This window comes from Dendrobates tinctorius, unplaced genomic scaffold, assembly GCF_039654945.1.
Source record: "Dendrobates tinctorius isolate UK_male_01 unplaced genomic scaffold, ASM3965494v1 ptg000054l, whole genome shotgun sequence".
Lineage (NCBI taxonomy): Eukaryota > Metazoa > Chordata > Amphibia > Anura > Dendrobatidae > Dendrobates > Dendrobates tinctorius.
The window spans coordinates 16,632,141-16,704,229 of NW_027361722.1; the positions used below are offsets into that span (position 1 = coordinate 16,632,141).

The 72,089-nt window shown below is 43.9% G+C and overlaps 1 protein-coding gene across 1 annotated transcript; it reads left to right on the forward strand.

Moving 5' to 3' along the window:
* Positions 1–6,505: 6,505 nt before the first annotated feature.
* LOC141091566 (cell surface glycoprotein CD200 receptor 1-like) lies at positions 6,506–58,797 on the forward strand. Its single transcript, XM_073577229.1, has 6 exons — positions 6,506–6,683; positions 32,118–32,411; positions 39,711–39,968; positions 54,272–54,374; positions 56,355–56,409; positions 58,635–58,797. The coding sequence occupies exons 1-6, from the start codon at positions 6,611–6,613 to the stop codon at positions 58,752–58,754; spliced, it is 903 nt and encodes a 300-aa protein (XP_073433330.1). The 5' UTR covers positions 6,506–6,610; the 3' UTR covers positions 58,755–58,797.
* Positions 58,798–72,089: the final 13,292 nt, after the last annotated feature.

Consider the following 72,089-nt stretch of genomic DNA (forward strand, 5'->3'; position numbering starts at 1 on the left):
CGGACCTGGCACACGTCTGCAGTCAGCCACCCGTTTGTACCTGGAACCCACCTTCAACAAGCGCTGCTTGACTCTCCTCCAAACAGACGACAATTGAGCTCCCAACTGGTCCTCTTCAGGGACACCAACTGAGCACCCCTGACGCAAGGTGCAAAATTGAGGATGTTGACCATACACACAAAAAAAAGGAGATTCCCCAGACGATTCCTGGCAATGGTTGTTTATTGCGAATTCTGCCAGAGGAAGAAACGCTGACCACTCTTCCTGATTGTCGGAAATAAAGCAGCGCAGGTATTGCTCCAGGTTTTGGTTCATCCGCTCAGTCTGTCCATTCGACTGAGGGTGGAAAGCCGATGAATGAGATAATTTGATTCCAAGGCGAGAACAAAAAGCTCTCCAAAACTTTGCCACACACTGCGTACCTCGATCAGACACAATGTCAGACGGGACACCATGAAGTCTGACCACCTCGCGAATAAATATCTGAGCAAGAGTCTTAGCATTGGGCAAAGACGGTAAAGCAACGAAATGTGACATTTTGGAGAACCTATCAACAATTACCAAAATGACCGAGTTCCCTGCCGAGGCGGGCAAGTCAGTAATAAAATCCATGGAAATCTCAGTCCATGGCTTACTGGGCACCCCGAGAGGCTGCAAGCTACAAGCGGGATGGGAAAGAGGAGTCTTGGCCCGTGCGCACGTGGTACAGGCAGCCACATATGAGGCCACATCCTGCCGGATTTTAGGCCACCAAAAACGACGCGATACCAGTTCCAGAGTGCTCTTAACCCCTGGATGACCTGCCAGTACTGTGTCGTGATGTTCGCCCAACACTCTAGAGCGTAGATGTAGCGGCACAAAAGATTTATTAGCAGGTAACCCCGGCGGTACCACCTCCTGAGCCTCGGCAATCTCTGCCTCAATCTCTGTCGTGATGGCAGATACCACCACACCCTTTTGGAGAATAGGCACCGGCTCTTCACATAACTCTCCACCAGGAAAACACCTGGATAAAGCGTCTGCCTTAACATTCTTCGACCCAGGTCGATAGGTAACAATGAAGTTGAACCGGGTGAAGAATAATGCCCAGCGAGCCTGTCTGGAGGACAGGCGCTTAGCAGATTCTAAATAAAGCAAATTCTTATGGTCGGTTATCACAGTAATCTGATGAACAGCCCCCTCCAAGAAGTGTCGCCACTCCTCAAATGCCAATTTGATGGCCAATAGTTCCCTGTTGCCAATATCATAATTACGCTCCGCAGGCGACAGCTTCTTGGAGAAGAAGGCACACGGATGCAACTTGGCCCAAGAAGGGCCCTGAGACAGTACAGCCCCCACTCCAACCTCCGACGCATCCACCTCCACGACAAACGGTAAGGAGACATCGGGCTGCACCAGAATGGGCGCTGAGGCAAAACTATTCTTGAGGAATTCAAACGCCTGTACCGCAGGCTCAGACCAGTCAGAAAAGTCGGTACCCTTCTTAGTCATGTCAGTCAGTGGTTTGGCAATCATAGAGAAGTTCTTAATAAATTTCCTATAGTAATTGGAGAAGCCAAGAAATCGCTGAAGCGCCTTAAGATTATCAGGCCGATCCCAATGTAGTACCGCCTGCACCTTTGCGGTGTCCATCTTAAAACCTGAGGCGGAGATTATATAACCCAAGAACGGTAGCTCCTGTACGAAAAACACATTTTTCAATGCTCTATATGTGTATCATGGTCGCGAGAGAAAATGAGGATGTCGTCAAGATAAATTATAACAAACCTCCCTAACAACTGAGAGAAGACATCATTAATGAAGTGTTGAAAGACCGCCGGTGCCATAGTCAACCCAAACGGCATTACCAAACTCTCAAAGTGACCCTCAGGGGTATTGAACGCTGTCTTCCACTCATCCCCCTGACGGACTCTTATAAGATTGTACGCCCCCCTGAGGTCCAGTTTGGAGAACCACCTGGCACCAACCACTTGGTTGAATAAATCGGGTATAAGTGGCATAGGGTAAGGATCACGGACCGTAATCTGGTTGAGTTCTCTGAAATCCAGACACGGGCGTAAACCGCCATCCTTCTTTTTAACAAAGAAGAAGCCAGCAGCCAGAGGAGAAGAGGAAGGTCTAATATGACCCTTGCTCAGGCTATCCGCAATGTATTCCTTGAGAGCTAGCCTCTCGGGACCTGAGATATTAAACATTCTAGCTTTAGGTAACTTGGCCCCTGGTTTCAACCTAATAGCACAGTCATAGGGGCGATGCGGTGGTAGTTCCGAACAACCCTTCTCAGAAAATACATCCGCATAATCCAGCAACGGCTCCGGGATACTGGGGGTCAAAGCGGAAATACATGTAGCCAGGCACCTCTCCTGACACTCCCTGCTCCACTGAATTATGTCCTGGGTCTTCCAATCAATAACAGGATTATGCATTGACAACCATGGAAAGCCCAGAACCATCTGAGCCGGTAAGTTACTAAGCACCTTACAAGTTACCCGCTCTGAGTGTAATACTCCGATGTGGAGTTGTATATCCAACACACACTCTGTGATCTCCCCTTGAGACAACGGGGAAGCATTGATGGTAACCACCCGGATGGGGTTCGGCAATTTCTCCACCGGAAATCCCGCTGTATGCGCGAACCTCTCATCAATGAGATTGGCAGCTGAGCCACTATCAATAAATACTGTAATAGAGAGCATTTGCCCCCCAAGTACCACCCTAGCAGGGAGCATACACTGGGAAACCATGACGGAGGATACACAAAGGCTCAGACTAGACTCCTCCAAACCCTCTGAGCCTATCAGTTTTCCGCCGGCGCGCCCTTCTTAGGTACCAGGGGGCAAGCGTTAATAAAATGTCCTCCTTTGCCACAAAAAAAACAGAGCCCCTGCCTTCTGTGCCAAGGACGTTTAGGCTTGTTACTCGGTGACTGTGCTATACCAGCGATCTGCATGGGTTCCACGGATTCACCCGCGGCAACCTCACCGACCACTCCCCCACCTCCCGGAGGCAACGAAACCAGCGCCCCCTGACGGAGACGTCGGTCTATGCGTACTACAAGTGCCATCGCAGCCTCCAGAGAGGCGGGAGTCTCGTACATTAGGAGAGTCTGTTTAACCCTTCCAGAAACCCCATGCAAAAATTGACTTTTAAGCGCAGGGTCATTCCACTGCGTGTCCACCGCCCAGCGCCGGAATTCCGTGCAGCAATCCTCAGCTGGTCGATCACCCTGTAGCAGTGAGCGTATCTTAGACTCTGCTAAGTTTAATCTATCCGGATCGTCATAGATCAAACCCAGAGCAGAGAAAAAAAAATCTACAGATTCAAATGCCTGTGAGTCTGAAGGGAGTGAAAAGGCCCAGGCCTGTGGGTCACCACTCAGCAAAGAAATCACCAAGCCCACGCGTTGAGCCTCATTACCTGAGGAATGTGGACGCATACGGAAATACAATTTGCATGATTCACGAAACACCGTGAACTTACCACGATCACCAGCAAATCGTTCAGGAAGGGGAAACTTGGGCTCAGCTGCCCTGGCTGCAGCCTCAGCAGGTACTGCAGGAGCTGACAGGCCTTGTTGCTGGACCGCCCCCCTGAGTTCAGTGACCTGTATGGATAGAGCCTGCAGCTGCTTGGTTAGGGAAAGTATAGGATCCATAGTAAGTAACCCCTATATTCCCTACCTGTACCTTTTTTTTTTTTTCCTCACTTTATTATTTGGGCCGACTATAATGTCATGGTATGCCTAGGTTACTTTAGGCAAAAACCCCGGGACCCCTGCGATGTCCCTCAGACTAGGGGAACCCTGTCTGACCCTCTACCCAGGGTTTACACTGAAGGTGTGCCTGCCTGAGCCTCCACCCTGTCCCTGTCTCCTGTCCAGCCCTAAGCTGAACCCACCACCCTCCACCCAGTGAGGGGACAAGACACCAGACCCCACAAATACGTATGGACAGGGGTAAAAGAAACACCACACAGTTAATACACAAGGGAATACAATAATGTGCAAGGGCAACCAAAAATATATATAACAGATTGGAGAAAGAACCACTGAGGGATATACTGCACCAGATATCAGACACTCCAACACCACCACTGCTGACCGGTATTGCTAGCACTAGGCTAAAGCTATAGTCGGCGACGCCCATAGTCAGGACGAACTATTTAAAGACCAAGGGCGTGGCCCAGCCCTCAGTCAGCATGACAACCTGGTTAACCCTATCCCGACTGGAACAGAATACCCAACAGGGTATTACCACTGTCTGCCGGACACCCTGGTGTGAACAGTGTCCGACATGACACCTGTCCACTGCTTTCAACACAGTTGACCACTGCCTCCTACTACAGATCCTCTCCTCCTTTGGCATCAAAGACCTCGCCCTATCCTGGATCACCTCATACCTTTCCAACCGCACATTCAGCGTCTCCCACTCCCACACTACCTCCTCATCCCACCCTCTCTCTGTTGGAGTCCCCCAAGGCTCTGTTCTAGGACCCCTACTCTTCTCAATCTACACACTTGGCCTGTGGCAACTCATAAAGTCCCACAGATTCCAGTACCACCTTTATGCCGATGATACTCAGATCTACCTCTCTGGCCCAGACATCACCTCTCTGCTCTCCAGAATCCCAGAGTGTCTATCAGCCATATCCTCCTTCTTCTCCTCTCGCTTCCTCAAACTCAATGTGGACAAATCTGAACTGATCATCTTTCCCCCATCTCACAGATCTTCCTTACCCGACCTTTCTATAACAATTGACAACATCACGCTTTCCCCCGTACCAGAGGTCTGCTGCCTCGGAGTAACCCTTGACTCTGCCCTGTCCTTCAAACCGCACATCCAAGCTCGCTCCACCTCCTGTCGCCTCAAGCTCAAAAATATTTCCAGAATCCGTCCCTTCCTCAACCCTCAATCTACTAAAATGCTTGTGCATGCCCTCATCATCTCCTGCCCCGACTATTGCAACATCCTTTTCTGTGGCCTCCCTGCTAACACCCTTGCACCTCTCCAGTCCATCCTCAACTCTGCCGCCTGACTAATTCATCTCTCTCCTCGCTACTCCCCCGCTTCTCCCCTCTGCAAATCTCTTCACTGGCTCCCATTCCCTCAGCGTATCCAATTCAAATTACTAACACTGACCTACAAGGCCATCTACAACCTGTCTCCTCCATACATCTCTGAACTAATCTCCCGATACCTTCCTTCACGTAATCTCCTGTCCTCCCAAGACCTCCTTCTCTCCTCCACACTTATTCGCTCCTCACCCAACCGCCTCCAAGACTTCTCCCGAATAGCCCCCATCCTATGGAATTCCCTGCCCCAACACGTCCGGCTATATACCACACTCGGATCCTTCAGACGGAACCTGAAAACCCATCTCCTCAGGAAAGCCTACAGCCTGCAATGATCCCTGCTGCCTCCTCACCACTACTGGAGCTTCCGCCTCACCATCACTGGAGCTGCTGCAACCCCCCAACCTACTATCTCCTTCCCCACCATCCTGTAGCATGAAAGCCCGAAAGGGCAGGGTCCTCTCCCCTCTGTATCAGTCTGTCATTGTTAGTTTGTTTACTGTAAGTGATATCTGTAATTTGTATGTAATCCCTTCTCATGTACAGCGCCATGGAATCAATGGTGCTTTATAAATAAATAATAATAATAATAACAGGTCATGTTTTCAGGATTTCCTCAGTATTGCTCAGGTGTTTGAATTCTTGCCTGTCAAGGTGAGGCAATTATCACCTGTGCAATACTAGGGAAATCCTGAAAACATGACCTGTTGGTGGCTCTTGAGGACCGGAGTTGGAGAACACTGATCTAGAACATGTGAACTCAGCCAGTCTGCATGCCCACCTACAACATGTGAGCTCAGGCAGCCTGCATACCGATTTAGAACATGTGAGCTCAGCTAGTCCGGGTTCCCACCTACATTTGAGTTCATCCAGGCCGCGCACCCACCTAAATCTTGTGAGCTTAGCCAATCCACATACCCATTTAGAACATGTACAGTAAACTCAGCCAGTCCGAGTGCCCACCTACAACATGTGAGCTCAGCTAGCCTTCATAACCATCTAAACCGTTTTGACTTGTGACCTCCACCAGCCTATGTACCCATTGCTCACAATGTGTATGAAATCAGAATGCCCACAGTACTTTTCTGCCACCAGGAAAGCAAACCATAACATGGCAAATAATAATCTCCATGACCATAAAACCATTGCCATTGAGTGATTCTTGTGAGGGTGCCCTGTTCCCCGGACCCCCCATTACATATCTGGGTATAAGAGTTATAAACTGCACTCAATAACATTCTGATATTTTCTTCCTCCTGTTTGTGTCTCTTTACTTTAATCAGGACACTTTTTAGTATAATTTGAGTCCATTGCTCTGTATATTTCCTTTGAGTCATCTGACACAGGAAATGGTGTAGAAATAATTATTTTGGGTCTACACTGGGGATTCTCGCCAGCGCGACAAGTCTTATCTAATGGAACAGAAAATGGAGAAGTTATTTATATATTGAAGGGTGTTAAGAGTAAAAATGATGAGTGTTTGCTCACAGCTGCGCGCTTAGAAGTCCTACCATCAGCAAGAAGACTGGAAAATCAAATATGAAGCCTCAGGACAAGACCCGCTTTACTCTACAGCTGATTTTACTTGTCTGTGTGAATGAGGTCAAGGCAGGTAAGACGCAGCGCACCGCTGTCAGGAGCGTCGTCACACGAGGGTGTCTTATACTTACACTACTATTTCCATTGTTACTAGTACTAATACTACTACTATTGGAGCCGATGCTATTAATACTTCCCAAAACTACTGAATATCCTGCTATAATATCTCCACTGTTAGCTGCTACCACTACTTTCACTGGCATTAGTACTAATATTATTGATTCCATGGTGACTAGAATTAATACTGTAAGAATTCCTGCTAATGCTATTTTACTCATCCTCAAAACTACTAATATTTCTACTACTTCTGTAGTCATTAGTGCTGTCACTATTCTTGCTTTGTCTAATGCTACTAATGCTATTATTCTATTTAGCCCTCATAAAATTCCACTGGGGCTAGTAATAATTCTACTACAATTCCTGCTACTACTACTACTACTAGTACTCATCTCACTACTAGTAATACTACTATAACTAAACTTACTACAAATACTACTTCTACTGTCACTACTAATAAAATTACTAGTATTCATACTATGACTAATACTACTGTGTCCTTGGGGCCAATGGAGCGGAGCATAGTGAGAAGGAGCTGTTGATCCACAGTGTCGATTGCTGCAGGATCCAGGAGAATCAGCATGGAGTAGTGAGTAGTGACCATTAGATTTAGCTGTTAGATGATCATTAGAGACTTTATTGAGGACAGTTTCAGTAGAGTGTAGAGAGCGGAAACCTTATTTTAGAGGTTCAAGAAGAGAGTGGTCTGAGAGATAGCGGGACAGATGGGGGTGGACCAAGCGTTCCAGGAGTTTAGTGATGAATGGAAGATTGGAGAAAAGTCAGGGTAGCAGCACAGTTTTGGTCGAGGGTGTTTTTTAAAGTAATAGATGTATGCTGGCGTGTATAAACGAGGAAGAAAAGATACCGGAAGAGAGAGAGATTGAATATTTTTGATAGGTGAGTGGTGACAGCCAGAGAAATGGACTGGAGGAGATGTGAGGATATAGGGTCACTGGCACAAGTTGTAGGGTGAGAAGTTTCAAGGAGTCTGATCACTTCTTCTTTCGTGACTGGTTCATAGACAGAGAGTGAGCTACATGTAGTGGTGGAAGGAGGACAGTGGATGTTATGAAAGGATTAGGAGGAAATTTCCTATCAGATATGGTCAATTTTTTCTTTGAAATAATTGGCCAGATCGTCAGCGCGGAGATCCGTGCATGGGGCCTGCACTCTTGGAATGAGGAGGGAATGAAAAGTGTCAAGGAGACGATTAGAATCATTGGATAGTGAGATGATGAGGGTGTTGAAGTAGGTTTGTTTGGAGAGGTGAAGGGCATAGTTGTACGCTTTAAGCATTAAGTTATAGCGGATAAAATTTTCTGCCAGATTGGATTATCTCGACAGACATTCGGCACACCTGGAGCATCGCTGTAGGAAATGTGTTTGTCGAGTTGCTCTCTGTGTAGGAGGTGCAGCTTCATCAAGGGCATTTTGCAGTGTTTCATTGTAATGTCGGTACATGAGAGGAAGGAAATTAGGGCCAATGATGACTGCAAAGTCTTCATAAGTTTCTGGGTTTTAATGGAACTTATATTTCTATAAGTGTGGAAAGTGTGGGTGTTCTGAGTGGGGTGACAGTTCTTGACAGAGAATGAAAGAAAGTTGTGGTCAGAGAGCAGGAGAGGGGAATTGCACTCAGTAGAGCCTGGAGAAGACCAGGTCCAGCATATCTCCGTTTTCATGTGTAGGAGAGTAAGTAAGCTGTAAAAGGCTGAAGGAGGAGGTTAGAGATAAAAGGTGAATGCCAGATGGGGAGAGGGTAAAACCAATGGGGATGTTAAAGTCTCCCATGATGAGGGGGATGTCACAGGATAGAAAATGTGGAAGCCAGGTAGCAAAGTGATCAAGAATCTGACAGGAAGGGTCCAGAGGACGCCATGCAACCGCCATTTGAAGGGAGAACGGGATGTAGAGAATGACAGCGTGTACTTTAAAAGAAGGGAAGATAAGTAAGGGTACTTGGGGGATAACCTGAAAAGTACATGTGGTTGATTGGAGCAGACCAACAATTCTACCTGGTCTGTTATCTGATCTCAGGGTATGAGAGAAATGTAGTCCACCATATGAGAGAGCAGCAGCGGTGGTGTCTGACTGCTGGATCCAGGTTTCAGTAAAAGCCAGAAGGTTAAGAGAATCAGAAAGGAAGAAGTCATGGATGAAGGAGAGTTCCTTACATGCTGGTGAATTCCAGAGGGCACAGTTAAAAGAGGCAGAAGGCATGCAGGGAATATTAATGAGATTTGAGGGGTTTCTGAGTGTAGTAGGTGAGGGGTTCAACTTACCATTGTAAGAAGGGCAGGGGTTGGGAGCGAAATCTCCTGCGACTAGAAGAAGGAGGATATAAAGAGTGAGTAGATAGTTAAGTGATTTGTGAGAGCATCACTTGTGTTGTATGGTGGAACTGAATGAATCTGTGCAGTTTAGGATTGTGAAAAGATCGTAAGTGCTATACATAGGAGAGGACAGAGGGGCTGATAAAGATGGAGTATAAAGAGTTAGTGCAAGGACGGTGGATATGAGTGAATGCAGACCAGGTCAAGCAATCAGTAGATTTGGATTCCAGTACCATCTCTATGCTGATGACACCCAATTATACACTTCTTCTCCTGATATCACTCCTGCCTTTTTGGAAAACACCAGTGATTGTCTTAACTCTGTGTCTAACATCATGTCCTCCCTCTATCTGAAATTGAACCTGTCAAAAACTGAACTCCTCGTGTTTCCTCCCTCTACTAATGTACCTATACCCGACATTGCCATTTCTGTGTGTTGTTCCTCTATTACTGCCCAGCAACAAGCCCGCTGTTTTGGGTTCATACTTGATTCTGAGCTTTCATTCACCCCCCACATCCGATCACTGGCTCGCTCTTGTTATCTGCACCTCAAAAACATTTCTAGAATTCGACCTTTTCTTACTTTCAACTCTGCAAAAACTCTTACTGTTTCTCTTATTCATTCTCTTCTGGACTACTGTAATTCTCTACTAATCGGTCTCCCTCTTACCAAACTCTCCCCTCTCCAATCTGTCCTGAATGCTCCAGCTAGGATCATATTCCTCACCAATCGTTACACTGATGCCTCTACCTTGTGCCAGTCACTACACTGGCTACCCATCCACTCCAGAATCCAGTATAAACTTATTACCCTCACCTACAAAGCCCTCCGTGGCTCAGCACCACCCTACATCTCCTCCCTCGTCTCAGCCTACCACCCTACCCGCGCCCTCCGTTCTGCTGATGACCTGAGGTTAGCATCCTCAATAATCAGAACCTCCCACTCCCATCTCCAAGACTTTTCATGTGCTGCGCCAATTCTTTGGAATGCACTACCCAGGTTAATATGATTAATCCCTAATCCCCACAGTTTTAAGCGTGCCCTAAAAACGCATTTGTTCAGACTGGCCTATCACCTCAACGCATTAATCTAACTATCCCTGTGTGGCTCATTCAAAATTTTTTACTATAAAACCAGGTCCCTCGCATCATGTTCTCACATACATTATTCATTTAATAGCCCTCTGTGTCTGTACTGTTAACTGGTTCATGCAGCAACAGGAACACCCGATTCTTACACTATGGCCTGTCCAAACATCAAAAACAATAAAAACAATAAAAGCAATTGTTACCATCCACCTTTCGTGTCTCCTCTTTTTCCTCATAGATTGTAAGCTTGCGAGCAGGGCCCTCATTCCTCTTGGTATCTGTTATGATCAATGTGTTTATTGCTATGCTGTAATGTCTATTGTCTGTAGAAGTCCCCTCTATAATGTAAAGTGCTGTGGAATATGTTGGCGCTATAGAAATAAAATTATTATTATTTTTTATTATTAATGCAGCAGCCAGGCTATAAATTATACAAATGCATATAGTCAATATTTGTTGCAATCCAAATGTACTGGAATTAGGTTTCTTCAAAAGTCTTATCTGTCTCCTGCCCTGTCTGTCATAATTAACTTCATTAGTGTAGTACAACCCCTGGCAAAAATGATGGAATCACCGGCCTTGGAGGATGTTCATTCAGTTGTTTAATTTTGTAGAAAAAAAGCAGATCACAGACATGGCACAAAACTAAAGTCATTTCAAATGGCGACTTTCTGGCTTTAAGAAACACTAAAAGAAATCAAAAACAAAAATCTCTGGCTCTTATAACAGCTTGCAGTCTCTGAGGCATGGACTTATTGAGTGTCACACAGGACTCTTCATCAGTCTGCCTCCAACTTTCTCTGATTGCTGTTGCCAGATCAGCTTTGCAGGTTGGAGCCTTGTCATGGACCATTTTCTTAAACTTCCTCCAAAGATTTTCCATTGGATTGAGATCCGGACTATTTGCAGGCCATGACATTGACCTTATGTGTCTTTTTTCAAGGATTGTTTAACAGTTTTTGCTCTATAGCAGGATTCATTATCATCTTGAAAAATGATTTCATCATCCCTAAACAACCTTTCAATTTTTGGGATAAGAAAAGTGTCCAAAATAGCAACATAAACTTGTGCATTTATTGAAGATGTAATGACAGCCATCTCCCCAGTGCCTTTACCTGACATGCAGCCCCATATCATCAATGACTGTGGAAATTTGCATGTTCTCTTCAGGCAGTCATCTTTATAAATTTCATTGGAATGGCACCAAGCAAAAGTTCCAGTATCATCACCTTGCCCAGTGCAGATTCGCGATTCATCAGTGAATATGACTGTCATGATCCAGGTTGGATGATGACAGATAAACGCACATGTAACCTTTTTTTTTCCTTAAGCTGTGTGCTTAACCCCTTAGCGACAGAGCCAGTTTACAGCTTAATGACCAGGCCAATTTTTACAATTCTGACCACTGTCCCTTTATGAGGTTATAACTCTGGAATGCTTTAATGGATCCCGCTGATTCTGAGATTACTTTTTCGTGACATATTGTACTTCATGATAGTGGTAAAATTTCTTCAATAAGTCTTGTGTTTATTTATGAAAAAAATGGAAATATGGCAAAAATTTTGAAATTTTTGCAATTTTAAAACTTTACATTTTTATGCCCTTAAAATAGACAGATGTGTCACAAAAATTTCTTAATAAATAACATTTCCCACATGTCTACTTTGCATCACCACAATTATGGAAGCAATTTTTTTTTGTTAGGAAGTTATAAGGGTTAAAAGTTGACCAGCGATTTCTCATTTTTACAACAAACTTTACAAAACCACTTTTTTAGGGACCACATCATATTTAAAGTCATTTTGAGGGGTGTACATAACAGAAAATACCCAAAAGTGGCACCATTCTTAAAACTAGACCCCTCAATGTGCTCAAAACCACATTCAAGAAGTTTATTAACCCTTTAAGTGCTTCACAGGAACTAAAGCAATGTGGAAGGAAAAAATTAACATTTAATTTTTTTTGCAAAAAATTTAGTTCAGAACCAATTTTTTTTATTTTCACAAGTGTTAAAAGAGAAAATCAACCACAAAATGTACAATTTCTCCTGAATACGCCGATACCCCACTTTTTCAGCACACGGCAGAGCTCGCAAGGGATGGAGCGCCGTTTGACTTTTTCAAAGCAGAATTGGCTGGAATTAAGATCGGATGCCATGTTGCGTTCGGAGAGCCCTTAATGTGCCTAAACAGTGGAAACCTCCAACAAGTGACCCCATTTTGGAAACTAGACCCATTAAGGAACTTATCTAGATTATCTAGATGTGTGGTGAGCACTTTGAACCTTCAAGTGCTTCACAGAAGTTTATAACGTAGAGCCGTGAAAATAAGAAATCCATTTTTTTCCAAAAAAAGATCTTTTCGCCACCAAATTTTTATTTTTACAAGGGTAACAGGAGAAATCATACCCCCACAGTTATTGTGCGATTTTCATCTCTCCTCCTGCATGCAGGGTTTTTTATTGTATTGTATTCTATTTTTTAAAAAACTTTTTTCTTCTTATTAGTTATGTTTTATTAATTTATATAAGAGGAGAAAGAGGGGAAAGAAGAGGAGAGAATATCTCCTTGTTTTCCCTTAGTAAAGAAGGACTGCCTCCTTGGATATTAATTATTGTTAGAATAAAAATTATAAAACATTTTGGGGTGCTTAGCGTTTGTTTTATTCGTAATATAATTGGTTTTAATTTGTTTGCACCTGGTTTTAAATTGTTTCACTTGAATAAAGTTTATTTATTTATTGATTTTTAGTAATATTCAGCTTGAGGGTATTACGCCATATAATGGGATATGCTTGCGTCATTTTCATTGAATGGAGGCAGGGGTATATAGAGTGTGGGCGGTAGTGCAAGATCCATACCTTTGAGGAAGGGGGACGGTTCCCCCCGAAACGCATCAGGATTGGCCCTTGCACATGTTCGTCTTGCACGGACCGGTGACGTCACCACCCACAACACACGCCCCCCCGCCAGTCACGCCCCTCGCTCACCACACTACTGTCCGGCGGCGCCATCAGCCGTGGCTGCCTGCTCAGGGGGACGCGCTCCTTTGCGGGGAGCTGTTTCTTTTGCAAATGGGAGGACGCTCCCTGGATTTGCTTCAGTCTTTTTGTTTAGAGGCCTTTCTTTTTAACATTTATGATTTCAAGAGCATTGTGATTACCAACAGCCAGTCTCCGTAACAGTGAGTAATGTCTGTCCTTTTAAGTTTCACTGTTATTTTCAGCTTACGTGTAAATTTATTACACAGTGTTTAAGCGCGGCCACTTTCAGTTTAGTTTCTATTGTGCGATTTGTCCTGAGTACGCTGATACCCCTTATGTGGGGGGGAACCACTGTTTGGGCGCATGGGAGAGCTTGGAAGGGAAGGAGTGCCATTTTGGAATGCAGACTTTGATGGAATGGTCTGTGGGCATCATGTTGCGTTTGCAGAGCCCCTGATGGGCCTAAACAGTGGAAGCCCCCCACAAGTGACCCCATTTTGGAAATTTGACCCCCTAAGGAACTTATCTAGATGTGTAGTGAGCACTTTGAACCCCCAAGCGCTTCACAGAAGTTTATAAACGCAGAGCCGTGAAAACAAAGTCTTTTAATTTCCACAAAAGTGATTTTTTTAGACCCAATTTTTAGACCTTCAAAGTTGGTAAACAGTGGAAACCCCTCAATTCTTGATCCAACCCTAACCCCAACAGACCCCTAACCCTAATCCCAACCCTAACCGTAATCCCAACCCTAATCCCTTATCCTAATTCTAACCCTAATCCTAGTTCGCCCTAACCCTAATTCTAACCCTAGCCCTAACTCGAGCCCTAACCCTAACCCTAGCCCTAACCCTAACCCTAGCCCTAACCCAAGTCCAACCCTAACCCTAACCCTAGCCCAACCATAACCCTAGCCCAACCCTAACCCTAACCCTAGCCCTAGCTCTAACCCTAGCCCAACCCTAACCCTAGCCCTAACCCTAATTCTAACCCTAGCCCTAACTCGAGCCCTAACCCTAGCCCTAGCCCTAACCCTAATCCTAGCCCTAACCCTAGTCCAACCCTAACCCTAGCCCTAACCCTAACTCTAGCCCAACCCTAACCCTAACCCTAGCCCTAGCCCTAACCCTAGTCCAACCCTAACCTTAGCCCTAACCCTAACCCTAGCCCAACCCTAACCCTAGCCCTAGCCCTAACCCTAGCCCAACCCTAACCCTAGCCCTAGCCCTAACCCTAACCCTAATGGAAAACTGAAAAAAGAATATTTTCTTTATTTCGTTATGTTGGCCTAACTAAGGGGGATTATGTACTATTTTGTTTATTTTGATCACGATGATAGCTTATCATCGTGATCAAAATGAATGAATGGAATCTACCAGCCGGAGCCTGCAGATTCCCGGCGGGCGCACTGCGCATGCACCCGCCATTTTCTCCGGATCCAAGATGGCGGCGCCCACCGGAGGACGTCGGCGGGACGCAGGACCACCGGGAGGGGACAGAAGACCACGGAGAGGTACCGTGGGGGGATCAGGGACCCTCTTTCTCTCTCCTCTGATGTGCGATCACATCAGAGGAAAGAGAAATTTAATGCACAATCGCTGCTTTTTTCTTTTTCTGCGGTCGCCGTTATATGGTTAATAACGGTGATCGCAAAAGCGGGGTCGGTAAAAACCGACCAATTCATGTGCTCTGGGGTCTCGGTTACCCCCGGCAGCCAAGACCCCGGAGAAAATCCGACACTGGGGGGCGCTACTCACTTTCTCCACAGCGCCGTGAATTAGCGGCGCTGTGGTTTTAGTACCCTTAATTACCGCCGTTAAAAGGGGTATCGGCGGTCGCTAAGGGGTTAAGTTTGGTTTAGCCCCTGTGGCCATTAGGGTCATTGCACAGTGGTGTCTTTTGTTCTAGTTTGCCCCCGGTGGTGGTTAGCGCTATTACACGGGAATCACTAAGGGTGTGTGCACACGCTGCGGATTGGGGTGCGGATTCATCCGCGCGGATTTTGTAAAATCCGCAGGTGAAACCGCAGGTCAAAAGACCTGCGGTTTTACCTGCGGATTGCTCTGCGGTTTTGCCCTGCGGTTTTTCATCTCCTCCATGGAGGAGATGGCAAACCGCAGCAGAATCCGCAGAAAGAATTAACATGTCAATTCTTTCTGCGGATTGAAAACCGCAGATAATCCACGCGGAAAATTCTGCACCGTCTGCACTGCGGTTTTTGATTCCCATAGGGAATCATGGTACTGTACGCCGCAGCAAGAACTGCTGCGGGTCCGCAGCGGCCAAATCCGCTGCGGAACCGCAGCAAAATCCGCAGCGTGTGCACACACCCTAACAGGTGTGATTCCTCTGGCTTAACTAGGTGTGTCATGTGCTCTCACTCACGGTTGGTGATATTGCTCATTTCCAACCAAGACTGGTGAAGAAAGGGACTACAGAGAGCAGCTCAGGGGAGCTCTGGTGTAAAGTCTGGTGAAGGAAGGAATTACAGAGAGGTATTCCTTGCAGCTCTGACAAGCTTGAAGAAGTAGCAGCTATTCTGGAGGAAAGCTGCGTTCTGGTGGTGGACTCTGTTGCTGGGAGCAAGAGCAACAGAGCAAAGCTAAGTGGTGTTACCCCTGTTTTGTAACTTTCCTTTTGTGTGTTTCAGTGCAGTGGTGGGATTAGTTTCTGCACCGTCCATTTCACTAGAAAGGGCTAGGTGCGGGGCAAGCTAGGGTTCTTAGGTTCCAGCTCGGCGACAGGTGCGGAGCCTGTGTAGGGACTGTTAGGAGTGTAGACACTGGCTTGGGGGAGTGCAGGAGGTCTCCACGTCCCCGTTCCCTATTGCAGGGCCCTCCATTGTAATTGTTTCCCTGGTGTTTCCCCTTGTTATTTAAATTCACCCTGCTGGAGGCGGTGTATCCAGTTACATGTGTAATTCTGAAATTCGCCTGCTGGAGGCGATGTATCCGGCTGGGTCGCATGTGTCATATAAATTCGCCTTGCTGGAGGCGGTGTGTCCAGTCACACGTGACCATCACAATGACTTTCATCCAGTCATCCACAGTCCGAGATTGCTTTTCCTTAGCACATTGTAACCTTGTTTTTTTCTGTTTAGGTGTTAATGATGGCTTTCGTTTAGATTTTCTGTATGTAATTCCCATTTCCTTTAGGCGGTTTCTTACAGTTCGGTCACAGACGTTGACTACAGTTTCCTCCCATTCGCTCCTCATTTGTTTTGTTGTGCATTTCCTGCTTTGGAGACATATTGCTTTAAGTTTCCGGTCATGACGCTTTGATGTCTTCCTTGGTCTACCAGTATGTTTGCCTTTAACAACCTTCCCATGTTGTTTGTATTTGGCCTAGATTTTAGACACAGCTGACTGTGAACAACCAACATCTTTTGCAACATTGCGTGATGATTTACCCTCTTTTAAGAGTTTGATAATCCTCTCCTTTGTTTCAATTGACGTCTCTCGTGTTGGAGCCATGATTCATGTCAGTCCATTTGGTGCAACAGCTCTCCAAAGTGTGCTCACTCCTTTTAAGATGCAGAGTAATAAGCAGATCTAATTTGATGCAGGTGTTAGTTTTGGGAATGAAAATTTAAAGGGTGATTCCATAATTTTTTCCTTAGAATTGAGTGACTCCATCATTTTTTCCCAATGCTTGGTTTAAAAAACTAACCATTACTGACTGCCTCATTTTTTGTTCTTGATTTCTTTTAGTGTTTCTTAAACCCAGAAAGTTGCCATTTGAATTGACTTTAGTTTTGTGCCATGTCTGTGATCTGCTTTTTTTCTACAAAATTAAACAGCTGAATGAACATCCTCCAAGGCCGGTGATTCCATAATTTTTGCCAGGGGTTGTACTACTACTTCCACTAAAAGTTGTAATACTACTATTTCTACTACAAATACTACTTGTACTATTATGAGCAACCATGGATCTCCTGACCTGAAATAAGCACCTTATACTATGGGGTAAGTGCCAAGTTTTGGTAGAGCTTAGCTAGTTGTTCTACAATTCCCAAATTTCTACAATTTCCAATACTCCATTTATTTCTTTACGAGTTCCACAAACAGAGTATTACAGCTCATAATTCACCATTGGAGGCCGCAACCTAGAGCAATGGTCGGCAAAAACGGGAATAACCCTTTAATTTTAGTAAAAGATCTATTAAATGTGTTAAAGGATAAGAAAAAATAAATCTTCAGAATTTTACAAAAAGTCTTCTACAGGGCTATTAGTGAAGCAACAAAATCCTGAGTATGCCTAATGCTGACTAAGCCTTAACTATAATATTGGTGATTGAAAATAAAACAAAGAGAAAGACAGTCACAGGGTTTGGCAAAATTCCCCCTTTCAGACAGTTGTGTCTGGTTTCAGTTTCCCCCATGACTCAGTGATGTCTTCTGCTTATCTTTGAAGGCGGTCATGCTTTACTGATCCAGATGCTTCAAGATGTTCAAAGGCATTGGTGTACAAAACATAGAAGCCGAGGGGCAGGTGATAGCGCTCCTACCGGGCCCTTAGAGAGCAGGGGTCCAACCCTGACGGCTCCAATCCCATGATTTGCCTCCAGGTCGTAAAATCTGTGCAGGACCCATCTCTCTGCAGCAAATGCCAATTTATCAAATATAGAACGGAACAGAAAATGGAGAAGTTATTAATACATTGCAGGGTGAAAGACAAAAGTCATGAGTTATTGCTCGCTGCAGAGGTCTTAGAAGTTCTGCCATCAGCAAGAAAGGTAGAAGGTCAAATATGAAGCCTCAGGACACGACCCACTTTACTCTGCAGCTGATTCTACTTGTTTGTGTGAACGAAGTCAAGACAAGACTCAGCGCACCGCTGTCAGGAGCGTCATCGTAACACGAGAGGGCGCTGGTGGAAAAACACAAAATGTTCTAAATACTGTTAAGGAATAATATTAGTAGTATAGGTCCATTGTGATAATTACTAATAACACTCATTCCCTATGCTAATACTACCACTGGTAAGATAATTACTCTTTCCATAACTATATACTATACCATACTATATACTACTATAACTATATGTACTATAATACTACTATACTACTATACATACTATAATACTGCTATATTATTATAAGTACTATAATACCACTATACATACTGTATTACTATATGTATTATGCAACAACTATACTACTATATTACTGTACTACTATACATAATATATTTGCTATAATACTATTTTACTACTATATTACTGTACGTACTATGATGCTACTATACTACTACACATAATATATGAACTATAATACTACTTTATTACTATAAGTACTATACATACTATAATATTGCTATACTACTATGTTATTGTAATTACTATAATACTACTATACATACTATAATACTACTATATTATTATATGTACTATACTACTATATTACTATGCTACTATGCATAATATACGTACTATAATACTACTTTATTACTATATTACTAAACGTACTATGATACTACCATACTTCTATACATAATATATGTACTATAATACTACTTTATTGCTTTAAGTACTATACATACTGAACGTACTATAATACTACTATACTTCCATATTTCTATACCACTACACATATTATATGCACTATAATGCTACTTTATTACTATATTACTATAAGTACTATACATACAGTTGTGCTTAAAAGTTTACATACTCCAGCAGAATTTTTGCTTTCTTGGCCTTTTTTTCAGAGAAAATGAATGATAACACCAAACCTTCTTCTCCACTCATGGTTAGTGGTTGGATGAAGCCATTTATTGTCAAACTACTGTGTTGTCTCTTTTTAAATCATCATGACAACCCAAAACATCCTAATGACTCTGATCAAAAGTTCACATACCCCATTTATCAATACCGTGTATTGCCCCCTCTAATATCAATGACAGCTTGAAGTCTTTTGTGGTAGTTGTGGATGAGGTTCTTTATTTTCTCAGATGGTAAAGCTGCCCACTCTTCTTGGCCAAAAGCCTCCAGTTCCTGTAAATTCCTGGACTGTCTAGCATGAACTGTGCACTTGAGATCTCCCCAGAGTGGCTCAATGATATTGAGGTCATGATATTGAGATGGCCACTCCAGAACCTTCACTTTGTTCCACTGTAGCCAATGACAGGTCGACTTGGCCTTGTGTTTTGGATCATTATCATGTTGAAGCGTCCAATTACGCCCCATGCGCAGCTTCCGGGCTGATGATTGCAAATTTGCCTCCAGTATTTGCTGATTAGTTTCTTCATTCATTTTTCCTTCAACTTTAACCAAGTTTCCTGTGCCTTTGTAGCTCACACATCCACAAAACATCAGCGATCCACCTCCGTGCTTTACAGTAGGAATGGTGTTCCTTTTATCATAGGCCTTGTTGACCTCTCTCCTAATGTAACGTTTAAGGTTGTGGCCAAAAAATTAAATTTTGGTCTCATCATTCCAAATTACCTTGTTCCAGAAGTTTTGAGGCTTGTCTCTGTGCTGTTTTGTTTATTGTAGGTGAGATACTTTGTGGCATTTGCATAGTAATGGCTTTCTTCTGGCGACTGAACTATGCAGCCCATTTTTGTTCAAGTGCCTCCTTATTATGCATCTTGAAACAGCCACACTGCTAGTTTTCAGAGAGTTCAGTATTTCAGCTGATGTTATTTGTGGGTTTTTCTTTGCATCCAGAACAATTTTCCTGGCAGTTGAGGACAAAATTTTTGTTGGTCTACCTGACCATGGTTTTGTTTTTACAGAGCCCCTGATTTTCCATTTGTTAATCACAGTTTGAATGCCGCTGACTGGCATTATAAATTTCTTGGATATCTTTTTGTATACCGTGCCTGTTTTATACAGTTCAACTACCTTTTCACGTAGATCCATTGACAATTCTTTTGCTTTCCCCATGATTCACAATGCAGAAACGTCAGTGGCTGGATGAAAGATGCAAGAGTCTGTCTGGATCCCAGAATCTCACTCAGCTGTTATGCACACACAATGATTACAAGCAAACAGGTCACAGGTGAGGATGTTACCTTTAGTAGCCATTCAAACCCATTTGTGTCAACTTCTGTTCTTGTTATCAGACCAAAATCACCAGGGTATGTGAACTTTTGATCAGGGTCATTTGGATTTTTTGAGTTGTCATTATGATTTAAAAAGAGAAAACACAGTAGTTTGACAATCAGTGGCTTCAGCCAACCACTAACCATGAGTGGAGAAAAAGTTTTGGTGTTATCATTCATATTCTCTGAAAAAAGGCCAAGAAAGCAAAAATTCTCCTTGGGGCATGTAAACTTTTGAGCACAGCTGTACTACAATACTATTATATTATTACACCACTATACATAATATATGTGCTATATTACTACTTTACTACTACACATACTGTGCATACTGTAATACTACTTTATTACTATACATACTATAATACTACTTTACTACTATACATACTATATGTACCATAATGCCTCTACTATACGTGCTACTATACATAATACTGATGCAAATGCTGCAAAAACCACTATACTATAAAAACTGCTACTGCTACAATCACTAATACTAAAACTAGTACTAATGAACAAATTCCGTAAAGGACAAGCAGATCAAATACTTGTACATCTATATCTGTGTATGTGATTCCTCACCAATGTGACCCTCATCATAGATAGATGTGCTGTATCTACCTGTCCTCTGGTATATATTACCCAATGTGAGCATCGTTTACAAATTAAATTAATTATGTATAGTCAATGTTATATCCTCGCCCCTTTTTTTACTATTTCTTCATATCTTTGCTTGGTGTTTCTGTGCCAATTACTCTACCTCATTTCTAATACTCCCTTTTAGGGATCATATAATGGTTTTATATTAATTGAGTGTGCGCTCTTTTCTTTGTTGCTACCGAATACCCTATTACTGTAAATAAAGGTGTTGTTATTACCACTCATACCACTGACCATTTTTTTGAGTTTCTTTAATGGTTGTGGTGTATTTTCCATTTGGTCAAATTGATATATTCATGCAGACATACACACCTGGTCAAAATTGTTGGTTCCCCTCGTTTAGTGACAGAAAAACCCACAATGGTGACAGAAATAACTTGAATCTGACAAAAGTAATAATAAATCAAAAATCTATGAAAATGAACAAATGAAAGTCAGACATTGCTTTTCAGCCATGCTTCCACAGAATGTAAAAAAAATAAAACTCATGAAATAGGCCTGGACAGAAATGATGGTTCCCTTAACTTAATATTTTATTGCACAACCTTCTGAGGCAATCACTGCAATCAAACGATTCCTGTAACTGTCAATGAGACTTCTGCGGCTCTCGACAGGTATTTTGGCCACTCCTCAAGAGAAAACTGCTCCAGTTGTCTCGTGTTTGAAGGTTTCCTTTTCCAGACGGCATGTTTCAGCTCTCTCCAAAGATGCTCAATAGGATTTAGGTGAGGGCTCATAGAAGGCCACTTCAGAACAGTCCAATGTTTTCCTCTTAGCCATTCTTAGGTGTTTTAGCTGTGTGTTTTGGGTCGTTATCCTGTTGCAAGACCCATGACCTGCGACTGAGACCAAGCTTTCAGACACTGAGCAGCACATTTCTCTCTAGAATCCCTTGATAGTCTTGAGATTTCATTGTACCCAACACAGATTCTAGATACCCTGTTCCAGATGCAGCAAAGTAGCCCCAGAACATAACTCCTCTGTTATGATTGAGTCACCGTAGGAGGCAAAAGCAGAAAAGCTAGCTAAGTCCAGAAAACCAGAGAAGTTGGCAGCTATCGGATTGCAGACCCCTGAACTTATCAACACAACTAGCAGTAGCCGTGGGGGGTTCCTACGATGCCCTAGACCCCTCGATCACAGCCGGAGATATAAATAGGCCTAAAGAAAGAAAGGGGAAATCTAAACTGCCCCAGAGCAGACCCCAAAGCAATAGGCAGCCCCCCCCACAAATAATGACGGTGAAGCAAGATGAAAACACAAACACAGACAGAAAGATAGGCTGAGCAAAGACGGGGCCCAAACTAACTATATAGAAAAGGACAGAAAGGCTGCTGTCTGCAATCCGTGAAAAACCCTATGAAAATAAGAGCCAACAGACTGACAGTGAAAATTGCCCTGAAGACGCTAGGCTTCAAAAAGCTATGTTAGTACTCAGGCATATACTGAAGACAGAGCTACAGGCAAAAGGAGATTCAGCTCACCCCAGCAGGGAATGGCAGAATCCAGAAAAGAAAGGAAAACAAAAACTAAACACAAATGCAACAGGCAAAGCAAAAAACTTAGCTTTAAGAGAGCAGGAATCAGACTGGTGTCCTAGGAGTCCACAGAGAAATCACCCGCAGGGCAGAATGGGTGAGGCAGCCTTATATCCAGTCTGTGACTCCACTCAGTCAGTCATCATCATTAGTCTCAGGTGTCTGATAATCAGGCTCACTACCTTTCCTTACCAGAAGAGGGAGTTCCCCGGGCCTCAGTGATGAAGGGGAAAATGAACTCACAACACTCCTCCATGTTACACAGTAGGGACAGTGTTCTTTTCTTGATATGCTTCATTTTTCTGTCTTAGAGCTGATCTGCCTTGCCAAAAAATTCCATTTTTGTCTCATCGGTCCATAGGACATTCTCCCAGAAGCTTTATGGTGTCATGATCCAGTGTTGGATCTGGCGGTATTAAATGCATTAAGTGAACTTTTTTTCCTTTGGTTCCAAAGTGTGTTGTGATAGCCCCCGGTGGCCATTAGAATTATCACACGTGGTGTCGTTCATTCTAAGTTGCCCTGTGGTGGGGAATGGTATCGCACCTTAGGTTTAGGTTAATGTTCACTTAATTATGGATCAGGTGTGACACCCTATAAAGGTGTGCTCAGGGTATGCAATCATTGTTGGTGATAGTTGTTCATTTGCTACCAACCTTGGTGGTGGAAGGAGCTGAAGAGAGTGCTCAGCTCAATCTGAGTCCGGGTGTGGAAGGAGTCACAGAAGGGAGTTCTTGGCAGCTATTCAGGAGGAAGGCTGCAGTCGGTTGCTGGACTCTGTGCTGGAGCTTTAGCACAGAGAGAGCTAAGTTTTCTGTTTCCCCTGTTTGTGACTTTCCTTATGTGTGTTCTAGTGCAGTGGTGGGATTAGTCTCCGCACCGACCTATTCCCTAGTGAGGGTTTAGGTTTAGGGCGAGCTAGGGTATTGAGGCACGCGTGCGGCGACAGGCGAGGAGCCTGTATAGGGAATGTTAGGAGTGTAGGGACTCTGGCTCAGGGGAGCTTAGGAGGTCTCCACGTCCCCCATTCCCTATCGCAGGGCCCACCACTGTAATTGTTCCCTGTGTTTACCCTTATTCTTTAAATTCGCCAGCTGGAGGCGTGGTATCCAGTTTTACGTGTATTTCTTAAATTCGCCAGCTGGAGGTGGTGTATCCGGCTGCACGTCCCATTATTGTTTAAATTCGCCCTGCTGGAGGCGCTGTATCCAGGATCACGTGTGTCATAAATTCGCCCTGCTGGAGGCGCTGTGTCCAGTCACACGTGATCATTACATATGGCTTGTCATCATATAGTTTGGGAAATTCCAGTGTCGCTTTTTTATGATTTATTTTCAACAATGTTGTCCTCCTTGGTCATCTCCCATGAAGTCCACTTTGGCTCATATAACTACAGATGGTGTGATCTGACACTGATGTTCCTTGAGCTTGAAGTTCACCTTTAATCTGTTAAGAAGTTTTTCTGAGCTCTTTTGTTACCATTCGTATTATCCGTCTCTTTGATTTGTCATCAATGTTCCCCCTGCGGCCACGTCCAGGGAGGTCGGCTACAGTCCCATGGAGTTTACATTTCTGAATAATATGTGCAGCTGTAGTCACAGGAACATCGAGCTGCTTGGAGATGGTCTTAAAACTTTTACCTGTAACATGTTTGTCTATAATTTTCTTTCTAATCTCCTGAGACAACTCTTTCCTTCGCTGCCTCTGGTCCATGTTGAGAGTGATACACACCGTGTCATCACACAGCACAGTGAGGATCTGTAGCCTCTATACAGGCCACTCACGTATTCCAGGATTGTAGACACCTGTCACGGTAATTAGTGGACACACCGCGATTTAACATGTCTCTTTTGTCACATTATTTTCAGGGGTTGCATCATTTCTGTCTAGGCCTATTTCATGAGTTTAATTTTTTTTTTTAATTCTGTGGAAGCATGGTTGACTTTCATTTTCATAGATTTTTGATTTATTACTTTTGTCAGATTCAAGTTATTTCTCTCACCATTGTGATTTTTTTTGTTGTCATTTAACTAGGGGGACCAACAATTTTGACCAGGTATGTATGTCTGCATGAATACATCAATTACAACTGATGGAAAATACACCAAAACCAATAAAGAAACTAGAAAAAATGGTCAGTGGTATGAGATAATAACAATACCTTTATTTACAGTAATAGGGTATTTGGTTGCAACAAAGAAGAGAGTGACCATTATATGATCCCTAAAAGGGAGTATGAGAAAAGAGGTAAAACAATTGGTACAGAAACACCAAGCAAAGATAAGAAGAAATAGTAAAAAATGCAGCGAGGATATAACATTGACTATACATTTAATTAATAAACGATTCTCACATTGAGTAACACATAACAGAGGACAGGTAGATACTTTATGTATTTGTTAAAGTTAAGTATAAATAACCTTATCCTGTTTGAGTAAGAAATCGTATCTATATTATGTATTGCCACTGATGTCAGTATGTCAGGTAAAATATCGGCACATAATAGATAGCTATTGCACTTGCCCATAGATATAGTGACATATTCCATCACCTATGATATTGATGTTGACAGTACATATGAGGAGTTGTGTATGGATGTGTGGAATATACTAGGGATGGAAAGGGGGATTACCGGTTCTTGGTGGGATATTGCCTGCAGTGCAGCGCTCGCCTCGATGCGCGTTTCGTTGCGTACACTAGTATGTCTAACCTACAGTGGCTTGTGAATGTATAAATGCCATTTGGCATTTTTCATGTTTTTCTACCTCACACCCTGGAATTTCAGTTTTTTCTTAGGGTTTGCATCAGTTCATGTAAAGAACACGCCGACAACTGTGAACATTTGGCTTTCTTTTGATTGTGTAGCAAACAACAAATAGGACAAAATAGCTGAAAGCTTCAGTGTGCTTCCCTTTTTTTTAACTTCTCAGCAAATCCTAAACCTACAGCTTAACCCTACAACCTAACCCTAAAGCCTAACACTAACCCTAAAGCCTAACCCTAACCCTAAAGCCCAACCCTAACCCTAGCTAAAGGCAAAGTAGGAACAAAATAAAAAGAAAAAAAGAAAAAAAAGAGAAAAAAATGTAATCTGACTAGGGGATGACAAATATTGGGCTTTTGATCACTGTGATAGGATCTATCGCAGTGATCAAAAATCACGGACCAATAGAAAAATTCCTTGCTGTTGCCGGGTGCAGGCCAGCAGATCTTGGCGGGTGCACATGCATGCACCTGCCGTTTTGTTTTAGGAACAGAAAGAGGAGGGCCGGGGGATGGCGTCACTGGTACTGAGGTACCGTGGGGGACCTGGGGACATCATTTCGCCCTCCTCTGACATGTTAGATCATGTGAATTAGGTGAATAACTGTGTTCACGTGAGAGAAGACTGGAATAAACGGCCCTGATCATGCTCTACAGTGTCTCAGCTACGCCAGGCAGCTGAAATACCAAAAATTTTCCAACACTGGGGGCACTACTGACTTATTTCTCAGCGCCGTTAAAAAGCAGCGCTGAGGAATAAGGCCCCTTAAAGGGGTATTCCCATCTCCAAGATCCTGTCCCAATAAGTAGTAGGTGTAATAATAATAATAATAATAATAATAATATTATCAAATACATCCAGTTAGAAATGTGATATAGTTTTTTATTTATTCGCTATGTCTCTTTCCTCATGTGCAGGCATTGCAGGACCTTGGGTATCCATGGTTACATCCACTCATGAAGTGACAGTTATTTAGCTAGTTGCTAGTGGCCGTAACTGTGGATACCTAAGGTCCTGCAATGCCTGCACATGAGGAAAGAGATACAGCGAATCAGAAAAGTTATACTGCATTTTTAATTGGAGGTTTTTGCTAATCTTAATATTGTTACACGTACTACACATTGTAGATTATTCCTTCATAGTATATGTATTATACCATTATAGAATGGAGAATTGGCTGTGGTGCATTAGTGCATGATATCGGCACAGAAGGGGAACAGACACCAGACTCTCTTCGTGAGAATAAAGAACCTATTTTGATCTTTCTTTGAATCTCCTCTCTTCAATGCTTGTCACAATCTAGAAGGATGGAGGAACATATAGGCCAAGATCCCATACTATAGGCCTGGGTATGCTTTAAGAGATCCCATTGACAAAACACTGTCAACCAATAACCTTAATGTCTTTGAGGGACACCATGTTTTCTGAAAGAAATGGGATCAGCTTTCAATTCACTTTTATTATTATTATTTGGTTGCAGCACTGACCACATGCCTTTTCACATCTCAACTTTTGGCTCCTAACAAGCCATTAATATTTTTTTTACTAGACTGCAATCTATTTTAGGGTTTTAGCTATGTTACAAAAATTAAAAAAATAAAGTATTTTAACATAAAAACTTGAATCTCTTTAAACAGAACGTATCACGTGCCACAAACGTGTATTTATTTTATCTGGTGTGAATTCGGCTGTTCTCCTGAATCCGGCATTGTTTTTCATTTGTTTATGCGCCTCTCCGTTCCTGAGTTATGGCTTCCTCTTCCCTGTATATAAATCCATTCTTATTAGTCAAAATGGCATGCTTATTATATATACACCCTCAAAGAACAGTTGATGCCCACACCCTTTTGACAAAAATTCATATAAAGGTAAAAAAAAGGGGAATGGAGAGAGGCAGGACGAAAAGAAAAAATTAGTTGGATTCAGGAGAACAGCGGCATTTACACCAGATTTAAAAAAAATACATATTTATGACAAGTGACAGATCCCCTTTAAGGTAAACTTACAGGGTCCAATCTGCTTGAAGAGTTAACATCCAGAAAAATTTGGAAGGTTATTTCTGAAATAAGAAAAAAAAGAATGTATGATTGAGACGCTGCATTGACTACCACAGGTTGGATAAAATCATGATAAAGGACTGAGTGGTGCCTCCATTGATGATAAGTTTCAGCATTTAAACAAATCTAGCGGGCAACTACTTTTTAAAATTGGATTTCCAGAGAGACAGGACAGTGAAAGATCGGCTTCCTTGCTCATGATAGCCACTACAAATTACTTGTGATACTTTTGGCTTTACCGGTTCATGAATGATATATTCTGGGACATTCTGTAGCTACATGTACTCATGTATCCTAATGATATTCCCATTTTCTCCAAAAAATTGTAAGACTCATTGGTTGAATGTTTGTAAAGTTTTAAAATATTCAGAATTGAGAGTCCTCAGTGGTTGATACTTTTTAATGGCTAACTGAAAAGATGGTAACACATTGCAAGCTTTCGAGACTACTCAGGTCTCTTCTTCAGGCTAGACTAATACAAAATCTGAAGAGTCACATATTTATGCACAGTACAACACAGAAAAAATGCAATGAATAAGACAAGTGACGTGAAGCAGAACTATCAGTATTGGAGAGGGAGAAACATAAATATTGGACCAGTACATAGATAAGGAGTTCGGATGTTTTATAGTCCTCTGATTGGGGTCTCCTAATGTGTTGTGATGGCCCCACAAGGTCTTGAAAGCAAATTCCTTAATTGATGTAAAAAGACATAAATCCATGCGACACATTCATTCCAGCACTGAGAGTGTCAAAGGTCGTCATAAATTTATACTCCCAAACACGTCTCTCTCTCTGAGATGTGAAGTTACCTTTCAATACCAGTAATTTCATATCCATGTTGCTCCTTATCTATGTACTTGTACAATATTTATGTTTCTCCCTCTCCCATACTGATAGTTCTGCTTCACGTCACTTGTCTTATCCGTTGCATTTTTTCTGTGTTGTACTGTGCATAAATATGTGACTCTTCAGATTTTGCATTAGTCTAGCCTGAAGAAGAGACCTGAGTAGTCTTGAAAGCTGCAATGTGTTACCATCTTTTCAGTTAGCCATTAAAAGGTATCAACCACTGAGGACTCTCAATTCTGAATATTTTTCTATCTACTGGCTAACATGGTACAAAGATATACATCTTTCCTGTATGTAAAGTTTTACAACTTTGTGTAAATTCTCCTTATTCCAAATTGGAGAATGGTGTGTTTGAGACACGAGACTTTCCATTCCTCGGATTACTATTGACAATTTATGCAAACATGATCTAAGGTGAAGTTGCATCTTCTTGCTTCAACCTGGGGATCAAAAAATTCTTGAGATTGAGTAATTTCAGATGTTTAAACCTAATCTCAAGTCATATTTATCTACAGCCTCAGTTCTCTGTCACAAGGACCTTCATGAACCACTTTATCTAGAAGATGATGCCTCCTCAATAAGGGTTGAAGCTGTTCTCACTCAACAGACTTTGAAGAACAAGTTTCCTCTGTGTGGTTTATTCTTTAGAAAAAATTTGCCATCTGGGAAAAATAGCTGAGAGGGATAACTGCTAGGAGAGAAGCACATCTAAAGGAATAGCAACATATCTCTCCAAAAGATAACGTTAGTGGCAAAAATAACTTGGAATGCCTCAGACCTTTCTCTTAATTTTTGAATGGGACTTTTCACAATTTGATTTTTTTTCTTAAATATCATCTGATAAAAATTGCAGAACAAACCCATTATTCCGCTACTTTGATCTGTCCAACTTCCTTTTTATAGATCTGATGCACAAAAGTGTCCCCATATGCATTCCTTCTATAACCATGTTTTATATGGTAAGTCCTCCAAGAGGATGACTCTGTATAAATCTTGCTTCATGCCAGAGAGTCCTCGGCCAATTCTTCCCTACTGTCTTGTTTCCTTGAAGTCATGAAAACCAGCAAACATCTATCCTGACACTTTTGATGGTAAAGTAAAAAAAATGTTTTACGTAGATCAAAACTGGTGTTTTTTACTCCATCTTGTTAAAGTGAGCCCTGGTGTAAGAGGCACCAAAAACATTAAGTGGTATGCACCTTGTAAATAATTGGGCATATTTTTTTAAATGAAAGGAGCCACTACAAGAAATGTACTCCACTTGGATGAGAATTCATTTTTGTTGTAATTTATGCCACTTCTGTGGCATAAATTTTCATTTTTTTTTTTTGGGGGGCACTCGGTCGTGCCTTATTCCACCTGAGCTCCATCCACTTTTCAAAAAGTTGACTTTGACTGAAGTTAATAGAAGTAAAAACTACAAGTTGTGCAAACACGCTGTGACATTCCAAGCAGTTTTACACTAGAAAATGTGCAAAAAATTGGTTGATGAATCAGGGCTTTTCTCTATGTGTATGATGTGGCTCAGATAAAACACTTCAGCAAGTTAAAGTCTTCTGCACTGCTTTCTCTCCGTCCTGGACACTAAACTGGAATTTCCATTGATTTCATCTCTGATTTGCCTTGAGATAAAGGGTTTAACATTATCTTGATGGTCATGGATTGTCAATCAATTTGCTGAAATGACTTACAACCATGGTCCAGGTTACCTTCAATGCTCCAAGTAGGTTGGATATCCTTCAAGGAAGTCTTTAGTGCAAAATGGCCCACTTAAACATATTGTCTATGGTAATTTTAAAATATTGTGAAGAATGTTATGTTAAGCCTTGATCTCCTTCAATATCTCGTCCACTTGTTTATCACAGACCTTCAAGTAGTTTCTTTAGACTCATCCTAATGGCCAGTAACATTCTCGGTATGTTCTTGTATCTTGGGTTAACTTTCCTCACAGCACTCATGTCTCAGGATGTTGTTGTAAATGCAGTCTTATGTTTTCTAATTTGCTTCCCCTGGCAGTGCTGACACATGAACTCATCAATCACTTGTGCCTGTAGTTATCTTTAGGATATCTAGACAAAAGTATAAAGGGGCTTTCATCTACCTGTTGCCAAAAGGAAGTTGTCTATACACATTAGATAGTTGTTGGCCAAATGATTGTCCACCAAAATCTGACTCCACCAAACACAGGAACGCTTGGCAAACAGGGGCCAAAGAGTAATCCATATTGTCTTTATTTTAACAAAATGTATTGGAACATTAGACATATAATATACCCACTTCTTATTTCAAAATGGCCGCTAATGGATGACCATGCGACGAAACCTATCCATCAGCCTCTAACAATGGAAAAACACAGCAGATGGAGAAGTTGATTTTCAATTGCACGAGGCTGATGGACAGGTCTGGTCCCATGGTTGTTCATTAGAAAGTTATTTTGAGAATTCGTAAAGCCATTTGGCTATTTACAATAATCATATATTCTAATGACACGTCGGAAAACCATTGGCAACACAACAAGGCGCTGCTTGTTGATTGTTATGTGGAGCCCAGCTTAATATGCTTATGGTAGATCAGGGGGTCTTTTTTCAGATCTACGACTGTCATAGTTAAGCAGCAAACTCCTCATGTTAAAGTAAGGCAATGAGTTGACGGAATGACCTTAGGTGCCTTGGTTGTTATTGACTGCGACATCTAAGGAGACCAGCTTATTGGTCTTCAATCATTGACTATGCCCTAGGTTATTAGCACAGCAAGCACATCGGGGTTCTACAACACATATTCCACTTAAAAAGGTTGTCAAAGGAGCAACCATTTATTAATAAATTCACTGCCCATCATAAAAAAATCATACTTTCTTACCACTTGTACTAATACTTGGATCTTGGAGTTTATGTGATCTGATAATCTGCAGCATATACTATTTCATCAGAGCAGACTTCCACTCAAAAGATATACTGAAAGATTTCTAACCAAGTGGGTTTCAGAGTCCAAACTTCCTGATGGAGGAGTCTGGGTTTGGTGAATGCAGAGACAACATTGCCCACCGGACTGCATTGTGCCAGCTGTACAGTTTGATGAAGGATATGCTATGGGTTTGTTATCAGTGGGCGGCCTCATCACCTTAGTTCCAGTGAAGGGAAATCTTAATGCTTCAGCACAAAACATTGTGGACAATTCTACGAGTTTAGTTCCCAGCTTTGTAGGAACATTTTGAGGAAGGCCCTTTTCTGTTCCTCATGACTGTACCCAATGCACAAGGTCCACATACAGAAAACAAAAAGCAAAAAACACAAATATCCTGAACTAAAAAGTAAAAAATGTATACTGCAAATAATGCATAAAGGTAATAATAATAAGGGTATTTAGTAAACATAATTTTGATCAAAATAATGTACAAGCCATCCCGCCACGTCACGGCAACCCTTGTGGGACAGTCCCTACTCTAGTATTTAAAACCTTTTCACTTGCCAAGTGGCGTGAATGTGAACAAGGGTCGAGCGGCTGAACCACTAGTAACAGTTTAGGCCAGACTGGATGGCTTTCCCAGCTCAGAAAGAGGTCCACATACAGTAGACATGGTTGAGTCAACCCCCATCCAACAACTAGACCAGAGATTGTAAGCCCAGCCAACATCACAAATGCTCTTCTGGATCAAGGAGCAAAAATTCCCACAGACAATCCCAAAATCTTGTTGAAATCCATCCAGGAAGAGTGGGAGCTATTGTATTTTTAGAGGGGCAGACTCCATATTAATGTCTAAGTGACACACTACTTTTGTATGTAATTAAGTCTGCTCTTTCATATCCTACACCAAATTTTGAGAAATCATATCAAGTCCTATATCTATCGTAGAAGAAAATAACTGCACTTCACAGTAGCATAACTAGACAGGTTGCAAAAGTAGATGTTTCCTCTAGATCCTGGCACCTGAGAGAGCCACCGAGCCTCCTTTGTGCACGAGAAGACACCATCAATATAGCAGTGTGGAAACAGAGGAGTTTCTGAGTCCAGTTTTTTATCTACCTCCATTACTTCCAATTAATTTTGTAATTTATCATCTTTTTTTTCAGATTTCTTGAGGGTTCCTGTTGGAGATGAGGCTGTCCTGCACTGTATCCACTCAATTAAAAACTTCACGATGATCACCTGGAAGGTGCATTCTCTTAATCAGCCTTACTGTTACCTGTCAACTTTTGGAGACGATCTCAAAGGAAACTGTAGCGATCGAATGCATCTGGATGTAGATAAGAACCAAACGTCTCTGAGAATACCCAGCAGCATGGCTATCGATGATGGAAATTATACATGCGAGATTGTCAATGGATCGGGAAACTTTTTCCACTCAGTTGTCTTGCAGGTACTAGGTAAGAGAACACGTCCATACTGAACTCGGCACAAGATAATCTATTAATTAAATTAGATTATAATGAAGCTAAATCAAGAACTATTGTAACAACCTTTCCAAAAGACCAATCCTTGAATTGTATCGTAGAGTTGGACCAATGAAGCTCGTAGCTAGCCTTAGTTAAATCGATTTTGCAATATTATGTGAATGACCTATCATTGGGCTAAGATATCAATATAAATCGATTGGGGTCTGATACCTCTTACTAGATCCTGTAGCTGGATGTAAGCAGTGTCCGGAGAAGAACAGCACAATTTTTGTGGCCTCTGCCAAGTACTGTTATTTGAATAGGAGCTGACCTCCAGTACCCAGAAGTAGCCTTTAGGCCTGGGTTCCCCAATTCCAGTTCTCAAGGCCCACCAACAGATCATGTTTTCAGGATTTCCTTTGTATTGCTCAGGTGATAATTGCTTCACCTGTGCAATACAAAGGAAATCCTGAAAACATGATCTGTTGGTGGGCCTTGAGAACTGGAGTTGGGGAACCCTGCTTTAGGCAGTGTAAGGAGTTGTGTCATTTTGTTCTATGCACCATTAACATCCAACCGCTGCTGGGACTGGTAATAGATGATTGGTGGATGCGCCGAGTGTCGGAACGCCTGTAATTTAATACTGATGACCTATCCTTAAAGGAATATGTCATTAGGATCAACCCTCCTAAGCCGTCTATATGGGCATGAGGTCCTAGTGAGCTGAATAACATGATACCTTGATATCTGTTACCTGATTTCCTATTCCAGAGAGATCCTTGTTTTTTGTTATATGTAAATGAGCTACAAAGATCTATGGGCCGGACATAGATCTCCCTGAGAATTTGCCTCCATAGATTATTATAAATGAAAGTTACCACTGTGAGATTTGTAGGCAAGGAGAGCAGACTGTCAGTCATTACATGTCTCACACTGGTAATGCCTCCTTTCATTTAAAAAAAAGCTCCGGAGGCAGATTCTCAAAGAGATATAAAATAAAGTATATCCGGCCCATAGATCTTAACAGCTCATTTACATATTAAGAAACATTTACATTTCTCTGTCATAAGACATCATATCGCAGATATAAAGATTTCATTTTATTCAACTGCCTATGACATATATGCTTATATAGATGGCTTGAGAGGGTTGATCCTACTGACAGATTACCTTTAAGTTGGCCATACACATTGATCTACAGCTTGGCTGACAGGTACAGTATGTTTTCTGACTCCCCATACACAGGAATGTCAGCTCGGCCGAGTCTACCTGTGTTTTCTATGAGGTACCAGCTTATCTCTGTGCCAAACAGACAGATTGGGCAATTGAATTCCAACCACTCATTCCTTATGTTCATCAAGGGACAGTTGGGAGGTTCCCATAGACTTTACATCTTTGGATGACCCTGCAGAAATTGACAGGTACGGGGATTATTAAACATGTACAAGGTCCTTAAAGACGCAGTCCTCCCCCTCCTCCCATCAAAATTTTCATCATCTTATTATATATTGCAATCATCATATTATATAACATTGTACTTACAATTGCTCGTTTTACCTTTCTACCCAGATAATTCTTCTCTTTTCCATTAGGTCTATGAGATCACATGATTAAAAACTGACTAACTCACATCTTCTAAGTTCTGCGTAATAACAGAAGGTCAATGTCCCCTGTGTGAGTCAGTCACTGCAAAAGTCCCTGGCAATGAGATGAAGGAGCAGCTGAGTCAGGAGCTGAAAGTGATAAATGCAGGGAAAAGAGACTTCCTGTTTCTACATAGAGCAGAGAAAAGAGAAGAATTAGCTGGGTAGAAAGGCAAATTTAGCAATTGTAAGTACACAGTGCTATATAATATGATGACTGCAATATATTAAGAGAGTAAGAAAATTGATGGAAGCAACCCTCTGCAGTGCTGTGGCTTTGTAGTCTGAGATAGTGAGCAGGAGCCTGAATCGTGAGTCCTCCATGATCTGAGATACTAAAATTAAGACTGTAGCCTACAAGAGGCTTGCTGTGAGAGTCTGTTTCTTCAAGACCTCTTGTGCTTTGCATTAATTCCTTTGAGAAGCATCAAACGTGACATATTGCTAGCTGACTTTGCAACCACCAAGCTCAGTGCCTCCTAGTGGTGTTACCACCAAGCTTAGAGACTTTTTGTTCATTTGCAACCACAAAAAAAGTTGATGTTCAACCAACAAGAATTGTTTTTTTTTCTTACCGCTGTGTAGCCATTAGGATTCTGCTCTCGTTGACAGATCATAGGTGCTACATTTGCCCATGAAGTTAACCCTCTTAGCTCTATGTCCATCACTGTGCCATCCCCGAGATGGGAGTATTGTTTTGGGTCAAAGATCCAAACACAATTTCTGCCGGACTTTCTATTTTTCAATACCTTACCAGAATAGACAGAAGGTGGTTCTCCAGTGATATTCTCCCACTATTGGTCGGCCATTTCAAAGAATAATGTTTATGCATGATCCATAAATAATCGAACACTTGTAACTCACCTCTGTGATAACAGCATTCCCCAATATCAGCTCATGGCTCTGTCAGATATAAGGAGGCTATGGGGAGACTTACTACTTCTGTGAAATTTTCGTTTTTTTCTCCCCTTCTTCCAAGAATTTTTATCCTTCTGTCGGCATAGCCATAAAAGAGCTTATTTTTGCAAAACAGAATTGATGCTAATGCTTGTAAAGTGCTGTGGAATATGATGGCGTAAAATAAATAACTAAAGGTTTACAGTTTTCACTGGCGGCACAACACATGAGGATAAATTGTACATTTGCAGGACACATACACCACTTATTCCATCATTCCTATGTAGCTTTCCTGCTGACTATGACATTATTTCAGCACAGTATCTAAGAACTCCGGTACGAGAACCCCAGCATTTCTTCAAAAAAATTTCCAGATTCCGGCCTAAACTTTGCCTCAGTCCCACGCCTCCGCTTCGCTGTCTCTGGGTCCCCACTAACCCATAGTGATACTTGTCTGGATTCTTTGTTCCGGGCACAGCTCAAAAACTCCTTTTCTGTTCTTTTTCTAGATTTTGGTACCTTAGTGTTCTCCTCCCCCCCTTGCCGCGTCTCATAATCTAATGTGTGACCCTCCAGGCATGCTTATTCTTGCTATCACCGCTACTCCTTGTTCTCCACACTAACTGCTTCTCACTACTTGGAAACGTGGGCAGCATGTATCTGACTCTGACTGTATGATTTCAGCTGGATGTTTCAGAGAAAAAAATACTTTTTTCTCGCCCACTCATCCTTGAGTTTCAGGTCTATCCCTATGTGCATGTATAGGGAGAGACCTGTCAGTCATTGGCAGAGGGCGGAGAGAAGCAACTGGGGACCCGCCTGTCTGACTAATCTTCAATGCGGCTCAGTCTCCGCCAGCTATTAAAGTATGCCTCTCTATGAATCACCAAGGCATTTCAGAGTCAAACATATGTGGCTGAAACTATACAGTCAGTGAACTTGGATTGGGCAGCATCTATCAATTGTCAAGTTTCCTTGTCAAGTCATGTCCAAGGTGCAGTTTATTGTTGAAAAGAAAAAGCAATGGTGCTTTACTCTATCAACATGGATAAAGCTCTGAGTTTGTGTTATTGCCTGCAGTGTTGACAGCACTGCAGGCAATCAATGAGTCCATGACGTCTACTCAGGCGCAGCAGCAGAGCTCAGTGATTGGCTGCAGCCTTGTCAATGTGATGTCAGCGTAGCAGACAATTACAGACACTGGTTGCAGCAGCAGAAACGCAGAGCTGGAAAAACCTGGAAAAACACCAAAAAAACTTGTAAAAAGCACTGTGAAAACGCCAGGTAAGATGCAATGAACAAGCTGAAAAGAGGGAAATTTAAACACAGCATTTTTCCTGCATAGAGAGTAGGAATTAGCTGCATAAAAAACAAAGTAGAAAACATTGTGTGTGAATGTGGCGCCCCTGCGATTCAGTCGCCACTGAGGTATTGCACCTTATCCAGAGGAGTAGTACCCCGCTCTCAGGAAAGGAGGGGTCATGACCCAGGATTCTGATGTGGTACTAGCAGGTACGCAGGATGCAGTGTCGAGACGCGAGACAGTTTTGTATTTTTGGTAACAACTTTTATAGGTTTATAGGTAACTATCCCCAGGGACAGTCTAAGCAACCGAACAAAATAACAGGAATTGTCCTCGCAGGGACTCAATACAACACGGAAATCTAAGAACACGACTAAGTCCAGCAAAGCTGGTCACTATAGGGCCGCGGTATGGCCGACTACGGGTCCTTAACTATATAGTGTCACTTAACTGGCTCGACGTCCCTCGGCGTCCCGGACGATGGTTCTTCGGTGTAGCAGCCGCTGGGCCCAGCAGCTGAAGATCTTTCGTAGTCTTCGAGCGTTCCAACGCTCTGGTGAAGCAAGGGCACAACAGGCCTTGGAGGAGTCCTTGGACAAATGGGCCGCAGCCCCCGGATAGGGGCAAGCAGTGGCGATGCTGGGTGGCGGGTGGCAGGCCACCTGCGCAGCCAGCGACTGCAACAGAGGACCCGCGGTGAGCAACGGCCCGGCCCTTGCTGCGAACTGGAGCGGGACAGTAGTGGCCGCCGACGGCACAGAACTAGCCGTGGCCACGGATAGAAGCACGGCGGCGGCGGGCGGCGGGAGACAGGCTGCAGCCTCGGGCTGAAGTTCGGCAGCAGCAGCCGCTGGTGTCCTCGGGCAGGCCGCAGCCGCGGGCAGGAGCAAGGCGGCAACGGCCGCGAGTGACCGCGGGCAGGCCGCGGGCTGGAGGAAGGCGGCAGCGGCCGCTGGTTGACGCGGGGCAGCGGTTCTCGGACGGTCGTCTCGGCGCCGTTCCACTGATGTCCAGGGGGAGTATCTCTCCTGTCTCTGGCCTCCTTCCTGGCTCCAGTGAGACGCTTTGGCTCTCAGTCGCTCCCACGGTCTCCTGCTCCTTTTGTCTCATTCTGCTGACTCACTGTGACTTGCGTTCCCCTCCCCTTTTATTTTGGCTCCTCCTCCAGCCCACCTGTCAGTCTCCACGGTCCGTCCCTGAACTCTGTCCCCCAGAAACAGTTTTCCCTGGAACCCAGGTGACGGTCCTCTTGGTTCCGACCCGGTCACTCGGCGGGGACCCTCTCTCCCACACTGACACATGCACTTAGCACCAGTCCTCTCATGGCCAGGGGAGAGCTGGATAGAGGGTGTGGGTGGAGAAAGAGGAGTAGGGGGGAGCTGGTAGTGAGTGAGCAGTGAGAGTTGAGAGAAGGACAGTCAGTCCAGGCTGGGGATTGGAGCAGTGAGAAGCTCGTCCCAGCTGCAGATGACATGAAAGAGAGAAGAAAGGCAAGAAAGTTAGACAGGGAAGCTCCACCGAGTGTGAGAGAGAAAGAAGGGGTCCTAGGGGCACAGGTAGTGAGAAGTCCACCCGTGAAGCCCATTTCCATGCTGACCTCTGTCAGGTGGAGGGACCAGGTCGCAGTTAGGGGACCATTCCCAAAACTAGTGGTGAAACTAAGGACTCAGCTAGAAAACCGGAGGCTGTGGAATCTGCATGTGCAGCAGCCAACCCCACATACATTCACTGAAAAGGCAGCTGCCAGGATATAGGATCCAGAGGACCTAGAGGTCATTGCCCGACAAGATCCATGGCTGCTGGCTTGGAACCCTGTATGTGAAGGCGCAGGGCAGGAGAGGAGGTAACCAGCGCAGTGAGACGGCCAGGAAAGGGACATCTGAAGGGAATCCTGGTGAGGTGCCTACCAAATTACCTGGGAGCTGGCTGGACCACAGACCTGGAGGACACAGCACCCCGGCTGGGGACTGTAACAAGAGAACTGCGAGTAAAATGTGAAGACTGCACTCTGCTGTGTCATCTGCCCTGCACTACAACCACCATTATCTTCAACACCATAATCTGCCCTAGGGAATAGCTCTGCCTGTGGAGAGCTGAAGCAACTCTGCTGCATAAACAACTGCCCCAGTGGACTGAATCTGCAGCGTCGGTTAACTCCTTACTTGCCGAGTACCACGGGTGGCGTCGCGAATCTCTTATAAACTTTATTCCCCTTTTATAATCATTTTCATTGGACGCCCAGGGCCACGGACCGGGTCACTGCTGTCGTGACACATCTCCTTAAGAACCGGCCCGGTACCGAGTACCCCACGACCCTGACAGGTGCTCCATGAACCTTGCCTTTCAGCATTTTTGTAGAATTTTTTTTTATTTTTTTCACCCATAAAAAGCAATGAGAAAGTGAAAAAAAAATGCGAAAATCGCAGCGGCATTTTAGTGGTGTTTTTGGTGAGTAAAACTAGTTTTATTAAACATATGCTATCATCAAAGCACACATATAATCCACACCTAAACAATATGCTGCAAAAAGTAACAAAAACACAAAAGAGGGCGTTTTGAATGCAGAGTTTTTACTGCCAAGAGAGTAGGTTTTGGTTGCAGAAGAAAAAAAAACTGAAGTAAAAAAATTGTGTGTGAACAACACATAGCTTAAAGCACAGTTTGTTTTTTTGTTTTACTAGTTGTGTCTGAGGACACAATTTTCCTATAAAAAAGACAACCCCATAAACCATTGTTTCTGCAAATGCTGCTGTGTTCAATAACAACTACTGTACATTTAACTCTACTGTAATCAGACTTGGACTGGCCCACCGGAGAAGCGGAGAATCCTCCGGCGGGCCCTGTCTTCTCCTTCAGGAAAGTTCAAAGTGCAAATCTTGCAGCTGCTATGAAGTTATTGAGTGGGGGAGAAAGATGGGCCCTCAGAATCAAATCCTCTTGGGGGGTGCAATGTTTCTCAGTCTGACACTGATGGCAATCCACAGCACAAAGGAGAATATTACATCAGACTTCTATCACATTAATAATACATATCATACAATATAATATGAAAACATTGCAATCAGTCTTCAGGAGGTGCTGGCATCTCCATCACTCCATTATGTCTGCAGAATTGTGAGTTCAGCTCTGGAGAACAATACTCGTACTCTGCTAGGTCACCTCAATAGGAGCCAGGTAACCATATGAAAAGCAAAATGAATATCAGGATGAAAAACTTTCAGAAACGTGAAGCTTGAAGCTCATGAAACCCAAATTCAAAATATGTACCAATACTGCCCCCTACTGCCTTAGTGTGTAATTATCATGACATTCACTTTTTCACTACTATGGACAGTGTTCTGGTCTTCTAATGTGGTAGAATGGCCTTTGGGACTGCTCAGGTTATATTTTTTGTCTTTTTTAGGGGCATCAATCTTCTTTTTTAATTTTTTTAATTTATACTTTCAGCTGAACCTTTTGTTACAATAAATGTGGATGGAGATGGGCACCCAGAGTGCCGAGCAATCGGTGGGAATCCAGCGGCCAATATCTCATGGACTCCAGAATCTCAAGAGAAAGTTAAGACTTGGAACAAAATAGAAATTAATGGAACCACGACCGTGATCAGCTCCTACAATACATCCAACGTCACTGAAGTCACCTGCATCGTGTCTCATCCGACCTTCACAAATCCTATAGAAAGACGCTTATCGATGCCTGTTTTGGGTTCGTATCAAGTGTTTCATTATGTTTCTTAAAGAGGTTGTCCACTATTTGCTCAACCCCTTCTTAGATGGCGCACATACGGGCCAGAGGTACATCAGGTCATTATCACGTGTCTGGCAGATCTATAAGAACCATTACTTGTCTGTAACGTGAGCCTTGTATGTTTTTTAGGATACAATGACTCTTGGTTTCCTAAATAATTTGTCATTTTCCACAAATATGTTTTTTTTCCTACGTGATATATAATGGCAACCAAACGTTTTGCATTTTTTAAAGTGTCTGTCTGGTTGTTGTGAGGCCATTTTCCTGGTGATAAATTGTGTTAGAATCTGTTCAGTTTGTGACTATCCGCCATTTTCTTGTAGTGTTCGGGCTGCTGGTCTTTTTCCTCTGGTGCTGGGTTTGCCTTTGGTCAGGTGATTGTATCACCCTTTATTAACCTGCACCTGTCTCCCATTCCTTGCTGGACAACAGTGTTACTCAGCTTGAGTTCTGGCTTGGAGCTTTGCTTTGCCTTCTGTATGTTTAGTTAGTGTAGTTCTGGGACCTCTAATTCTGCTAGTCTTAGTTTCTGTTTTCAGTTTGTTTCTGCAGCCTTCTCTTTGTTTTCTATTAGGAGGTGACCCGTTTTTGTACCCAGTTCTTAGATCTTTCAGGGACCCCCCTCTCCCTATCTATAGGTCTTTGCTTGAGATTAACCTAGGATCGTCGGTGGGTCTATTCGCAAGGAATGGGTCGCCCACTCCATCGTAGGGTATCAGCCTAGTCACAGTGCAGGGTCTGTTTTCCCCCTCCTACCCTAGCCATGTGCTGCAGTACTGTAACAAATTGAAAATGAATGAAGTTGTCATCATATAAGACCTTCATTTTAATCAAAATGTTTTAGAATATCGGTACGGTCATTTACTGAAAGAAAACTGAAAGTTTTGTATGTACAATTTATTGATCACAATATAGAGAATAATTAATTGCTTACAATGCCATAACTTAGTGTTTTGTAGCATAATCTGTTGCTTTAATACTGCACCAACTGACGAAGCATTGAAACCACTCGGGTATAAGACATCCTGAGGAATCTTGCTCCATTCCATTTACAAATCTGCAAAAAGTTCATCCTTATTGCTATGAGTACAGGCCCCAACTTGTCGCCTTAACTCTTCCCAAAGGTGCTCTATGGTATAGAGTGTAAATCAGGAGACTGGCTTGGCCATTGCAATAAATAGACATTTTTTTCTTTTCTGACCAATTTTTGACTAAATTGTATGTGTGCTTAGGATCATTGTCTTGCTGGAATTTCCAGCCCCTGCCGACTTTGGATTTACCATGTGGCGGCATTAGATTCTCCAGTATATCCTTGCACATGTTATCACTCATATTTCCATCAATTGTATGCAGAGAGTAGATTCATTTTTCCCTTCACCATTGAGGTCTGATGAACTCCCTCCTCTGGTGAAGGAAGGTAGTGAGGCTGATTATCAAACACCTGGGCAGCTAGATGATGACTGGGTGGCTGGAATTGAGGACTGGATATAAGGCTGCCGACGCCCTTCTTCCTGGCTGGTGATTTTCCTGCTGGATTCTTGGAGACCAGTCTGATTCCTGCATCTCAAAGCTAAGTTTTTCTGCTCTGCTTTGTACTCTTCAGTTTAGTTTTTGTTTTGCCTTGTTTTTTGGGAGTTCTGCCATCCCCGGCCGGGGGTGAATTCCATTTTTGTCTCTGATCTGTTGATCTTTTGCTCTGTCTTCAGAATATACCTGAGTGCTGATATAGTCTTTTGAAGCCTAGCGACTTCAGGGCCTGTTTTTCCTATCAGTCGGTTGGCTCACTTTGATAGGGTTTTTGCGGATGGCAGACAGCAGCTTTCCTATCCTGTCCTATGTAGTTAGCTTGGGCCCCATCATTTGCTCAACCTAACTTTCCATCTGTGTTAGTGTTTTCATCTTGCTTCACCGTCATTATATGTTGGGGGCTGCCTATTGCTTTGGGGTCTGCTCTGGGGCAATTTAGTTTTTCCCCTTTCCGTCTTTAGGCTATCTAGTTCTCCGGCTGTGATCGAGGGGTCTAGGGCACCGTAGGAACCCCCCACGGCTACTGCTAGTTGTTGTGGATAGGTCCAGGGGTCTGCAATCCGATAGCTGCCAACCTCTCTGGTTTTTCTGGACTTAGCTGGTATTTTGTTTTTTTCCTCCTTCGGTGACTCATCATAACAGAATCACCAGCCATACCGCAGATCCTAGGGTACTCAATAGCAGGAGAGAATTGTAAAAAAAAAAAAAAAAAAAAGGGTCAGAATTTTTTTTTTTTTTGTGTGCATATTTTTTCCTCTATATCTCTGAGGCCTTAGGGGGAATTTTTCTCTCAATGGAGATGAAGCAATTGTCTGATCGTGTGGAGCAGCTCGCTGCTGAATTGCGGGGAATTTCCGCCTATTTTGCTTATTCACATGCTGCTGAACCAAAGATTCCCACTCCTGATGTGTTTTTTGGGGATCGGTCTAAATTCTTGAATTTCAAGAATAATTGTAAATTATTTTTTGCCTTGAAGCCTAACTCGTCGGGGAACTCCGCGCAGAAGGTTAAAATTGTCATCTCTTTGCTGCGCGGCGATCCTCAGGATTGGGCGTTTTCTTTGAAACCTGATGATCCTATTCTGAATAATGTGAACGCATTTTTTCAAGCCTTGGGGTTGTTGTATGATGAACCTAATGCTATTAATCAGGCTGAAAAGACCCTGTTGGCATTAAGCCAGGGTCGGGATTCGGCAGAGTTGTACTGTCAAAAATTCCGAAAGTGGGCGGTCCTTACTACCTGGAATGATGGTGCCTTGGCAGCCCTGTTTCGGAAGGGTTTGTCAGAAACTGTAAAAGATACTATGGTGGGATTTCCTGTTCCCTCTGGTCTTGACGATTCTATGTCATTAGCCATTCAGGTGGATTGGCGTTTACGTGAACGCAAAACTACACGAGAGATGTTGCCACCTGTTGAACAAATGTCTGAACCTATGCAATGTGATAGAGTTTTGTCTAGGGTGCAACGTCAGGAGTTCAGAAGGCGTAATAAGCTGTGTTTTTTTGTGGAGATGCCTCGCATATTATTTCTGTCTGCCCTAAACGAGAGAAACGTTGTGCACACACGTTTTCTATGGGTGGTGTTCAACCTAAGTTTCTTCTGGCAATTACTGTGATCTGCTCCCTGTCCACATTTTCCGCCAAGGCTTTTGTGGATTCAGGAGCAGCTCTTAACCTGATGGACTTGGATTTTGCTGAACGTTGTGGATTTCCTATGACAACTCTGCGGACGCCTATCCCTTTGAGGGATATTGATGCTACTCCTTTGGCGAAGAATAAACCTCAGTTTTGAACCCAGGTGGTAATGCAGGTCGCCCCAGACCATCAAGAATATTGCAGATTTTTGGTGTTGCATAATTTGCATGATACCATTGTTCTGGGGTTTCCCTGGTTGCAAATCCATAATCCAGTTCTGGATTGGAAATCTTTGTCTGTGGTGAGTTGGGGTTGTCGGTGTGCCCTTAGTGATGCTCCTGTTTTCTCCACCTCTCCCCAGTCGCTTGATGTTCCTGACTATTTGGCTGACTTTTATGATGTATTTAGTGAGAATGAGTCTGCGTCTTTGCCTCCTCATAGGAGTTATGACTGTGCAATTGAGCTGAACCCGGGGTGTAAATTCCCCGAGGGTCGGCTTTTCAATTTATCTGTACCCAAGCACGAGGCTATGCGATCCTATATTAAGGAGGCATTGGAGAAGGGTCATATTAGACCATCCTCTTCACCCTTAGGTGCTGGGTTTTTTTTCGTGGCTAAAAAGGATGGTTCATTAAGGCCTTGTATTGACTATCGTGCCCTCAACAAAATTACTGTTAAATATCAGTATCCGTTACCCCTGATTTCTGATCTATTCTCCAGAGTTAAAGGTGCTTGCTGGTTTACCAAGCTTGACCTCAGGGGGGCATATAATCTTATTCGCATTAAGCATGGGGATGAATGGAAGACGGCGTTTAATACCCCGGAGGGACATTTTGAGTACCTGGTGATGCCTTTTGGGCTCACTAATGCCCCTTCTGTCTTCCAGTGCTTCTTGAACGATATATTCCGTGACTTTGTGGATACATTTTTGATTATCTATCTTGATTATATTTTGATCTTCTCCAAGAATTGGGACTCTCATGTGGAACATGTTCGGACTGTATTCCGGATTTTGAGGGAGAATTCCCTGTATGTCAAGGGATCGAAATGCCTTTTTGGGGTACAGAGGATTTCATTTTTGGGATTTATTTTGTCTCCGTCAACTATTGAAATGGACCCGGCCAAGGTACAGGCCATTTATGATTGGGTTCAGCCCACTTCTTTGAAGGCCCTCCAGAAGTTTTTGGGTTTTGCTAATTTTTATCGGAAATTTATAGCTAATTTTTCAGGTATTGCCAAGCCATTGACGGATTTGATTAGGAAGGGTGCTGATGTGCTGAATTGGTCTCCGGAGGCTGTTTCTTCCTTTCAGGAGATGAAGCGAAGATTCACTTCTGCTCCGGTTTTGCGGCAACCTGATGTCTCACTCCCGTTTCAGGTGGAGGTGGACGCTTCTGAGATTGGTGCAGGAGCGGTGTTGTCCCAAAAAGATCCTGTGACATCTAAAATGAATCCTTGTGCTTTCTTTTCCCGAAAGTTCTCCCCATCCGAACGTAACTATGATGTGGGGAATCGGGAACTGTTGGCCATGAAATGGGCATTTGAGGAGTGGAGACATTGGTTGGAGGGAGCCAAACACCAAGTCGTGGTCCTTACTGACCACAAGAATTTGATTTACCTGGAGTCGGCCAAGCGCTTGAATCCTAGACAGGCTAGGTGGGCCTTGTTTTTCACACGTTTTGATTTTGTGGTCTCTTTTCTTCCGGGCACTAAGAATGTCAAGGCAGACGCCCTCTCTAGGAGTTTCCTTGCTGATTCTCCTGTTGTGACTAAGCCTGCTACCATCTTAGGCGAGGGGGTAGTTCTTTCAGCCATCTCGCCCGATTTGAGATGTGCTCTGGAAGAGTTTCAGGAGGACAAACCTGAGCGTTGTCCCAGTGGAAAGTTGTATTTTCCTGACCAGTGGAGGAAGAGAGTGATGTCTGAAGTTCATTGCTCTGCATTGGCTGGTCATCCAGGTATTTTTGGCACTAGAGATCTGGTGAGTCGGTCTTTTTGGTGGCCCGCCTTGTCTCATGATGTCAGGAATTTTGTGCAGTCCTGTGGGACTTGCTCCCGGTCTAAACCTTGTTCTCGCTCTAGTGGCTTGTTGATGCCTTTGCCGGTGCCCAGGAGGCCATGGACCCATATTTCAATGGATTTTATCTCTGATATGCCTGTCTCTCAGAGAATGACTGTTATTTGGGTGATTTGTGATAGATTCTCTAAGATGGTCCATCTTGTACCACTCCCTAAGTTGCCATCTTCCTCAGAGTTGGTGCCCTTGTTTTTGCAACAGGTGGTTCTCTTGCACGGGATTCCTGAGAACATTGTATCTGACAGAGGAGTTCAGTTTGTGTCTAGATTTTGGAGGACTTTCTGTTCCAAGCTGGGAATTCAGTTGTCCTTCTCCTCTGCGTTTCACCCTCAGACCAATGGGCAGACGGAGAGAACAAACAAGACTTTGGAGTCGTATTTGAGATGTTTTATGTCTGCCGATCAGGATGATTGGGTTTCATTTTTGCCCTTGGCCGAATTTGCTTTAAAAAATAGAGCTAGTTCTGCCACTTTGATGTCTCCTTTTTTTTGTAACTTTGGTTTTCACCCTCGATTTTCTTCAGGGCAGGTGGAGCCTTCTGCCTGCCCAGGTGTTGACACTGTGGTGGAGAGAATGCACCAGATCTGGGACCAAGTAGTGGATAAGTTGTCTCTCTCCCAGGAAAAGGCCCAGCGGTTTTCCAACCGGTGTAGGACCGTTGGTCCCCAGTTTAAGGTGGGTGATATTGTTTGGTTGTCATCAAAAAATATCGCTATGAAGGTGGCTTCTCCTAAGTTTAAGCCTAGATTTATTGGACCTTACAAGATTTTGGAGATTATTAATCCGGTCTCTTTTCGGTTGGCTCTTCCTGTCACATTTAAAATTCATAATGTGTTTCATAAGTCCTTGTTGAAGAGGTTTGTTGAACCAGTAGTTCCTGTGGTGGCACCTCCTGACCCTATATTGGTTGAAGGTAACATGGAATATGAGGTAGAGAAGATACTGGATTCCCGTCTGGCTAGACGGAGACTCCAGTATTTGGTTAAGTGGAAGGGTTATGGTCAGGAGGATAATTCCTGGGTCTCTGCCTCTGATATTCATGCCGAAAGATTGGTGCATGCCTTTCATCGGGCTCACCCGTATCGCCCTGGTGGCATGGATGAGGGTTCTGTGACCCCTCCTCAAGAGGGAGGTACTGTTGTGAGTTCATTTTTCCCTTCACCATTGAGGTCTGATGAACTCCCTCCTCTGGTGAAGGAAGGTAGTGAGGCTGATTATCAAACACCTGGGCAGCTAGATGATGACTGGGTGGCTGGAATTGAGGACTGGATATAAGGCTCCCGACGCCCTTCTTCCTGGCTGGTGATTTTCCTGCTGGATTTTTGGAGACCAGTCTGATTCCTGCATCTCAAAGCTAAGTTTTTCTGCTCTGCTTTGTACTCTTCAGTTTTGTTTTTGTTTTGCCTTGTTTTTTGGGAGTTCTGCCATCCCCGGCCGGGGGTGAGCTGAATTCCATTTTTGTCTCTGATCTGTTGATCTTTTGCTCTGTCTTCAGAATATACCTGAGTGCTGATATAGTCTTTTGAAGCCTAGCGACTTCAGGGCCTGTTTTTCCTATCAGTCGGTTGGCTCATTTTGATAGGGTTTTTGCGGATGGCAGACAGCAGCTTTCCTATCCTGTCCTATGTAGTTAGCTTGGGCCCCATCATTTGCTCAACCTATCTTTCTATCTGTGTTAGTGTTTTCATCTTGCTTCACCGTCATTATATGTTGGGGGCTGCCTATTGCTTTGGGGTCTGCTCTGGGGCAGTTTAGTTTTTCCCCTTTCCGTCTTTAGGCTATCTAGTTCTCCGGCTGTGATCGAGGGGTCTAGGGCACCGTAGGAACCCCCCACAACTACTGCTAGTTGTTGTGGATAGGTCCAGGGGTCTGCAATCCGATAGCTGCCAACCTCTCTGGTTTTTCTGGACTTAGCTGGTATTTTGTTTTTTTCCTCCTTCGGTGACTCATCATAACATATGACATTGCCACCACCATGTTTCACTGTAGGTGTTTGGTACCTTACATCATTACATTTTCCTATTGGGCGTTATACAGCTCTTCCTTCACTACCAAACAGATTGAGCTTTATTCATCTGACCACAACACCTTAGACCAATTTGCCTCTTTCCATTGGCTATGTTCTTTGGCAAACGCAAGTCGGAACCTTCCGATTCTTTGCAGAGATGAAAGTCTTTTTGAATGCAACTCATGGATTTAACCCTACTGCTCTTAGCTGTCGCCCCCACTTTGGTGACTCCCTTTGAACCCATATTCTTTGTTCATTTCATGTGAAATCTGTACATAACATTTATGGACATCAGATACTGACTTTTTCTTAATAATGTAATCAACTTTGAAGGAAGATTTCCGTGGTCGTCCACTTATAGGTTTGTCAACTGTTCCGTATCTTTCATTTCTTTTTTCTTTATTATATGTGACACTTGACTATGTGTTAGGAGTCGGATTTCTGCGCTTACTCAGCAGGGATCCAGATCCTCACATTCTGCACTCTCCTATTTTTCCACTGCAGATTGCAGAGGAGATTGCCTTGCAGCAAATCTCTCCGGAGGCTAAGTCCTTCTGTCCTCTTACTGGGCATGCTCATGGGACGATCTCCCATTGGAGATCGGGAGTCATGTGCTCAGGTCCCGCTCCAGTTCTCATTGGTCCGTCTCAGAGATCTGGAAGCGTGCAGAAGGTCCCGGCTACTATAAAAGGCGCGCATGGCTGTTCCGCCATGCGCTAGTATAGTCTGTACTTGCTATGTGTGAATGATGACGGATGTATGATTCTGGTGACTGACTCATTTGAAACCCCTTCCCTCTGATATTACGCATGGTGATAGGGAATTAGTTTAGCAGTCAGCGCCTGTCAGTGGCAAGCATTAAGCCACTGTGCACACCGCACCTCTACATTAGCGTCTGACATCGCGCTTGCTATCTGGCTTTGTCGTCGAGCGGCAGTGTCCTACGCCGCGCTGCAGTTGCAGCGCTTCTTGGCGTTCGCAGCAGCGACGTCGCACACACGGTAGGTCTAGAGGGACGCAGCTCCCCTGTCTTGGGTCCTGCTCCTGTGACCAGATACCATGTGTGCATTTACCTGAAGCCTGTGTCACTAACAGGTTCAGTGTTTTGTATGTTTATGTTGCGGCACCTCTGTGTGTTAACAGAGCCCGCTCTGCACACTCCGGGTGAAGTTGAACCCGTGTGCATCATACCGCCATATTGCTCCTCTGTCATCACTCAGCAGCGGTTGTTACACCTCCTGCACGGTGGACCCCGAGCGGTGAAGGCACTTTATTATTTATTTTTATTTAGGGCGTTCCGCCGTTCCTAACATTATACTAGCGCCAGGATCTGGCTAGTGATGGCAGAACAGCAGCAACTCTTACAGTGTATTCGGCAGCTTGAGTGCCAGCTGGCCACTCTTGAGAGGGCTCTCTCAGCTGCACAATCCACCGAAGCTGCTGTAAAGGCAATCACAGACGCGGTTTCCCGTATGTCCACGTCCTCCCCTGCGCCGACAGTTACCCGCCTCCCGTTGCCAGATAAATTTTCTGGCGATGGCGCCTCCTGTAGGGGTTTCATCAGCCAGCGCTCCATTCAGCTGGAGTTACTGGTTGCGCGATTCCCTACGGAACGGGCCAAGGTGGGGTTTATTGTTTCCCTGCTGTCGGGCAAATCGTTGGAGTGGGCTACGCCACTATGGGAGTGTGGTGACCCAGAGGTCTGGACCGCTGCTCACTTTCTAACAGCTATTAAGCAGATCTTCCTCGGTACACGGGTCACTTCAGCTTCTTGCTTTGACTCAGGGTGCTCTCTCGGTTAGTCAGTATGCCATCTGTTTTCGGACACTGGCTTCCGAGCTGGAGTGGTCCGATAAAGCCCTCATCCCTGTGTTTTGGAGAGGTTTGGCGGAGCATGTTAAAGATGCTCTCTCCACTAGAGAGGTTCCTGCCAGTTTGGAAGAGCTGATTGCCATTTCCAGCCGCATTGACCTCCGTTTTTCGGAGCGCGGTATGGAGCGTGCTCAATCCAAACGGAAGGTTACTCCGGCTCCCAATTTTTTTGAGCCTCTGGAACTACCCGAGCCCGAGGTTCCTCCCCCCGAGCCCATGGAGGTGTCTTGCGCCATTCTCCAGGCGTGTCCGGCACAAGACTCCAGTCGCGGTCTTATTTGTCAACACGCGGTGTCTCAGAACAACAGTGCCCCGCAACGGCCAAATTCTGTACCGCCAGGTAAGACCCTTGTTCCTCCCCACCTTCAGCCGAAGATTCTTGCCTGGGCACACACGTCCAGGAGGGGTGGTCACTGTGGCTATATGCAGACCACAAAACTCCTGGCAGGGTCTTACTGGTGGCCGCACAGGGCTCGGGATGTTAAAAAATACATTCGGGCCTGCGCCTTTTGTGCTCAGAATAGCCTCCTTAAGCGAAGAGCGGAGACGCCTGCCGACACATGGTGGCGTTCCACTTTAACTTCCGCTCCCGCTGTCTCCCACGGGTCCCTTCTCAGACCTGGCGATCTTGCCACCCCTGAGGCCTTCCATGTGTCCCGGGTCTCTTTGTCATCTACCGGGACATCAGACTTGCCTGTACGGGCCTCTCGGGGGTCTATGCGGCCTGCCGGGGCCCTGTGCGGGCCTGCCGGGGCCAAATACGGGCCTCTCGGGGGTCTATGCGGGCCTGCCGGGGGCCCTGTGAAGGCCTGCCGGGGCCTGTATGGGCCTCTCAGGGGTCTATATGGGCCTGCTGGGGGTCTTGTGTGTGTGCAGGCATCGTCCGATGCGATGCCTGCTACAATGACAGTGATTGACACATTAGCCAATGATGGGACAGTAGTAGTCCCACGACGATCTCCCGTGGAGAACAGCAGCATCAGCTGATGCGACCGCTCTCTAAGGGCCCCAGAAATACAATGACGGTAGGTAGGTATCCTTCCGCACTGTATTCCTCCGCCACTGTAGAAAAAAAGTCCGATATTGAAAAAATATCAGTACTCGGTATCGGAATTCCGATACAGCGAATATCTGCCTATACCCGATATTTGCAGTATCGGAATGCTCAACACTAACAATGATATATCATCATCCCGCCGAACAAGAGTGGAATAACACGCGATCAAAAAGACGGATATACCCGTATATACGCGAGTATAAGCCGACCTGAGTATAAGCCGAGGTACCTTATTTTGCCACGGAAAACTGGGTAAGCTTATTGACTCCAGTATAAACCAGGTATGCATTGTACCCTCATCCCTGTCCTGCTCTGTGTTGCTCTCCCCCCTCCCAGTATGTATGGCTCGGCTCCCCTGTCCCTTCCTTCTATGTATGGCTCAGCTCCCTGTCCTCCCCGTCCTCCTCTGTGCTCCTCCATACTCCTCAGTCCTCCTCCGTGCTCCTCCCATCCTCCTCCATGCTCACCCATCCTCCTTCATGCTCCTCAGTGCTCCCCATCCTAATCTGTGCTCCCCCATCCTCCTCTGTGCTTCCCCCATCCTCCTCCGTGCTCCTCAGTGCTTCCCCCGTCCTCCTCAGTGCTCCCCTCGTCCTCCTCCATGCTCCCCCCATCCTCCTACATCATACTCACCCTCCTCGTACCATCATTGAACGTCCCTACATACTCTGGGGCCGGCAGCTTCTTCCTGTGTTGAGCGGTCACATGGTACAGCTCATTAAGGTAATGAATATGCCTCCACGCCTATGGGAGTGGAGTCGTGTCCATATTCATTAACTTAATGAGCGGTACCATGTGACTGCTCAACACAGGAAGAAGCTGCAGACCTTGGGACAACGGAGGATGCAGGGATGTTCAGCGATGACACGAGGAAGGTGAGTATGATGTCCCAGCCATCGGCTCCTGCTGCCGCTCCCCCTCCCTTGCTGGCATTCTGCACAATGACCCGTGTATAAGCCGAGGGGGTCATTTTCAGCATTAAAAAAGTGCTGAAAATCTCGGCTTATACATGAGTATATACGGTAAATAAACGTGGTACCGCTGAAAACTTCATCTTGTCCCGCAAAAAACAAGCCATCATACAGCTCCATCACCGGAAAAATATAAAAGTTATAGCTCTCAGAATAAAGTGACGCAAAAATTATTATTTTTTATATAAAGTTTTTATCGTATAAAATCACCAAAACATTAAAAAAATGATATAAATGAGGTATCGCTGTAATCGTACTGACCCGAAGAATAAAACCGCTTTATCAATTTTACCACACATGGAATGGTATAAATGCCCCCCCATAAGAAATTCATGAAACGCTGGTTTTTGTTCATTCTGCCTCCCAAAAATCGGAATAGAAAGCGATAAAAAAAAGTCATGTGCCCGAAAATGGTACCAATAAAAACGTCAGCTCGTCCCGCAAAGAATAAGACCTCACATGACTCTGTGGATCAAAATATGGAAAAATTATAGCTCTCAAAATGTGATGATGCAAAAACTATTTTTTGCAATAAAAAGAGTCTTTTAGTGTGTGACAGCTGCCAAACATAAAAACCCGCTATAACGCCTCTTTCACACGTCCTGCTATTTCCAGTACAATAAGCGTTGTTCCCCGGAGCCAGGTGCTGAACACAGCTCTCATTATTCTCTCCTGCTCTTCCAGCAATTGGCGCGAGCAGGGGAGAATGATGAGGTTACATTTATGTAATAAAAGAAACAGCAGGCGGCAGCTGAGGGGACTATTACTCCCATCAGCCTACCCCTGCAGGATGGTAAGGGGCCATGGGTATTGACCCCCCCCTGCCTAAAAATAGCAGCCCGCAGCTGGCCAGAAAAGGCACATCTATTAGATGCTCCAATTCTGGTGCTTTGCCTGGCTCTTCCCACTTGCCCTATAGCGGTTTGAAGTGGGGTTCATATTTGTGGGGCTGATGTCACCTTTCTATTGTTCATCATCATCAAGCCCACCACCAGCTTGCCAGCCTGAGAATACCAACCCCCAACTGTGAGTTTTGTCTGGCGGGTTATAAAAAAAAATAGGGGGAACCCACTCCGTTTCTTTTTTTAATTACTATATTTATTTACAGTGCACAAGCAGCAGATCCTGCTGTCACTGTTATTAGCAGCAGCAGGGGTAGGCTGATGGAAGTAATAGTCCCATCAGCCGCCGCCTCCTGCTATCTCTTTTATTACTTAAATTTAACTGTCATCATTCTCCCCTGCTTGCTCCGATCGCCGGCAGAGCAGGGGAGAATGATGTGAGCCGTGTTCAGCACCCGGCACCGGGGAACAGCGCTTACTATAACGCTTCTTCCCTGGCACCGATGCGTGTCACATGGATAACATCCATGTGGGTTATTCGTATGCACGTATGCTGGATGTTTTGTGCCCCGTGCTGACATTAAAAAATGGACATGTCAGCATGTTTTGCCCATGGACACATGGTCCGTAGAAACACACTGAAATGTTCACAGACCCATTCACTTGAATAGACAAATAGCGCTCCATTCCTCCCGAGTCTCTCCACATGGCTAAGTAGCACTGTATAGTCACATATGGGGTATTGTGACGTTCAGTAGAAATTGTAGGACAAATTTTGTTGCCATTTTTACCCACTTCTCGTGTGAAAATGTAAAATCTTTGACAAAAACTACATTTTGGTGGTAAAAATGTAGTGACACACCCATGGTGTCAATAAGATCACTGTACCCTTACATGAATTCAATGAGAGGTGTAGTTCATAAAATGGGGTCAATTATGGGGGGGTTCTGCTGTTTTGGCCCCTCATGGGCTCTCCCAGTGGGTCATGACACCTGCAAACCATAACAGTAAAATCTGGCGCTTCTTGCTTTCTGAACTCTGCCATGTGCCCAAACAGTGGTTTACCCTCATATATGGGGTATCAGCGTACTCAGGACAAATTGCACAATAATGTTTGGAGTCTAATTTCTTCTGTTACCCTTAGGAAAATAAAAAAATCGGGGCAAAAAGATCGTTTTTGTAAAAAAATATGATTTTTTTTATTTTTATGGCTCTACGTTATAAACTTCTGTGAAGCACTTGAGGGGTTCAAAGTGCTCACCACACATCTAGATAAGTTCCTTAGAGGGTCTATGTTCCAAAATGATGTCACTTGTAGGGGGGTTCCACTGTTTAGGCACATCAGGGGCTCTCCAAACGCGACATGGCGTCTGATCTTAATTCCAGCCAATTTGCGTTGAAAAAGTCAAACGGCGCTCCTTTCCTTCCAAGCTCTGCCGTGCGCCCAAACAGTGGTTTACCTGCATATATGGGGTATCAGCATACGCAGGACAAATTGCTCAACAACTTTTGGGGTCCAATTTCTCATGTTACCCTTGGTAAAATAAAAAAAAAATTGGATCTGAATTCATTTCTTTGTGAAAAAAAAGTTAAATGTTCATTTTTTTTAAACATTTCAAAAATTTCTGTGACTCACCTGAAGGGTTAATAAACTTCTTGAATGTGGTTTTGAGCACCTTCAGGGGTGCAGTTTTTAGAATGGTGTCACTTTTGGGTATTTTATATCATATAGACCCCTCAAAGTGACTTCAAATGTGATGTGGTCCCTAAAAACAAAAATGGTGTTGTAAAAATGAGAAATCGCTGGTCAAATTTTAACCCTTATAACTTCCTAACAAACAAAAAAAATTGGTTCCAAAATTGTGCTGATGTAAAGTAAACATGTGGGGAATGTTACTTATTAAGTATTTTGTGTGCCGTATCTCTGTGATTTAAGGGCATAAAAATTCAAAGTTGGAAAATTTTCGCCAATTTTCCATTTTTTTCACAAATAAACGCAAGTTATATGAATGAAATTTTACCACTAACATGAAGTACAATATGTCACGAGAAAACAGTGTCAGAATCACCGGGATCCATGGAAGCGTTCCAGAGTTATAACCTCATAAAAGGACAGTGGTCAGAATTGTAAAAATTGGCCCGGTCAGGAACGTGCAAACCACCCTCGGGGGTAAAGGGGTTAAAGCTTAGGTTGCATGAGTTGGCACTGAAAACTACTAATGCAGATGTATTTCGTATTCTATTTTTACTTTTCTTCTTGTTTTTTTTTAAAGGTGCCGAAGCAAATCAATTAATCTTAATCTTAAGCGTAAGCTTAATATTAATCTTTGTGCTATTTCTTGGGATCCTTTTGTTGTGGCAGCGATCATATATCAGGTTTGTCTCCTGAAATCTAATATTTCTTAGCTATTTAGTATAAGATTGATACAAAGATGCTTATTAAAGAGACTCCTTAGGGGACAATGAAAAGGTTTAGATGTATCTCAAATAAGGCGGCTAGTTTGGTTTAGCTATTGAAATTAGCAGTCAAACATCACCCTTGATACATGGCACTGATAATATCGACATCTAATTGGCAGGAGAACCGGCTGTCGCTCCCCCAAGGATAGGTCATCAATGTAAAGGTTCTTGAGCAAATAACAAAATTTAGCCCGAAAGTGTCTAGTTCCTTTGGGTCTCTTTTACACTTGTGCCATAATCACAAACAATCACTTTACAAAAGCGTACTATAGGTGATAAGTTGCTGATAACTGGGGGTCCTTCCATTAGGAGCACACTTATCATGAGTACAGATAAACAGCATTTTTAAGGAAACCCTGTGTCATGCTCCTGTGTTTGAACCCTTGAGCCTCTGTTTTATGGTTGGCTACTCTATACCCTGAGCCACAGCAGACATACCTTTTTCCTGGTGTTTAGGTTTTGCTATTTAGTCTGCAGTCTGTTTGGCATAAAACAGGTGTTTTCATTTGTCTGCCCTATCACCTTTCGGGTGCGGCTTTATATTCTGTCCCCCTGCTGGCATTTCCTGCTGGTGATATTTTTATTTGGATGTTCAGCCATTCTGCTGTAGTTTAAAGCCAGTCAGGGTATTTCCAGCTAGGGATTATCTCTTTGCTGTTTCTGTTCTTTGCTCTGCACCTAGCTTATGTTTCTTTTTAGGAAATGGAAGCAATATAATATAACAGTGCGCCTCCCAGTCTCAGATTGGGCGGCTGAGCTGTCAATCAACACACTGACAGCTCAGCATGCCCTTGCACCAGACTGGATGACTGAATTGTCAATCAAAGTACTGACAGCTTCAGCATGCCCCTGTACCAGATTGGACGGCTGAGCTGTCAATCAACACTGACAGCTCAGCACAACCTTGCACCAGACTGGATGGCTAAGCTGTCAATCAAAGTACTGATAGCTTCAGCAGGCACCTGTACTAGGTTAGATGCCTGACCTGTCAGTAACTGCATCCCAGACACATTGAGAGGTGGAACTGTTATATACATGAACCAGCAATGTCAGTTGGAGAATTTAGATTTACCTATTATCCCGAGTGAGCAGCTACACTATCATAACACCCTGATGGAGCACACAAGTCACTTGGTGCTCCTCTTGGTCTCTTTGATAGACAACACTTTTCAGACACCAAGGCCAGACACAGTGTAAAATGTCTCCATCTGAGCATTACAGTAAATTGCTCTGCAGTGGCAACCCTGGCATGTCAGGCATGTCACTCTCCACAAAGAGAAATGTTACCCATCAAATGCCAGTCAGAGGCCTCTCATACAGCCAAATCAGATTTTATGCTTTGCACTGATGAGGGGCAACACCATGAAACACGTGTTTGCAAATTGAGATTCTGAATTGGCTTTTATCTTAGTTCATGTGACGAAGCTTATTTAAGGGTCGATGTTGACTTTTAGGATTGCAAATCCAATAGGAGGCACTAGAGCTCAAATCCTCTTCCTCCTTGAAAAAACAATTTGCGTAGTCTCATGGAAATACACAAAGCTGTCATGCTCCAGTCAAGAAAGCAACGGCCAGGCCGCGCATTACGGTCCGATCTTTTACCGAGTGGCACGGACATCTGGATGAGTCTTATGGATATAGATGGGTTCTGTACTTGGTTATTTCCATTAACTATCAGTGCACAACTGAGCACTGTTGCCAGAAAACTGAGGGCCCCCAATCTCATAATTTCAAGGGTTACGAAGTTGTAGGACCCCAAATGATCAGCAGTGAACACCTTATGGATAGGTGGTAAGCCCTGATTATAGCACACAACTTTTGACACCTGTCTGGAAATTTCTATGACCAAATCCAAAAATCCTCCCCAAAAAATCACCATCATTTTCTGCTCTCCAGAACTTGTCTCAGCATGAATACCAACAGTCCCACCATGCAAGAAAATCCCGGCACGGTAAGAATTTATTTATTATCAGAATGTTTCACTGTATTTTACTCAAATTCAGGAATTTTGGCATAGCGCACTGGCTGTGTCACAGTTTGTATAAAAGATAGCTGAAAAGGCTTTATGGCATTGAAGGGTGAAAAAAAGTCGCAGATCTGAAAGACCATTGGCCTGAATTGTAATTTTCTAACTAATCATCACACATTGTAAGCCACTGAGACTTTAAATTTCACATTTCCAAATTATTTTTGGTCAACTTGAAGAGACCATTGTACGAGGTCCCCAAGGTGCATGAGCCCTGAGTGTGATGGATGGGTACAGGAGCTGAGACATATAGCTCAGGTACAGGCTGTGTAATACAGTTGATACCCAAGAGTGATCGGAGCTAGCTCCGGTTGCAACATTTTAACCTCTTAGATGCCACTGTCAATCATGACATTCACATTTCAGAGGGTAGGAATTGGAGGTGTCAAATTTGATATCCATCCTCTACACCCGTGATTAGGGATGAGCGAGTAGTGTAGCATTCGGACTCGCTGTACTCGTTACGAGTACCTCCTAATACTCGGGTACTTGTAACGAGTAGCGAGTCCAATGTAAGTCTATGGGAAATGCGAGTAATGGGCGGAGACAGTGCGAAGACTGTGCCGGGCTGTGCAGGACTGTGCTGGCCTGTGCGAGATTGTGTTGGCTGTGCAGGTACTGTGCGGGGACTGTGCCGGGCTATGCGGGGACTGTGCGGGACTGTGCTGGGCTGTGCGGGGACTGTGAAGGGCTGTGTGGGGGCTGTGCTGGGCTGTGCTGGGCTGTGCGGGGACTGTGTGGGCTGTGCGGGGACTGTGAAGGGCTGTGTGGGGACTGTGTGGGCTGTGCAGGGACTGTGAAGGGCTGTGCGGGGGCTGTGCCGAGCTATGCGGGGACTGTGCGGAACTATGCTGGCCTGTGCGGGACTGTGCTGGGCTGTGCGGGGACTGTGAAGGGCTGTGCGGGGACTGTGAAGGGCTGTGCGGGGGCTGTGCTGGGCTGTGCGGGGACTGTGCTGGGCTGTGCGGGGACTGTGAAGGGCTGTGCGGGGACTGTGAAGGGCTGTGCGGTGGCTGTGCTGGGCTGTGCGGGGGCTGTGCAGGGCTGTGCGGGGACTGTGCGGGCTGTGCCAAATATTGCGAGGCTAGTAGTGAAATACTCGCCAGGATTCGAGTACCGCGAGTACCACATTACCCGCCGAGTACCGAATCCTAACGAGTATGCTCGCTCATCCCTACCCGTGATGGGATTGGGGATGCTGGTGGGCTGTAATTACAGCCATGGGCCAACTGAATGCATCCTGATTCCTTGTCTATCATGTTTTACACGTCGGCTACAGCATTGCGTATCCAATCAAGCAATCATATAACTGTAGATTCAACACCATTAAGAGTATTAATTAAAAATAATAAAAACAGCAATGAGTATATAAAAATGTACGGTAATCCTAAACATATAGTGTAAAAAATATATATATTAGTTTGGATAATTAAGCAAACAATACCATTTAGATATTAGTAGTACAGGTTGCTTAATTATCCAGAATAATAAAGTAATAAATGATAATAATAAAATAATAATAAATAACTAAGCAAACAACGATTTTATATATATATATATATATATATATATATATATATACCTCAATCACTATTTGCTTAATTATCCAAACTAATAATAAAATATTAATATATTTATGCCATGTGGTGAACATAGAAATAGGAAAAAAAATTAAATGTCAGAATTGAGTTGCTTATGTTACGTCGCGTCCCCTCCAAAATGGAATAAAATGAAATCAGAAAATCACTGACTGACAATGGTAGCTATAAAAGGAAAAGTTTGTCTTACAAAAAATATCCTCCTGTAACGCTTATGAAAAAAAAATAATTAGAAAGTTATTTTTATCACAAAATTAATGTTGTAATAAAGAAACCCCAAAAATAAAGGCAACATTTCAGTTTTTCTTTCTCGTTTTTTTCTTTAGCCCAGAATGTGGTAAAATGAATGATAATATTCACATCTGCCACTTGTCTTACAAACAACAAACTCTTGTATGTCTATGCTGATGGGAAAATAATACAAAATTATAGGTCTTGGAAGAAAGGGAGGAAAAAATTAAAAGGATAAAAAAACAACTCCGTACATTGCTTAATTGGATATTTTTGTGTCAATAACTTATGGAACTTTTTATCTCTTTTTTTTCTCATTAGATTGAAGAAGTGGAGCCATACGCTAGTTTTACTGAAAAAGTCAATACCATATACAGCACAGCCGGTGACTTTACAGAATATAAAGGAACTCAACAGACAAGACCAAACATCCATCAATGAAACCTTTATAGAACACAAAATCCTATACCTTTTGTACATGAATGAAAGCATTAATTTATTTGTCGCTCTCTTTTGTTTGTTTGTTGTTTAATTTTTTACCTATAAGAAAATTGTTATTCAGTGAAGAACTGAAAATTGGACAAATATTTTCAAAATCCGGAAAATCCAAGTTTTTTTTTTTCTGTTGCCTTTGTGCGAAGGGGATTTGCACTTGTATATATTTACTTGTAATATATGGCATTAAAAATACATAATTACTTTTCCACTAGAGATGAACTGATCTTTTAAAATTCAAATTTGCCAACTTCGTTGAATTTTCCCAAAAAATTTAATTTGCTGTGAATAAAATTACAATAAATGGACGGCTTGTAACTACACCCCAGAGTACTGAAGGAGACAGCAGGAGAAATTTTTGAATCACTCTCCATAATATTTGAAAATTCTTGGAGAGCAGGAGAAGTCCCAGAAGAATGGAGAAGAGCAAATGTTGTTCCTATCTTCAAAAAGGGGAAGAAGGTGGACCCAGGCAACTATAGGCCGGTGAGTCTGACTTCTATACCAGGAAATATCTTTGAACAAATTATTAAACAACATGTATGTCAGCACCTGGATAAGAATGAAGTGATTAAACAGAGTCAGCATGGGTTTGTATCTAATAAGTCATGTCAGACTAACTTAATTTCCTTCTATGACAGAGTCACTGACTAGGTGGATCAGGGAAATGCTGTAGATATAGTATATCTTGACTTCATCAAAGGATTTGACAAAGTATCTCACACCATCCTTATTGAAAAAATGACTAAGTATGGAATGGAAAAGGCAACTATTAGGTGGATTCTTAACTGGCTTATTGATTAGACCCAAAGAGTGGTTGTAAATGGCTGCACATACAGTTGGAAGAATGTCTCAAGTGGGGTTCCACAGGGCTCTGTTCTGGGCCCTGCATTGTTCAACAAATGATTGAGATGAAGGAATTGAGGGTACACTGATTAAATTTGCTGATGTCACAAAGCTTAGGACGGATAGCTAATACTAGAGAAGAAAGAGAGAGGATTCAAAAGATATAAATAAACTGGAGCAGTGGGCAAAAACTAACAGAATAGTTTTTAACAGGGAAAAATGCAAAGTACTACATCTGGGCAATAAAAATTAAAAAAGCATATACAGAATGGGAGGAATAGGGCTAAGTGACAGCACATGTGAAAAAGACTTGGGTATACCAATAGATAACAGACTGAACTTGAGTCAACAGTGTGATGCAGCAGCAAAAAAGGCAAACACAATTCTGGGATTTATTAACAGAAGCATAAGATAAGATAAGATAATCCTTTAATCGTCCCACCATGGGGAAATTCAGAGCATTACAGTAGCAAGGCAGGAACAAGTACAGATACAGATGCATAAAGGCATTACATTGACAGTAGGTAGGTACATATACGGGGGAAAAAAAAATGTAACCGGACTGTCACAACTTTGGATCTATCAGTTCACTGTTTGGGTTGTTCTCCGTTTTGGACAGTGCTGGTTATACAGCCTAACTGCAGCAGGAAGAAAGGACTTTCAGTCTAGATCACGTGAAGTCATTATTTCCCTCTACTCCTCTTTGGTCAGACCTCATCTGGAATATTGTGTCCAGTTTTGAGTGCCACATTTTAAAAAAGACATCAACAAACTGGAGCAAGTTCAGAGAAGAGCGACCAGAATGGTGACCGGTCTGCAAACCCTGTCTTATGAGGAAAGGTTGCAGGATTTGGGAATGTTTAGCTTGCAAAGAAGAAGACTGAGAGGAGACTTAATAGCTGTCTACAAATATCTCAAGGGCTGTCACATTGTAGAAGGATCATCTTTATTCTCATTTGCACAAGGAGTTACTAGAAGCAAAGGGATGAAACTGAATGGGAGGAGACACAGATTAGATATTAGAAAAAACTTTTTGACAGTGAGGGTGATCAATCAGTGGAACAGGCTGCCACGAGAGTTGGTGACTTCACCTTCAATAGAAGTCTTCAAACAGAGGCCGGACAGACATCTGTCTGGGATGATTTAGTAAATTCTGCTTTGAGCAGGGGGTTGGACCAGATGACCCAAGAGGTCCCTTCCAACTCTACCATTCTATGATTCTATGCTCGCAATATACATCCAGGGGAAAGGAGAGAAAGAGAGTGGACCTCACTGACCGTAGAAGTTTACACTCTACAGGAGAAAGAAAGAGAGAGAGGACCTCGCTTACCATAAGAGCTTACACTCTACAGGAGAGAGACAGGACCCCACTGACCATAAGAGCTTACACTCTACAGGAGAGAGAGAGAACCCCACTGACCATAAGAGCTTACACTCTACAGGAGAGAGAGGACCCTGCTCACCATAAGAGCTTACACTCTACAGGAGAGAACCCTGCTGACCATAAGAGCTTACACTCTACAGGAGAGAGAGGATCCTACTGACCATAAGAGCTTACACTCTACAGGAGAGAGAGGACCCCACTGGCCATTAGAGCTTATGCTCTACAGGAGGGAGAGGGTCCTACTGACCATAAGAGCTTACACTCTAGAGGAGCAAGAGGACCCTGCTGACCATAAGAGCTTACACTCTACAGGAGAGAGAGGATCCTACTGATCATAAGAGCTTACACTTTACAGGAGAGAGAGGACGCTGCTGACCATAAGAGCTTACACTTTACAGGAGCGAGAGGACCCCACTGACCATAAGAGCTTACATTCTACAGGAGAGGGAGGACCCTACTGACCATAAGAGTGTACACTCTACATGAGAGAGAGGACCCCGCTGACCTTCAGAGCGTACACGCTACAGGAGAGAGAGGACCCTGCTGACCTTAAGAGCTTACACTCTACAGGAGAGAGGACCTCACTGATCATAAGAGCTCACACTCTACAGGAGAGCGAGGACCTTGCTGACCATAAGAGCTTACACTGTACAGGAGAGAGAGGACCCCACTGACCATTTGAGCTTACACTCTACATGAGGGAGAGCATCCTACTGACCATAAGAGCTTACACTCTACAGGAGAGAGAGGACACCGCTCACCGTAAGAGCTTACACTCTACAGGAGAGAGAGAGGACCCCACTGACCATAAGAGTTTACACTCTACAGGAGAGAGAGGACACCGCTCATCATAAGAGCTTACACTCTACAGGAGAGAGAGGATCCTACTGACCATAAGAGCTTACACTCTACAGGAGAGAGAGAGGACTCCACTGACCATAAGACTCTACAGTAATATTAGTATTGTTTTTAATTAATGATCAGTATTGTAGTATTTGGTCACTATGTGGTGGTAATATGTGGTCTGGTCATGGTGTGATGGCATTTGTCTTTTGTATGTGGTATTATTGGTCATTTAAAAAAATGTATGTGCTACATTCCCTTAAAGAAAAATATATAAATATATATCTAAAAAGAGTATTGGATATTTTAAGAAATGTTTAATAATTTAGAGTAGATTAGGATTCAGCCAAAAGAGTCTACCTTGTTGCGGTGGCAGCTTAAAAAATCTATTGACCAAAAATAAAGCTGCTGTCTACGTGTTTTATCTGGTGTTCTATGGGAACTGTTAATGCGTGATTGGTGAGGATGTGGTACAGACGTGGCATTTTACAAGAGAGGGCGGTGGGACTGTGGAAGGTTCGAGGGGTGGAGGCAGAGCACAGGTGAAACCTGGGTAGAGTCTTGATGGGCACCGAAAATTTTGCCAGTATGGGTCCCTGAAATTCCTAATGGCAGCCCTGTTTATGGAGGATGGTAATGAAACTGATCTGTGTCCTCTAGAGCGAGGAATGCTCTGCACAGGCATTTCTGACCAGGATAATAGATGAGAATCCTGATCCAGGGAGTCTCCGGTGTTACAAACCACCCAACACCCCTTTATGTTATAGTGTGTAATGTAGTAACTGTCCACTAGATGGCAAAATACACTTAATGATCGCACCGGTTATCGGTGTTACTGTCATTGATACATTTTTGTGAACCCAGCAGCCTGTTCTTCCTGGCACTGAGGATAGCACAGGACCAGCGCAATAAAGTCTGGAGAAAAATGTCTGAAAATTCATTACCCAGCTTCATTGCACCAGAGGTGTCCATAGTGCAGCACCCCCTCTCCTTCCACCAACACTGATCAGGATCTGGATTCTTGGGGAGTAACTGCATCAACAAATAAAGGAGAAAGATGCAGAAAAAAATTTATTCTACAGGTTGCGAAAAAATGTTTTCTTCCATCGGGGATTCCATTGGTCCATGAGTTTAATTGTTTTGTGGAGGTACTCGTCTTGATCTATGTCTTTTTTTTTGTTGTTTGTGTTGTCACTCAGCCCAGTATTTGGGAGGGAAATTTTAACTTAAAGGGAACCTGTCACTCATTTTTTTTTATATGATATAAAGATATCCTTCAATTTAGTGTCACATAAGCATTAGAGCAGTACTTTTGATACCCCCTGACTCCCCACCTTTGATGCATAAATACCATTTTTAGCTCTTCTGCGGTGTATGTAAATCTCCGCGGTCCGATGGGCGGGGCTTATTCTCCTTCTCTCCCCCTCTCCTGTCTTGCACTACGCATTTCTTTCTGGTTATTCCTGCGTTCACGTAGAGTAGCTGCGCGTGCTCATTTAAATGGCCTCTCGCGTGTGCACAGTATGATTTGCCCAACTGTGGGCAAGGTTTCAGGCACTGACTGCATTCGGACCAGGTGAGCAGGCTCAGGCACTAGCCGCACACAGACCATGGGAGCAGGTTGAGCCACTGGCTGCACACGGACCAGGGGAGCAGGTTAAGGAAAAGATAGCACATGGACCAGGGAAGCAGGTTCAAGAACTGGCTAAGCATGAATGTGGGGAGTAGGACCCCCACATAGTGATTGGGCCGGAACCAAGGGGACCGCCATCAGAGTTATTGAAGGAATCACATCAGGAGGATTACAAAGGGAGACATGCGACTGAAGTTGTCAGGGCGACAGGGGGCGGGGCTAGGGTAAAAGGAGCAGGGGACGCGCTGAAGTGGCAGTTGGGGAAGAGAGAGAGTGAAGGCAGGACGCAGGGTGACTTGCAGGGCCATCGAGAGGAGCCTGTGAGGAGAAAGCTAGACATTTACCGACAAGAGAGACGTGAGAGACTGTTCCCAGAGACTGCTCCCCGCTCCCGTTCTGATAGAATCATCCCCGCTACCCCCCGCCTTGGTGAGAGAGGAACTTTACCTCAGGTTGTGGCCGTGAGTACCCGTAACCAGGCCACAGAGGCCTGGGCACTTCCCCCCAGCCTTCCCCCATCACGCCGACCCGGCAGTCACCGGCCTGAAGATACTCCACCTTGTCTCAGGCGAGATAAAAGGCTCGCTACCCTGGCTTTGGGAGAGACTCCTTGATAAAGGATGGCTACGGGTCATCTGGGGAACTGCGTCATCACCGCGCGCCACCTCCATCACTTTCTTCAGGGCCTGTTGCGCCCCAACGGCATCGCTTTCTTCAGGGCCTGTTGCGCCCCAACGGCATCGCTTTCTTCAGGGCCTGTTGCGCCCCAGCGGCAGCGTTTTCTTCAGGGCCTGTTGCGCCCCAATGGCATCGCTTTCTTCAGGGCCTGTTGCGCCCAAACGGCATCGCTTTCTTCAGGGCCTGTTGCGCCCCAGCGGCAGCGTTTTCTTCAGGGCCTGTTGCACCCCAACGGCCTCGCTTTCTTCAGGGCTTGTTGCGCCCCAACGGCATTGCTTTCTTCAGGGCCTGTTGCGCCCCAACGGTATTGCTTTCTTCAGGGCCTGTTGCGCCCCACCATCATCACTTTCTTCAGGGCCTGTTGAGCCCCATTCCTTCCCGGGGAAGAGAGACTTCAGGACAGCCGCCTCAGCGACCTCAACGCGGCCACGCTCACGAAAGCAGCAGTCCCTGGAAGGATAAGTGGCATTAGAACTTGGATAAGATTGTTGAGTCCCTGCGTGGACTGTTTGTTTTTGTTCTTAATTGTATGTTTGTTCAGACAAGCCCAGTGGCTAAAGCTAGATAAAAGTTATTTTGCAAACCATCAGTCGTCTAGTGTCTCATCACTGCATCCTGTGAACCTGCTCAACCCTACATGAACAAGGGGAGAAGGTTCATAAACTGGTCGCACATGGACCAGGGAAGCAGGTTCAAGAACTGGCTAAGCATGGACAAGGGGAGTAGGTTCAGAAACTGGTCGCACATGAACCAGGGCAGCAGGTTCAGGCTCTTGGCACCATGGTCCAGGGGAGAAGGTTCAGAACCCTGGCAGGGAGTCATCTTGCAGGTGTACTCTGATAGTAAATGCCTCCCAGCTATTCCTAAGAGCATTTTACTATGCTCATGTGCCACCCAGTTTAGAATGGTGGAGCACTTGCGCAAGCACACTAGGCACGCCACCAAAAAGTGCGGCAAGCACAGGAGACATGCCAGCAATCGGTAACCAGGCAGCGGTGTAAGAGCAGTGAGTATCCCTTTGTCCATGCATGGAGGGGGAAGGAAACCTTGCAGGTGAGCTGGCAATAGTGTTGCATGGGGGGAACTTTGAGGCCATCATAGTGTGGTGGGGTCACTGTAAGGACATCATAGTGTGGGGGCCATTATACTGTGAGAGGAGAGCTGTTTGGATGTCATATTGTGGGGGGCATTGTAAAGGCCTCATAATGTGTGAGAGCACTGTGAAAGCATCACACTGTGCAGGGGATTACATTTGGTGCATCATACTTTTGGGATCATCATACTAAGTGTGTGGTAACTTTGGGGGCACAATACTGTGGGATTCATTGTGGTAGCATCATACTATGAGGGGACATCATACCGTGGAGAGGTCACTCTGAAGGACGCATAGAGAGGGGGAGCCACTGTGAGGGCCCTTATACTGTGTGTGGGGAACTGTTGGGACATCATACTGAAGGGAAATTATACGGTCCTCATAATGTGTGGGGGCACTGTGGGTGCTTCACACTGTGAAAGGGATCACTGTCAAGGCATCATACTTTTGAGATCACTGTGGGGTCACTATAATGTGAAGCGGGTCACTGTCAGGGCATTATACTGTGCGCAGCTGTAGGAGCATTATCCTTTGTGTGGGGGAGCTGCGGGGCATCATACTGTGGAGGGAATTATTATGGCTTCATAATCTGTGGGAGCATCACTCTGTGAAGAGGATCCGAGTCTGGGCACCTTGCTTTGGAGGTCACTGTGGAGGCATCATATTGTATGGGGGGTCACTGTTGGGACATCATACTGTGTGCAACTGTGGGGGCATTGTATCGTATGTGGGAGACTGTTGAGGCATTATACTGTGGGGGGTCCTATTGGGGAATCATAGTGTGTGGGGGCATCATACTGTGGATGGGTCACTGGGGGCATCATACTGTGGAGGGATCTCTGTCGGGGCTTCATACTATAGGGTCACTGTAAGGGCATCATACTGTAGTATGGGTCACTGGGGGAATCATACTGTGGAGGGATCTCTGTCGGGGCTTCATACTATAGGGTCACTGTAAGGGCATCATACTGTGGTATGGGTCATTGTAGGGGCATCATACTGTGGTATGGGTCATTGTAGGGGCATCATACTGTGGTATGGGTCATTGTAGGGGCATCATACTGTGGTATGGGTCATTGTAGGGGCATCATACTGTGGTATGGGTCATTGTAGGGGCATCATACTGTGGTATGGGTCATCTTAGGGGCATCATACTGTGTTTGGGGCTATGGCTAAGTAAAATATTTTTTTATCTTCTTACACTGCCCTGAACCCATTAATTGCTGGAGAAGATCAAAGTGTTGTATATACAGTAAATGCAATGACATAATCACGCTGATTGTTGGACCTGTTACTGTTTTTCCAGTTATGTTATAATGTTAGTATTGATATGTGGGTTAGTCAAAAGTCCCATGTTCTAAAAGTTCCCGGTGTTTTCACAATTATTGTAGTCATAAATTATATCTGGCTTTTCCTCATCAGTGGTTTCCGTTACTACAACACATAGTTTGGTTAATTTTTAGCTTTTTTTTACTACTTTTGCTAGTTACAGTTATTAGTAGTTTTTATGTCTTTTGGACTGGACTTTATCTTTTTCATCATTTTTTTCACACGTAGTTTCCTAGGTTTTTTTAATGAATACTGTGGGGTGTTCTTTGAGAGTAAGTGTAAAACAATTACATATATATATATATTTTTTTTTCAATTACATGTGGAATTAAAATAGAATGTGTCTGCTACCATTTACATTTCGATATATAACATGACTCTGTGGAATAGCGATGGGGCTGCGTTGGTAGAAGGATGGGGAGATTAGGGGGTTTTAATTGTGTATGATATCCTGTATATTTTTTTTTAATCTTTATTTTGTTTAATTTTTAACTTTTTCTGATTTAAGTAGTTACATAAAAGTTATAATATAATTTTTTTTTTTTAATTTTTTTTATTTATTTTAACACTACAATTTTCCAGTAGAAGTGGGAATGTCATAGCAGCTTAAGGTAGAGTAAAAACTGCCTTGATGATGTAACAGTCGTCACAATTAATTTTACCTGTTGACAGATGTAAAATAATTTGGGGGACCAATAAAGCCTGTGACTATCAGTGAGCACTTTGTATAAAAATACCCCGGGTCAGAAACTGTAAAAAAGAAAAAAATCATTCTTTCTCTACAGGGCAACCAACTTGTGATTACACAATCCTCTACACAGATATGATTCTCCTTGGAAAATTATTTTTTACAACAATGCAGAACATAGCTGTCAAAACATATCTAAGTGGTTATTAAAGGGTTAAATTACACTGCATGCATGTTAGGAAACACATTATAATCTGAAAAGATATTTGACTATGACTTCTTACTAGTAGTGATGGGTGGACCAGAACGGTAAAGTTCGGGTCCGTACCTAACTCCCAGTGCCCATGCATGGACTCCGAACATGAACCTCTCCAGAAAGTCTGTGTTACTGTTCAGGTATGGAATCCCGAACATTGGGTGTTTCCCAAGATGTCCTCTGTGTGAAAGCACGAGAAATATCGGCTCTGATCTGGGGTAAATTTTTTACCGCCAGTCAGAGTGCTGTGACACCCATGCTGTCAGACTGAAGACAGTGTGTGCGTCAGTAGCTCTGATCAGTGGTAAAAAGGTTATCGCTGGTCACAGGCGTCAGCTTATGAGACCACTTCTCTCTTTGATAGCAGTGAGAACAGGAAAGGCTGATGAGAGCATTCATCAGCCGGTGCCTGTGAAATAAATAAATAAATTATAAAAAATTGGTGTGAGTTCCCTTCTATTTTTAATAACCAGTGGAGGTAAAGCTGACAGTTGTGGGCTGCAACCACCCTCAGCTGTCAGCTTTATAATGGTTGGTTATCAAAGATAGAGGGGAACCCATACCATATTTTTTAATAATTTAAATAATTTATTAGTTAAAAATGGTGTGGGGTCCCTCCCACTTTTGACAACTAGCCAAGGTAAAGCAGACAGCTGGGGGCTGATATTCTCAGGCTTGGAAGGAGCCATGGATATCTGCCTTCCCCAGCCTAAAAATAACAGCCCGCCGCCCCAGAAATGGCGCATCTATTAGATACACCAATTCTTTTTCTTTGCCTGGCTCTTTGCACTTTTCCTGGTGTGGTGGCAAGTGGGGTAATAGTTGTGTGATTGATGTCAGCTGTTTTATGGCTGCTGACATCAATCCCAGGGGTTAGTGATGGAGAGGCATCTCCCCCATTACTAACCTCATAGTCATGCTGTAAAAAATGTACAGCCACAATCAAGTCCTTTATTTGAAAGAAAGACACAGACTCCTTTATTTTAAATAAATACTCCCCTTCCCTCTTTTCCCATTTATTACTGTAAAATAAAAATTAATAAACCCTATATTCCTCACCAGCTAGTTCTCACTCTGCGAGCGGTGACGTCAATGAGGTGACCAGTTAATAAACTTCTTGAATGTGGTTTTGAACACTTTGAGGGGTGCAGTTTTTAGAATGGTGTCACTTTTGGGTGTTTTCTGTCATATAGACCACTCAAAGTGACTTCAAATGTGAGGTGGTCCCTAAAAAAATGGTTTTGTAAATTTTGTGGTAAAAATGAGAAATCACTGGTCAACTTTTAACCCTTATAACTTCCTAACAAAAAATATTCTGTTTCAAAAATTGTGCTGATGTAAAGTAGACAGATGGGAAATGTTATTTATTAATAATTTTGTGTTACATAACTCTTAAGGGCATAACAATTAGAAGTTTGAAAATTGCAAAATATTCCAAATTTTTTTGCCAAATTTCTGATATTTTTACAACTAAATGCAAGTCATATCTAACAAATTTTAACACTATCATGAAACACTTTATGTCACGAGAGAACCCTCTCAGAATCAATGGGATCCGTTGACGCGTTCCAGTTATTACCACATAAAGTGACACTGGTCAGAATGATAAAATTTGGCCTGGTGAGGAAGGTGGAAACAGTCATCAGGGTGAAGGGTTTAAAATATGCTTTATAAAAGTATTAAAAAAATGCCGCGAAAATGCAATGTGGGAACATAGCCTTATTTATCTGAATTTTTCCCCCTGACAGCTATTTTTTTTTACTTGCTGTGTTTTCAGACATAGTTTTCAGCTGGGTCATTATCATCAGAGGAAGATTTATAATTACAGATAAAACCTCTGTACAAAGGAATCAATACTGCAGAGGGAAAAAATCCTGCACCGCTGCAACACCTGAGCCCAAATATCCACTACGTGTGATCACCTCGTCAAATACACCGCCCTTACGGATTCACGAGTGCCAACCGATATGAACAATTGCATATTTCCATATACACCATGTGCAGAATTATTAGGCAAGTTGTATTTGAGAGGATTCTTATTATTATCGAATAACATCTATGCTCTCAATCAACCCAAAAGGCTCATAGATATCAAAGCTTAATATTTTTGGAAGTTGGAGTGGGGTTTTTTTTAGATTTGGCTATCTTAGGAGGATATCTGTTTGTGCAGGTAACTATTACAGTGCAGAATTATTAGGCAACTTAATAAAAACCAAATATATACCCATCTCACTTGTTTATTTTCACCAGGTAAACCAATAGAGCAACACAAAATTTAGAAATAAACATTTCTGACATTCAAAAGCAAAACTAAAAAAAATCAGTGACCAATATAGCCACCTTTCTTTACGATGACACTCACCTTCCTTCCATCCATAGATTCTGTCAGTTGCTTGATCTGTTTACGATCCACATTGCGTGCCGCAGCCACCACAGCCTCCATGACACTGTTCCGAGAGGTGTACTGTTTTCCCTCCCTGTAGATATCAGATTTTATGAGGGATCACAGGTTCTCTATGGGGTTCAGATCAGGTGAACAAGGGGGCCATGTCATTATTTTTTCTTCTTTTAGACTTTTACTGGCCAGCCACGCTGTGGAGTATTTGGATGCATGTGATAGAGCATTGTCCTGCATGAAAATCATGTTTTTCTTGAACGATACCGACTTCTTCCTGTACCACTGCTTGAAGAAGGTGTCTTCCAGAAACTGCAAGTACAGTAGGTCTGGGAGTTGAGCTTCACTCCATCCTCAACTCGAAAAGGTCCCATAAGTTCATCTTTGATACCAGCCCATACCAGTACCCCACCTCCATCTTGCTGGCATCTGAGTTGGAGTGGAGCTCTCTGGCCATTACTGATCCAGCCTTGGGCCCATCCATCTGGCCAATCAAGAGTCGCTCTCATTTCATCAGTCCATAAAACCTTAGAAAAATCAGTCTTAAGATATTTCTTGGCCCAGTCTTGACGTTTTATCTTATGTTTCTGGGACGCCCCGCGGCTCGCCCAGGGCAGTGGGGGTACTCGGTACCAGGCCGGTGTCAGGGGAATGTGTCACAGCAGCGGTGACCCGGTCCGCGGCCCTGGGCGCTCAATATCAATGGCGGTGGTGTTAAAGGTGTTAGAGTTTATAGGTATAGTTTGTGACACCACCCGTGGTATTTGGCAAGTGAATTGTTAGCCAACGCTGCGTACAGATCCTCTGGGACTGATGGTGTGGTGCAGCAGAGATGGTATAGCTCCCCACAGGTGGAGCTGTAGTCCCAGGGCAGTGTAGGTGCAATGGATGAGGAGAGGCACCGGATGGTGTAGATGTTGTTACCCAAGTATAGCGATGCGGGAATAACTGGAGGACACCAGAGCATGCGGTTACAAAGCTTTACTCACTGTTTGCAGTTCACACAACTGCCTGCCTCCGTACTGTGTTCTCCAGGTCAGGGCTCCAGCCAACCTGCAGACAGGACAGGACTCTCCCTTCCACACTCCGCCAATATGTACCTTCACTGAGCGACTCCTCAAATGCGCCTTTAAGTGCGAAGCACTCCAGTACTTAGTTACCCTGGAATGCCTCTCTCTAGGTGTTCCTAGTCTTTACTTGTATGACAGACAGCTGTAGCCTGCTTCGGGGACTCCTCTCCTGAGTCCCGGCTCTCTATCCGTTTCGCTGTTGTGTCCCAAGTCTATGGTGGGAGTAAGGCGTTAGCGGATCACTACTCCTCCGGTGTCTGTTGCCGGATATAAAGATCCAATCAACCTCGGGGACCGGGCCCCGGCCTTTGCGCTGAGAACCTATAGGCAGGGTTCCTATCCAATCCACTCCTCCTCTCTGTTCTCCTTCTCTTTCGTTCCGATCTGTTCTATCTCTCTCTTATGGAATCTGTAGTCTTCAGTCTACATCTCTTTCTCCTTCTCTTCCTTCCCTGAGAAGATCGTTCCACTAAGACCAGTCCTCAGACTCTCCTGTCTGACTGCCTTCCTCCGCCTTGAGCTCCTCTCAGGCTGACCTGCTGTCAGCCTGCTCTCTTCTCTGGGTCTCTCGCCAGACTGACCCCTTCTGGGTCTCTCCCAGACTGAACTCTCTGGGTCTCTCCCAGACTGAACTCAAATCCTACACTTTCCCTCTCTTTTATATTATCTAACTCCACCCGCCTCCCAGCACATCTCGTGTTACGAAGCAGGGTTCCACGAGGGGTGCTCTGCTAACCCCCAGCCTGAAGCTGTTAGGTGGCCCCACTGAACTATCCTGTGTGTGGAATGCAGGTGTGGAGCGTGGTCAGGAGTTCCCACCTTACCTGGATGGTGGGGCACTACACCTTAGGAGAAGGTGCAGTACCTCTGTGGCGACTGAAGCCTCAGGGGCGCAACATTTCTTGTTGAAAGGTGGTCGTTTTGCAGCCTTCCTTAGCTTGGCCAAGTCCCTGAGTATGACACACCTTGAGCTTTTTGATACTCCAGTATCGTTGCAGCTCTGAAATATGGCAAAACTGGTGGCAAATGGCATCTTGGCAGCTTCACGCTTGATTTTCCTCAATTC

Bases quoted from the DNA above. Each gene is read 5' to 3' on its own strand.
- LOC141091566 (XM_073577229.1), top strand. From the start codon at position 6,611: ATGAAGCCTCAGGACAAGACCCGCTTTACTCTACAGCTGATTTTACTT. The intron at 39,969-54,271 runs GTTCGTATCAAG...TTTTTTTTAAAG, and splicing joins CTTATCGATGCCTGTTTTGG to GTGCCGAAGCAAATCAATTA. The intron at 54,375-56,354 runs GTTTGTCTCCTG...TCTGCTCTCCAG, and splicing joins TGGCAGCGATCATATATCAG to AACTTGTCTCAGCATGAATA.